General features: G+C 37.6%; 1 long non-coding RNA gene across 3 annotated transcripts; it reads left to right on the top strand.

The window, feature by feature from the left end:
- The first annotated feature begins 34,878 nt into the window (after positions 1-34,878).
- On the top strand, positions 34,879-56,848 carry LOC311606891. Of its 3 annotated transcripts, none has more exons than XR_014782450.1 (4): positions 34,879-35,014; positions 36,643-36,884; positions 37,141-37,211; positions 56,634-56,848. It is a non-coding gene; the product is annotated as an uncharacterized lncRNA (long non-coding RNA). The 3 variants fall into 3 exon arrangements; XR_014782451.1 differs by having other exon boundaries at positions 34,889-34,944; XR_014782452.1 differs by having other exon boundaries at positions 34,905-35,004.
- Positions 56,849-72,089: the final 15,241 nt, after the last annotated feature.

The raw sequence follows: 72,089 nt of genomic DNA, 5'->3' as shown, positions 1-72,089 counted from the left end.
ACTCCCGCGCCCTGTTCCAAAGTGGGCAGGGTATGGGGCCTCTGGCTGGGCACCGCTCTCTCTGATCTAGGCGGATCCCACCAGCTCTGTTTCCCACACACTGATCCAAAGAGTGCCTGCTTTGGCACCACGGGTTGTGGTCCGAGCTGCTCAGACTCCCGCGCCCTGTTCCAAAGTGGGCAGGGTATGGCGCCTCTGGATGGGCGCCTCTCTCTCTGAGTAAAATGGGCTCAAGCAGCTCCGTATCTCGCGCTCTGTTCCAACGCGGGCAGTTTTGCGCTGCCGGCCGGGCGCTGCTCTCTCCAAACTAGGTGTACCCCGTTGCCTGTGTTTCCCCGCGGCGTGGGGTCCTCGGCAGATTTGCGTGTGGCGGATGTATGGGACCAAGGGGACCTTCCCCTGATTCCCTGTAACTTCCCCCGGCCAGGGGCTCCTGTACCAATCCGACCCGCACTCTGAATTCCGGCTTTATCTACCAGCTGCAGCCCGCAGGTGGGTTCCGTCTGATCGACCGGAGAGTGGATTCAGGGCCTCCGTGGACTGGTACTTGACTCGGGGCCAGGCCCGCCGGTGGTCTGCACTGTGCAGGACCCAACTCACCTGAAGCTCTCTGGATTTAACAGTCTGTGGCTTCATTCAAGTCCCTGGTCTCCGTGCAGTTGATTAGATACAGTGCTTGCTGGGCGCCGCCATCTTGAGCTCTCGGTGAGGGCATATTTATACTCCAGGGAGAATGGCTGTTTGGATCCATGAGGTAGTACATTATTATTTGGGTTAAGTCCATGTTGGGTGCGTCATTTGCATACTTGGTAGCAGCCAGGGTCAGCGGAAAAGACTTTGTAAGGTCATAGGGGAATAAAAAAGAAGTCCAGCCCTGGGCAGATGTTTCAGAGGGCAGATAAAGAGCAACCCGCCCACTTTGCCTTGGAGACAGCTGAGCTAATCATGTCCACACCCCCAAGGAGCCTATCTGCTGGGGTCTGATGACAGCGGGAAAAGGTAGAGGAGCAGTCAGACTCCTGCAACTCTCAGGACAGGAACATCCAGAGCAGGCTTCGATCCCTTCTAGTTCAGGCCAGCCCCACATGAGTGGAAAGAAAATTCAGGATCATTGGTTAGAATTCTGTCCAGTGAAAGAGTAATTCAGTTCTAACAAGTGCTTTGATTTCTCTAAGGCTAAACTCAGCTATGCCCAAGGCAACCTGGGAGTGAGAAGATGAGAAGCAACATACAGCACAGGTCTTGTCTTTCCTTGGAGTCTAAAAATATACAAGATCAAAACTCCTTTCCTCTTCAGAGACACTCATACTTGTCTCTACAATAAGTGTCCGCTGGTCTACATGATATGAGGAGGACTGAAGAAATAAAATACGGGGTCTGAAAAGATGGTTCATGGAGGAAGAGCACTTGCTGTTCTTGCAGACAACATGAATTTGGTCCACAGCTCCCACATTAGGTGGCTCATCATTAACTGTAATTCTTGTTCCAGTGGTTGCATGGAATAACCTCTTCTGGGCTCTGTGAGCATCTTTAAGCACATGATTCACACACATTCATTCACGGAGTACACATGCCCATAAAATATAATGAATTCCTAAATGTCTTTTTTGAAATTAAAAGGAAGGTAACTGTGAGACTCTAAAACGGGCCACCACTTCACTCTAACCATGCCTGGCTTCAGTGGGGAATGGAGGAGTTAAGCCAATGGATTGAAGCTTAACTGATAACACCGCCTTGTATCCAGATCTTTTATGTAAAATCATGAAAAAGTGCTCTAATTGGCCTTATGGACATGTCTTTGTGGCTCTTTACCAAGAGAAAAGGTTATGTAAAGTGAACAAAGGGACAGAAAGGGGTTAGGGAGGGGAGAAAGGAAATAGAGAAGAGTAAATGCAGCTGTATGTGGCAGACTAAGAGTAAGTTCTTGCTGTCCCTTTAGATGGTATGTGCAACCATCTTAAAGAAGCTACCTGTACTCTGGAAGATCATCAATCAGCATCGTGTAGCTGAGTTTGTTTTTTTGCTCTGTGTGTGTGTGTGTGTGTGTGTGTGTGTGTGTTTCTTATTTTCAGTCATGAACCCTCAAGGCAAAGAAAATTAGGAAATTTCCCCGAAGAATTCCTGAACATCACAGAACAAGTAGGACACACTAATGAGAAGACGGAGAAGAAGGAGAAATTTTTTCCTATGTGGCTTTTCTGTTACCACATGTTAACACTCAAGAAATCTAAAATCTGTGTCCCATATTTTGCCACAGGCCTTGCCTTTTTGCTACTTTCTCAGACACATAAAATTTCTGTTCATATGAGGCAACAGAGTATGTGTGAAAGTCAGACCCCATTCTCCATTCAACTGTGGAGAATGTCCTTTCCATTGGCTAGATCTGGGTAGGGGTTTGAAGTTTATGGCCTGTATTGCCCTTGGCTGGTGCCATAGTTTGAGCAGGAGTTGAGTGGAGAGTGGGGTCTGACTTTCACACATACAATGGTGCCTCATATTTGACCATGTCCCCTGAATGGGGAGGCCTGGTGGCACTCAGAGGAAGGATAGCAGGTTACCAAGAAGAGACTTGATACCCTATGAGCATATACAGGGGGAGGAAGTCCCCCTCGGTCACAGACATAGGGGAGGGGAGTAAGAGGAAAATGGGAGAGAGGGAGGAATGGGCGGATACAAGGGAGGGGATAACAATTGAGATGTAATATGAATAAATTAATAAAATAAAATTTAAAAAAATACTGTTCATGTGAGCTCTACAGTTTAAATATTTTCTCCTAGAAAATACAAAATAAGCCTTTATAAACATAAATAATCCTCAAACATTAAAATTAACAGAATTAGTCTAGTCATCCTAAGTGGATTGTCTAAGACCAGAACTCGTTTTGCTTTTTTTTTCTCCTTTATTAATTTATTCTTGTTACATCTCAATGGTTATTCCATCCCTTGTATCCTCCTATTCTTCCCTCCCTCCCATTTTCCCCTTATTCCCCTCCCCTATGACTGTTCCTGAAGGGGATTACCTCCCCCTGTATATGTTCATAGGGTATCAAGTCTCTTCTTGGTAACCTGCTGTCCTTCTGTAAGACCCCCAGCACGGTGGTCTTAACGTGGAGACCCCCACCAAGAACCAGCGAGACCAAGGTTTCGGTTGCAACACGCAAGAGGCTTTATTGCAGGGGGACGGGTACCCGGGCGTCTCAGTCTCTGGAGAGGCTGGCGCACCGAGCGAGTTTTTTGGGGGCCTTTTATAGGGATTTTAGCGGGAAGCGCGGGTACAGAAGCGAGAAGCATAGTTACAGGGCTCTGATTGGTAAATTTAAATGAGGTGAGGTTATGGCCTGGTCATCAGATGGGCTCTAGGAACAGGGGAGTTTACCCGTTCTCTGGGCCAGGTGGCCGACCATAAATATCTTGTTTGACAAGGACAAACTGTTTCTGTTATCTCGGCATGCTTTTATCTTTCTCCTCTGGGCCCCAGGCCTCATCTTATCCCGGGAACCTATTATTCTAGTCTTGCCTTGCAAGATAGCGTTACTGCTGCTATGCTCGCTATGGCGGGTGCACAGGGGAGGGGGTCTTACACTTCCTCTGAGTGCCACCAGGTCTCCCCATCCAGGGGGCATGGTCAAAGGTGAGGCACCAGAGTATGTGAGAAAGTAATATCCCACTCTCCACTCTACTGTGGAGAGTGTTCTGTCCATTGTCTAGATCTGGGTAGGGGTTTAAGGTTTACCGCCTGTATTGTCCTTGGCTGGTGCCTTAGTTTGAACGGGACCCCTGGGCCCAAATCTGCCTATCATAATGTTCTACTTGTAGGCTTCTAGGACCCTCTGGATCCTTCTACTTTGCCATTCTCCCATGCTTCTCTCATCTAGAGTCCCACTAGAATGTCCTCCCCTCTGTCTCAGTTTCCTAGTAAGTGAAGGCTTTCGTGGGACATGCCCGTTGGGCTAATATGCATATATAAGTGAGTATATACCATTTGAGTCTTTCTGCTTCTGGGTTAACTCACTCATTATGATCATTTCTAACTCAATCCATTTATCCACAAATTTCGGGAATTCCTTGTTTTTAATAGCTGAATAGTGTTCCATAGTGTATATGTACCACAGTTTCTTTATCCATTCTTCTATTGAGGGACACTTAGGCTGTTTCTCGTTTTGCTTTTAAGGTCAATGTTCAGAGTGGTGTGGGTATAGACCTATGTGGAATTTTTCAGGTGAACTTTGTAGGTTATATATGCAGCACAGTGTTTTTGTTTCATGTTGTTATATCTTTTTCTTTGAATGTATATAAAGCATTCTTTTTAACCATTGGCCACCAGCAGATTCTATGAAAGCAGGAGTTATCTTTAATTATGTTCTCATGGGCAAAGCACAGAATCCAATGGAGAGCTTCATGGTGTGGTGGTTTAAATTAGAGCAGCCACCATAGACTCATAGATTTGGATGCTTAGATATTTACAAACACATGCATAATTGCTATATTGCTTTTATCAACTTCAATCTGTAAAGTTCACATTCGGTTCTATCGAGGTGACAATGTGTGTTTTATTCCACACAAGTCCTTTCCCATAGCAAATTTCATACTGCAAACTTATCTTTTCTGTAGATTTCATTATTGTATTATGTTCATGGCATTGTGTTGGCTTTACATATCAATTTCTCCCATTTGCTCAAAGCATGTCATAGTTTTGATCTAGGGCTGGAATTTACCATTAAATGTCATTAAATGAGCCAATTCTAAAATTCCCATGGTGTATGAGAAAATTAAACATTCCTACTTCTAATTGGAGACTGTGTTTATTGTGCTTAGTTTGTAGCCAAGCTTGAGCTGGCATTGAACCTTCTGTTTACTTGGTACCAATTGAGATTGTTAGGTGTTGTGGCAGTACTGTGGGAAGTAAGTTAGTTGGGGGGAGGAGGTGGGGGCACAATTAGGCCCTAGGGGCTCTCTCTCTTCCAGTAGCCTTTAGATTTGGATCTAGAACTCTCAGCTACCATGTCTGCCTCTATGCTGCTATGCTTCCCCCATAAAGATAATGGACTAACTCTTTGAAACAGGGTCTCGTTGTATAGTCCAGGATGACCTCAAGATCACTGTACTTCTGCCTTAGATTCCTGAATGATAGTTCATAGGCAAGCCTCCCTCATATCCACAACTTGTTTTGGTATACTTTCATAGAGATTCCAAGACACTGAATTGCATGGAGAAAGGAGTGTCAGAGAATTCAGTAAGGTAGAAGATAAGCTGACAGGTAAATTGTCCATCTGTTCCTTGGTGTGTCCTTGGATGAGGTAATCCATATTTACAGTTTAGTTCTCATCTGAACAAGGGAACATGTGCATAGTGTTATGCATCATAATTATGCTTTATGACAAGCAAAAAAATGTATAAGCCTTGGTTGAGAGATTGTTAATGATGAGAACTGTTTTCATGTTAATTGTCTCCTGATTGTATCCGGAACAGTTGTCTGTTGAAGATCATCTTGGGATGATAATGGTCCACCTGGTCCTTTTGGCTATGTCAGTGTGAGATGGGATAGGTGTGAGCATCCTAACCAAAAATAGCACTGCAGTTAGTAGATAAGAAATTAATGGGATTTAAATGCTAATTGCCTCAGAGTAATTATTCTGACAACTATATACTTAAAATCAGTGTATCAGCATAAGTAGACGTAATATGATCAATAAGAAGTTGTTTTCTGTAACAGAGTTTCAAAGTACAAGTAGAAATTAATTATTCACTATTTGCTTTCATCCTGAAAAACTCATGTAAACAGACAATGATGTGGAAACCACGGTATTTAATCATAAGTGACCCAACAAATTACTCATTTGTTTTCATGATTTTCTAGTTTGCCTTTCTATTGCTATGATAAATACCATAACAAAAAATAGCTTAGGAATGAATGGATTTATTTCATCTTACACCACCAGTGCATACTCCATCACTGACAGCTATTAGGTAAGGAACATGAAGCAGACAACCATCAAAAGGACAGTGCCCACTGGCTTTCTTAACTCGAATATGCAGTCCAGATCCACTTACCTTAAAATAGTCCGGAGTGGACACAGCTTTCCTACATCAATGAACCATTAGAAAATCCCTCAGAGACAAAGAAAGAAGTAAATTTGTCAACAGAACAAAACAGCAGCCTACAGAGTGGGAAAAGATCTTCACCAACCATACATCAGATAAAGGTCTTATATACAAAATATATGAAGAACTCAAGAAATTAAACACTACCAAAACAAAGAATCCAATTAAGAAATGGGGTATAGAACTAAACAGAGGATTCTTAACAGAGGAACATCGAATGGCCGAGAAACACCTAAAGAAATGCCATAATCCTTAGTTATCAGGGAAAAGCAAGTCACAATGACACTGAGGTTCCATCTTTCATATACCACAATGCTAAGATAAAAATTTCAAGAGACAGCACATGCTGGCAAGGATATGGAGGAAAGGGAAAACTCCTTCCTCCATTGCTGGTGGGAGTGCAAATTTCTACAACCACTTTGGAAATCAATCTGTCACTTTCTCAAAAATTTGAGAATAGTGCTATGGCAAGACCCAGCGATAAAATTTCTGGGCATATGCCCTAAAGTTGCTCTACCGTACAACAAAGATATTTGCTCAACTGTGTTCATAGCAGCCTTATTCATAAAAGCCAGAATCTGGAAACAACCTAGATGAAGAATAGATGAAGAAACTGTGGTTCATTTACACAATGAAATAGTATTCAGCTATTAAAAACAGGGAAATCTTGAAGTTTTCAAGCAAATGGAAAGGGACTAGAAAAGATCATCCTGACTGAGGTAACCCAGACCCAGAAAGACATGCATGGTACATACTCAGTGATAAGTGGATATTAGCCCTATATAGATGTCCTCTGAGAGACTCCACCTAGCAGGGGCATCGGGACGGATGCTGGGATCCTCTGCTGGATTCTTGGTGGGGTGTTGAGTGTTGTATGGAAGAATGTGGGGATGGAAGGACCCAGAGGTTCATGAGCCCCATAAGGAGACTATGAAGGCCAGTGGATCTGGACAAAGGGGGACCTACACAAACCATTGCACCAATCAAGGACAGTGTGTGCAGTGAACTAGACCTCCTGTTCAGATATAGCCAATGGACAACTTGATCTCCAAGGTTGTTGGGGAAGCAGGGACTGCCTCTGACATTAACTCTGATGCCTCTGATTTGATCACTTCCCCTTGGTGGGAAGGTCTGGAGAAAACATAGAGGAAGGGGATGCAAGCAATCTGGATGAGACCAGATAGACTGTGATCATATGGTCAGGAGAAAGTCCCTTTTGTCAGAGATTTAGAGGAGGGGAATAGGGCAGAAGTGGGAGGCAGGGAGGGTGTGAGAAGGAAGATACAAGTGGGAGATACTAATAGGGATAGAATGTGAATAAAAGAAAAGAAAAAGAAAGACACCAAACATATGTTACACAGCAGATGCTGTGTATTAAGTGTATTAAGATGAGATACAAAGACTAAACCAAAATTCACTTGAAATAATCTGAATCTTATGAGAAGTGTGTGTGTGTGTGTGTGTGTGTGTGTGTGTGTGTTTGTGTGTGTGTGTGTGTGTGTGTGTGTGTGTGTGTGTGTGTGTGTGTGTGTGTGTAAAGCAGAGGGGAAGCATGAATAAGAAGTTGATGACAATTATCATTAATATTACCCATGATTACACACAAACACACATATACAACTATGCAAATTTCTAAATACATATCACAATTGGCTCAGTGTTTTGAATGTTACCTGTAAATAGGATTCCGGCACACTATAAAAGATATGGCATGATGCAGAATTCAGTTGCTTCAGATGGACCACTGAAAGACTCATCACTATTAAAGTGAATTTATACCTCGTAGGTATAATTACAAGCACATGCATAATCACTATATTGCTTTCATCAACTTCAATCTGTAAAGTTCACATTTGCTTCTATCCAGGTGAAAATGTATGTTTTATTCCATGCAAGTCCTTTTCCCATAGCAAATTTAATACTGCAAACTTTTCTTTTCTGTAGATTTCATTATTGTATTATGTTCATGGCATTGTGTTGGCTTTACATATCAATTTCTCCCATTTGCTCAAACCATTTCATAGTTTTGATCTAGGGCTGGAATTTACCATTAAATGTCATTAAATGAGCCAATTCTAAAATTCCCATGGTGTTTGAGGAAATTAAACATTCCTACTTTTTAATTTGAGATTGTGTTTATTGTGCTTAGTTTGTAGCCAAGCTTGAGTTGGCATTGAGCCTTCTGTTTAGTTTGTATATTTTTGCATCATGGGGTTTCTGCTAATCTGGCTCCCTAGTCAGATGGAGTTCTTTCTCCTTCCAGGATTTTGGCGGCTCCTGAGGATTATTATTATCTGACCTTTGCACAAGTCTCCAGCCATTCTCTCTTGCAATTTTCTTCCACAGGCCAGGCCTTCTCTGGACCTTTGTCACTGTTCCAAAAGTTCTAGTATTTCATTCGTGTGTACAGTTTTATATAGAGGTCAATGTCATGGAAAATCTCATATTTTCACATCTCCTGATTAATATATCAGTTCACTTGAATTTCATTCACTTCTCTGAGGATGATTGCTTTTTTTATTTTTGTGTTATTATTTTTAATTTTAAAATTAAAAGATATTTTGTCTTCTTTTAAATTCATGGCAAATTTTTTATTAACTGTTTTACAAAAAAGACACACATATATGTATATACATTCACACACAGGCTCCTAATACATAAATACAACAGCTCAATCTGTTTAATGTTATTTGTAGGTTTGTTTTCAGGCCTAACCATTTGGTATTAGATAACTAGTTGGTGTCTTCTTTCCTGGAGAAGATTATTTCTACCATTCTCATTAACTTTTAGTTGTCTGCCCTTCTCTGTGTTGGGCTGAATCTTCCCATTCCTCATGGCAGTCCCTTATCCACATTAGCACCTCTGTTGTTATTGTCCTTTCTTACAGACCATGCTTACTCACTTATGTTTGTGAAACATCATAGGTGTAGCTTTTGACATTTCTAGGTAATAATCTCACAGATAATTCATGTTATCTTGTGTCTTCCAATCTTCCTGTCCTTTTCCCCACAATGGCCCCTGAATCTCAGGTACAAGAGTGATGTTACAGATATATCTGTTGAGGCTGAGCTCTACAATTATGCCTTTTTCTTAGTTGTTGTTTTCTAGAATGGTCTCTATCAGTTGCAAAGAGAACTTTCCTTGCTTAGGTGTGAGGAATAGCCTTATCTGTGGGTATAAAAACAAATACTTAGAATGTTGTTAGGGATATTCAGCTTCTTTGTGTATAGTTAACCATGTTTTCTGTGTAGGCATAATTGACTACCTTAAATTCAGAATTATGGAAATATATTAAACGTGTACCATATTCTATGGAAGGAATATTGTGCTCCAGTCAAGGATAATAGAGATATGTTGTATAGTCCTATGTTCCTTAAACTGAAAAATGAGAACAGCTATTTTCAAAATCATATATATGCTATAGTCAATGGTGTAAACCTCCTGTCTATCATGATTTCCTGTGTGCATTTAATTAAGTTTTTCTTTAGTTTTTCTTCACTTTACAACTGATGAAAACAGTATTGTAAAAACACTGTTGAAAGTGTTATGAATATATTTATATTTACATCTCTTTATTTGTCTCAATATGTGTCTTATTTAAAATTTCATCTGTGATAGAAAAAAAAACTGTGACCAAAACACCTTAGGATGAAAGCTTTTATTTCAACTAACAGTTTTCAGATCATATTTTATCAGGGCAGGAGTTCAAGGTAGGTACTTGAATGAAGGAACTGAAACAGAGGCAAGGGAAGAAGCATCTCACTGGCTTTGTCCCCCTGGTTTGCTCAGTTTGCTTTCTTATACAATCTAGGGTCTTTCCTCATGTGACACAGCTCAACAATGGGCATAGCACTTCCATATCTATCATAAATAAAGAAAATTCCCTACTGAATTATCTACAGGTTATCTGATAAAGGTATTTTCTCAACTGAAGTTCCCCTTCTAAGATAACACTAACTTGTGTCAAAATTAAATTACAATAAAATAAAGGGAATAACAAAAAATAACTAAGACAATTGACCTTTGTTAATTTGAAACAAAAATGTATTACTATGACATCATAACTTTCCATTTTATGTTTGTTCCTCTTTTGTTAGATATATCACAGTAGCAAACAAAAATAATTTTAAAAGTCCTACAGTCTTTAAAAAATTAAATCATTGGAAGGAGGGAAAATATGATCAAAATATATTGTATGAAAAAAATTTAATAAAATTTCCATCACTTAAAATCCAAATTCCCATCTTAGAAATTGTGCCATTTTAAGGCTTCTCAACCATATATTTCAAAAAGCTAAAAATAAATAAAAAAATGTTCCATACTTTCTTACTATAATAGAAAAAATAAAGACACCAGTCACAATTAATTGAAACCAAAACCAACTTTCAGCAATATAAAAAGTTCACTACAGCTGGACTTCTGTGGCTCCCCCCTCCACAGGGCATGTAGATAAACTCTAACTCTCATGCTGGCTCCACTCCAGGGCTGATTCAAATCCTGCTGTTTATTCCATGGGTATTCAATCTAGAATTTCTGAAATATTGGGGTCACCACTGCAAGAGGGCATCGCCTTCACTAGTATCCTCCTTTGGGCTCTTTTCAGGAACTCTGATCCTGCCACTTGTTGATAGGACTCAACTTTGTTCCATGACCCCTTCATAAACGTTGAAACCAATATCACTTAAGAAAATCTTACACACTATTAAGTTCAGTAGAAAACATGAGGCACAGACTTGGCAGCCTCTGGAAGACAGGTTCTCTGTCCTAACCCTGAGGGAACACATCCAAGCAGACTGTGCTTCAGTGATGTTGCCGTTTTGAAAATCACAGACTACTCCTCAAGCTCAGCTGTCATATACATGGCCCCCATTGTCTTTACTTCCTCCTGAACCTTCACAAACCATGTACCCATCATTTGTATTGCTCTCATCACCCTTATCTTCTAAGATCTCACAAACTAGCCCACTAACCTCTGAATACTCAGTGGCTTTTCCATCCCAAAGTTCTTCTCAACTTCTCTGCAATCTCCCTTAAAGAACATGTTCCTGAGTTTCTTCCATTGCCTCCTGAATATATCCAGAAGATGCTCCAGCACACAACAAGATCATTTGCTCAACCATGTTCATAGCAGCCTTATTCATAATAGCCAGATCATGGAAACAGCCTAAGTGTCCCTCAATAGAAGAATGGATAAAGAAACTGTGGTACATATACACTATGGAATACTACTCAGCTATTAAAAACAAGGAATTCCCAAAATTTGTGGACAAACGGATTGAGCTAGAAATGATCATAATGAGTGAGTTAAGCTAGAAACAGAAAGACTCAAATGGTACATACTCACTTATATCTGCATACTAGCCTAAGGGGCATGTCCCACAAAAGCCTTCACTTACCAGGAAACTGGGACAGAGGGGAGGACATCCCATTGAGACTCTGGATGAGAGAAGCATGGGAGAATAACAAAGTAGAAGGATACAGAGGGTCCTAGAAATCTACAAGTAGAACATTACGGTAGGCAGATTTGGGCCCAGGGGTCCTGCTCAAACTAAGGCACCAGACAAGGACAATACAGGTGGTAAACTTTAAACCCCTACCCAGATCTAGCCAATGGTCAGAATAGTCTCCACAATTGAGTGGAGAGTGGGATATGACTTTCTCACGTACTCTGGTGCCTCACTTTTGACCATGTCCCCTGGAGGGGGAGACCTGGTGGCACTCAGAGGAAGGACAGCAGGTTACCAAGAAGAGACTTGATACCCTATGAGCATATACAGGGGGAGGTAATCCCCCTCAGGAACTGTCATAGGGGAGGGGAATAAGGGGAAAATGGGAGGGAGGGAAGAATGGGAGGATACAAAAGCCATTGGGATGGGATAACCATTGAGATGTAACAAGAATAAATTAATAAAATAAAATAAAAAAGGAATTACAGTGTTACACATGCCAAAAAAAATAAAATAAAATAAAATATGCCTTTTGCAAAATCCAAAAAAAGAAAACAACAAACAAACAAACAAACAAAACATGTTCAGGTGTGTCACAGTTACACCCTACTCATGGTACTGATTTCTGTTGTGGGGTTTGAAAGCGCTGATAATGATGACTGAAATGCAGCTTGCCGTTATCAACTTAAAACATCTACCTAGACCTAAAAAATCTTAACTCTTAAACAGCTGTGTTTTTAGGTCTAGGTAGATGATTTAAGTTGATAATGACAATACATGATGGAGATTGATTTACATTCAGAGTTTTTGATGAACCAAGATAGGAAAGATGTTTTCCTCAGGGCTGTCAAACACGAATAGCCAAAACACTAAGAATGTAACATTTATATAATTCCTGATTGTGTCATGGTTCTTCTTGCTATATGTATTCTGTTGTATACATGTGTAATAATATAAATATACATGTAAAAAATTTAAAAAGTTTAATTAATGAAAAAAAAAAGAAAGAAATGGCGCCTGCAGAGAAAAAGATTGTGTTTTTAGTTTACAAGTCCAGATAACAGTATACTCTTCAATTAATTCAGGGCATGGACTCAAGGCAGGAATCTGGAGGTAGGAACTGAAGCAAAAATCAAGAAGGGATGCTTCTTATTCGCTTGCTCCTCATGTTGCTTAATTTGCTTTCTTATACAAAACAGGGCCAACTGCCTAGGGGTGGCACTGCTCTCAGGGAGAAGATGGGCCCTCTCACATCAATCAGTAACCAAAAAGAACCCAAAACCAAAACAAACAAAAGCCAACCAAAACATTCTACATGCTTACTTACACAATCTGTTGGGGGTATTCTCTTCTTGAGATTTCCTCTTCACAGATAACCATTATTGACAAAGCTCATGCTGACAAAACAAAACAAAACAAAACAAAACAAAACAAACAAAAAAAAACCCTAAAAATGTATTATGTATATAGCATGCAGAATTTTCATATGATGGTATTTGTTTATTGTCTGGATCAATTTAAGAAACAGTATTTTGTGAAAATGCTTGTGGGAATTAAAAGGATTCTGTTATCACCTATTCATGTGGAAAATAACTTTAATGTTTGCCAACTTTAATAAGTTTTTGCATCTTCCAATTTACATAAAACCATCTTATAGAAATTTGTTTCTTGGTGCAGTTATTTCATTTTTATGCCTTACAGAGATAGGCAAGATGATGGAATCCCTGCCAACTGATTATACCAATGGAAAAAAATAGCTAATTATCTAGTATTTTCAAAAGTACTAGACTTTTTTCTATTTCAGATCCAATAGTTATATTACTGCCAATAATTTGTGCTGGAGGCATGAATAATTGTTATTAATTTTAATTTTCCCAAGGGACATAATAGATACCTATCTCTCTTTGCTGTACCTAAAGAGTTCTTGGGAGCCTCAGAATGGTGTTGAGATTACCATAGAATTATCCTTTTACCAAAAAAAATCACCAAATGCCAAAGTATAGTACCATAAAGTTCTCTGGAACTTTAACTGAATATCTTAGTTAATTTAAATAATTATCAGTAACAAATATTAACAGAACAGGAATGAAGAAAAATGATCAAATTTAAATAGTTTTATGATACCTTAGAATCTTTGAATTTTCGTCATTCCTTTTCAAGTAAACTGTTACTATAGTGAAATATCTATGGAAACCTAAAGAAGATTCTTTAAAGGTTTATATAAAAATTCTTTAGAAGATAAAGCACAAAAGAACATTAACAACAATTGTAATTTTTAATAATTGAATGTTCTACTTCATTTATATTTCCATGCCATTCAATCATTATACTTCACCCTTATATACCTAAGAAGCCCATCATGAAGATTTGGGGCAGTGAAAAAGGAGGAATAAGGAGGCAGAGAAGGAAGAGATGGAGGAAAAAGCAAAGGGGCTGGGGGAGAGGAGGAGGAGGGGAAAAAAATGAGGAGGAAAGGAGAAGAGGAGAAGAAAAATTCATGTGCTGCCCTGTATTTCTGAACTACAAGAACATTGGCCAAGCCCTTTAACAGTATTTTGGCTTCTGTCAATATTTTTAACAATTTTTAAACAAGAGTAGTCATTGCATTTTTCTTTTGGTCCCTAGGTTTGGGGACCTTGAGGTTTGGAAAGGTTTGGAAAATAAGTGACACAGGGAGGGTAGTTTTGGAAAGAGAAAGAGCCCCGGGCCTTCTCTACCTTTGCTTCTAAGAAAAGAGAAGAAACTATAAGACACCTCTGGTAAAATTATTCCTCTGATTGTGCCAACAAGTCTTGGAGATAGTTTATATTCATATCTCTAACATACAAAGATGAAAGCTTGGGTGTGTCATCAAAATTTTGCAATGCTGGTTTCTGAAGTACAAACAGCAGGAAAGGCTGAGTAAAACATATTTAATTGTTGATTTCTTGGAATCCTATTGCTTTACTGAATTCTTTTCTTTGCCAAGAATATGTGTCTGACAGCCTGTGGCCAAAGAAACTGTTGCCTCCACGTTTCTCCATCCTGGGAAATGTGTAAATACAGTTCCAGAGAGGGAGGAGTTTGAGCTCCTGAGGGAACTTTCTGAATGTCATTGGACAAAAAGGATAATATGTGAGCCCATTTATTGATTGAGCATCCTGTGTGGTTGTTGAATAAATTAGGTAATTTCTTCAGGGTTATCCCTCTCCATGAAGTCGGATGGAAGAAAATGAAAATGACTAGATAGACTAGATTTTTAGCTTCTATTGTTTTTGCTTTCTCATCATTCATAACTTTCCTAAAAGTATATTTTGTTTGTCCTGTTGTTTATACAGATTGGAAGATTAAATTTCTTATTGTAAAATAAATGCAGACTTTTTGAATTACGAGTTGTTTGATTATGAGCCGTGTATAACCTCACAAAGCTTTCTGAATTGTGGCAGTTCCGGCATTGTCCCGGCTTCTCACAGGTTGCAACAGGACAATTCCTCCAGATCTGGAGTTCAAGGCTGCTGTGAGGTCCTTTGTTCTCTGGGCTTATTGTCACAGTGGTATTTCCCCAGGAAAATACCAAGTGTTTACACATATGCCTGTGTTCTGCATTACAACCTGGGCAGTGGAGAAAGATTGTCTTTCACTGAATACATAAACTGAGTATAAATTTAGCTTAATGTGCTATGTAATTAACATCTTTTATCCAATCATATCCACAGTTCAATATGGTGTGCATGAGCTCCAAAGAGCTACATTTAAGTAACAAAATAAACACCATAAAACCAGCAGATGATAATCAGAAAATAGCTTAGCTGTCCTTGTTAAAAAAAAAAAAGTAATGCTTGGTATTGACTCAACTTCCAAATCAACAGGCAAAACCCACCATTGATAGGTTTGACGTTCCAGCCCACTGACTGGGCATCTATATAAAAGAGTGGAACTCTGCCTCCTAAAAGCAGCATGGCTGACCTAGAAAATGACCTGCGACTCTCTCAACCGAGGAAACACTACAAAAGCATGCAAATCAGGAGGTTTCAATCTGCATCTTCACCTCAAGAGCATTCCTGAAACTATCCAGACAAGTATCTGTGTCCAAAAAGCCACCAAGTATCTTAAAGATACCACTTTACATACACATACACACACTAATGATATTCCTGCTGATCAGTCATGACCACAATGTAGCTAGAGATCAGGCACTCCCTTTGCAAAAAAAATTTCTTCTGCTTGGCATAAGTTTGCATGCATGTTATTTTTAACTTCTCTAGAGTGTGCCACAATTTGAAGTATACAGAGTATGTCACTGGAATTTCATCTACAAAAAAGGGCAGCAGCATCTAATATTCACAGAGTTTCTGTTTCTCTTTCTTGCGAAGGTAAAGTCCTCGGTTTCAAGGAAAGCACTGACAGTTACTCACACCTTTGGTACGTTAATTCTGACATGAAAATCAGATCACTGAGAATTAGATCACTAAACCCAAAGCTCACTACTGGGTTTCAGCATATGACTTTTATCTGTTCAGTGACATTTCCTTTTTTTTTTTTTTTTTTTTTTTTTTTTTACAGTTTCAAGAGTTTTGTTTTGTTTTTAAATCTTGATAAGTTTTATCAAGTTTTAAATCAGCACTCAGGAGGTGGGAATTCCTAGATCTGGGTGTTGCTGGCTAGCCAACTGAGCTTACCTGTTAAGCTCTGGGTCACTGACAAATGTGTGAAAAACTGAACACACTTGTGCATCGGTGTACACACACACATACACACAAACATACATAGTACATGTATGTGCAAGCACTCAAAAACTCAAAGGTAAATGGCATTTTAAAACATATTTTTACACTTGTGAAAAATAATTTGTATATATGTAAAATGAACTAAAATATCAGAATAACTGAAATAATGCATAAAATGGGAATTAGACATTAAAAGAAAAAATTATTAGATCTTACCAAGACCCATATAACAGAGACCAACTTTTTTCATTGTGAATGAAACAAATAACTTTTGCAAACAGGTACAACTTTTCATTCTTTATATGAATAACTTTTTATATTATTTAGTCAATTTTATTTTAAAGGTTAAAAGAGCCAGGTGTAGCTTGTACTCTATTGTTCGTTCTTATTGAAGGTGTCATTTGTAATAACAGCTTTGGAGTACTGAAATTTAAAGAGCTCTTCTGGAAAGGATGCTTGCTCTGCAGAAGAGTGATGGGAAAGACACTCTACGCTTTCAGCTATGGAATATTACCATATAGGTAACGGAGTGAAGGCATTCAATTATGTTTTATTTTGAATAGTTTAAAAATAAAAATTTATGTCTAGAAGTTGCATTTAAATTTTTTTTCACAATATAAAGATGTTTATACACATATCTAAAAGTCAGGCATTTCTAGAAAACTTGCACTACATTTCCAGTTCTGAAATGTAGTCCTGAGAATGCAGAAGGTACTTTTGTACTACTTGATATTTTATACTTTTTTCCATGTGTCCATGCTGTGATTAAATATTCACTTTTGGGGCTGGAGAGATGTTTCAAAATTTAAAACACTGGCTTCTCTTCCACAGTATCTGAGTCTGATTTACAGCACACATATGGTAGCTCACAGTCATCTTTACCTCCCAGATATACTCCAGGAACTTCGGATGCACTCTTTAGATCTCTACATGTCTCTTCAGGTGTCATACATAGAAATGGTGCATAGACATACATATGGACATAAACCACGTACACATGAGATAAAAATCAAACCTAAAATAATTTTTTAAAGTTCTTCATTGTCAACATGAACTAATTAGAAATTACTCAAGAAACACACTTCTGGGCAAAGCTGTGTGGGTGTTTCCAGAGAGGCTAATTGGGAAGATGAACATATCCTGTTCTCCACTGTCTGGTTTCCTAGATGTGAAGACCTGTGTGCTCTTGATGCCAAGAGCTCCTGATTGGTCCTCCTCTGCGCTGGACTGTGCCTTCCTAAAGTGTGACTCAAAATATAATCTTGCCCCAAGTCTCTTTCTGTCCACAAGAAAAGAATGTAATGTAGCTTGCGTTGGTTTTATAACGAAGAAATAACTTTTGATATTAAATAATATAAACTCAAGCCAAGCAGTGGTGGAACACAACTTTACTCCTAGCACTTGGAAAGCAGAGGCCAGCAAATTTCTAAGTTGAAAGCCAGCCTGCTCTATAGAGTGACTTCCATAAAAAGGTTGGGAGGAAAACGTAACTGGAAAGCACATGTGATAATGGTTCAATTCTAGTTAAAATCAGGTGTCAGCACCCAGGGGTGCCCTCCCATTGGAGCTGTGCAGGAGCTACTTATTTGTCTCCAGCCAGGTGTGGCCAAATGTAGTGTTTCCAGCTCAGGGGGCTAGCATGAGCCTTGGTGTCTCTGGATTTTGTTGAAGTCAGCTATATAGGCATATAGCCCCTGTGTGGTTGATTTGCTCCAAACTCCTAGACAGTAGATCATACACTCCTCCCCCCGCCCCCCACCGAATGCCAACTGGGTAAATAAACCAGCAGTCTCTGTAAGTCGACTCAAAGTTTCAGTCTTGGGAAAACACTTTTAGCAGACATAATGTTGCAATGGCTTGGTTGTCAAAAGATAGCCATGATGCAGTAAAAAACTTTTTTTTTTTATTCCAGGATTCAGGAAACCAGGCCCCCTACATTAACCTTGCTACACTTCCCCAAACCGCAACTCCCATATCACATGTTAAATCTTCTGACTTTAGAAAAAGGTTTTTCTCCAAGTGCTGGCATGTAGTTTGTGTAGCCATTAGCACACCAGACAGCATATACGCCCAAAATCCATAAATAAAAATTTCAAGCCTTTCCCTACTTCTGCGTTGCTATTTAGCATTTCACTTGAGCTGTCTTCTGTGAATTATTGAAGGCATATCAGATGAATGCATGGTAAAATGCATTACAAAGGCTTTGACTTGATCAGGATTGACAAAGGCTTGCCCCAGCAGAGCACACAGCAGAAAGCACAAGTAAAAAAATAAAAGCAATTTGTATACAATATTTCACCTCAGGATGCCTCTCTTCTAGGAAATTTGAATCTCTTTATAAATGCTTTTGTGTGTGACTGGCATAAAACTATTATGCTGGTGGTAACTTTTAAATATTTAACTTAGACTTAGAATCTTACATTCTTAGATTTAAATTTCTTACTGGAACATTAGTCTTCAGTCTTTTACAGATATTTAATTTTTTCTTAACATTCACTGTGACTAATTATTGGCATTTTTGATACTTTAAGATATTTTAAAGGATTTCTGAAATGATTGTCATGATGTTCAGCATCCAAGTAGAAATCAGACAACAAAGAAATACCAATATTTCTAACTTTAAATTACTGATAACATTTTCTGTAGAAAAAAATGTTATTTTGCTCAGATAAAATCTCTTGTAAACTTGGATCAACTAATACGCAAAATGCTTAACTTCATATGAAAATGAACAGTAGCCTTTAAAAAGTAACTAGAATTCCCATACAAAATCTACAATAAGGCAGAGGCTTTAATAATTCAGCAGTACAAAAATCTTTACTGTCCCACTGAAGTAGTGGTTCTACAAGAAAGACTCACCTATCCATGCATATAAACATGTACACACATAAGTGTATATTTTGGAATCTATGTATTGAAGCATAATTAAAGGCTGGAATGATGGCTCAGCAATTAGGAGCAGTGAGTTAGTGCTCTTAAAAAGGACTACAGTATTGATTCCTTTGCACCCACATGATAGCTCACAACCACCTACAATTCCAGTTCCAGAGGATGAGATAACCTCTTCTGGTCACTTCAGGCATTCAGACAATAAATGCAAATGATGCAGACATACTTCCAAGCAAAACACTCACATTAATGTATATACATACATACACACATACATATATGTGCATATATATATATACATACACACACACACACACACACACATATGTGAGAAAATAATGCTCAGACAGTTGAAAAACATGTTTATTCTGGATTGCTTTCAATATTATCCAAAATTATTTTTTTCAAAATTATCTAATTAGCATATGAAATTTACTACATCAGTCTTTCTATTTATCTACCTCTGATGAATTGTCAAACTATTAAGGAGAATAAATGAAAAGTCAATGTTTCAGTAACTATCAGGGGTCAATATTTCATAGGTAGAAACTGAAATCTAGAAACATTTGCTTTCCTTAAAGAACCATTCACAATTTTGAGTCAAACAACGGGAAATTCAGTAAGCTTGGGATAATTCACACACAATGTTCTCTATAACAAGGGATAAGATGATCAATTCACTAAAGACTTAAAAACAAACAGTCCTGGTCAATTAGCTACATTAAATTTTCTTCAGTGACAGCTTTTGATCAAACTGTGGAGGAGTTTCTGGCAATGACTAGGTAGAAATAATGCTTAGCTACAAAGCATGAGCAGCTAGTAAACTAATTTTCTGCATGGCATTCTTCTGTTTACCTCAGGTAGAAACTGAAGAATGACCTACTCTCACCTTGGATACAAGAGCAGTGACAAGTCAGATAGTTTCAAAAGTAAACAGGCCGGTCAAATATGGTTATAGTCACCACTGCTCATGAAGCTGAAACAGGAAAAAACACAAACAGAAAGTCAGCCTGGGCTATGAGTAGGTTCAAGGGCAGCTTGAGTATCATAGTGAAATCAATTTCAATATATGATAAATAAAAAGGAATTTGAAATGTAGCACAGTGGTAAAGATTTTTCTGGCTTGAGTGAATGGTTCAGTTTCCAGAACGAGGGAAAAAAAAACAGAAAAGAAAAAATGGAGATATGAGGCTTTGAACCTTTTCAAACCTACTTTATTTGGGGTTCTTTCATGGTTATACCGCCTTTTCCACCCATATAACCTAGGTAGTAGAGAAAAAAGGTTAAGGAGAACAGGAGATATAGACGTGTTTTAGACTCAGTTCCTTGGACCCATTCCACTCTTCCTGGTCAGGATTTCAGCAGAGTCATTAATCAGCGAACCAGCAATTCAACAAAGGTGACTGCAACCACAGTTTCAGGAATCCGGAGCAGCCAGATTCCTGAAACCGCAAAGTATTTTCTGGAGCTGTTCTCTCTAAGAACAACTCAAAATGGAGCCATGAACATCCAAACAAAATTAAACAATAAGAAAACCAAAAGGCTAAAAAAACTAGGCATCTTGTTTTGGCATATATGTATATTCTTAGAGTCTGTACTAGGATGCTTTATCAGTTGGCAAAGACCACGCCCTCGCAAGAGGCAGCTCCTCTTCTAGTGACAAGCATCACCTATTCTCTCTCTAGTCAGTTTCTAGTGGAAAAACACCACACATCCTCCTCACAAAAGTCTGTTTCACATCCCACACCTTTGATCAAAAGAAAAACATGTTTACAACCACTACAAAGAAGTATCAGAAAAAAAAAGTGACCCTGTCTTAAAAATCAACAATAACCGTAAAAAACAAACAAATAAAAGAAAAAAACAAAAGAAACATTTGTCAGTGAAAATTTTAGGTGTAAGCATGTAATATTTTTAGATTATATATTATGTCTTCTGTTTGAAACATTCAAAAATTATTTAAATATGGCCTCAAGGTTAAAAAAATTAGGACTTTCAAGTAGTGAGAGTTAACATGAAAAAGAAAAGAAGAATATGTAGCATATTTATGTAATATTTCACTTCTAATTATAAAATTAAATCTTTCCTTTTCCAACATATTTGTTTATTTATTTAATCACCTTACATACTGATCCCATCCCCCTCCCACCTCTCCTCCCAGCCCACACTCATGACCCACACATCCCCCCCTTTCCTTCTTCTCAGAGCAGGGGAGCCCCTAAGGGGTACCAGCCCTCCCTGGCACTATGTTGCAGCAGGACTAAGTGTATCCCCTCCCACTGAGGATACATAAGGCAGTCCAGCCAAGGGAATACTGTTATACTTAGAGGACCCACATGATGACCAAGCTGCACATCTGCTACATATGTTTGGGGAGTCTAATTCCAGCCTGTGAATGCTCTTTGGTGGTTGAGTCTCTGTGAGCCCCCGTGGCCCAGGTTAGTTGACTCAGTAGGTCTTATTCTATGTCCTTGACCACTCTTGCTCCCTTAGTCAATCCCCTATGCTCTGAGATCAGCCTATTGTTTGGCTGTGGGTCTCTGCATCTGTTTTCATCAGCTGCTGGCTGAAGCCTCTCAGAAGACCGTTATGCTAGGCTCCTGTCTGTAAGCATAGTATAGTATCATGAATAATATCAGGGCTAGGATGTCTCCCAGAGGGTGAGTCCTAAGTTAGGTCCGTCATTGGCTTGTCATTCCTTCAGTCTTCCCCATCTTTACCTCTATGCATTTATCTCTGTACACACACACACACACACACACACACACACACACACACACACACACACACCTTTTTTCAACAGTGATAGAATATATAGCATTTTATTTACATTAGGGAACATTGTTTAAATTTAACATATTGTAGGTATTATAAATAAAATTAATACACTTAAAACAATTGAATTAATTCATTGTATATTTTAATATAAATTTCTAAAAACAATGTTTAAAAGATATAAAAACTTAAAAATTTAAAGCATCTCAATGCTAATCAGCATGGTTTTAAGTAATTTAGTATAGTTGTTTATTAAGTGGTGGTTTTTGTTCTCAAGCTCAAGTGTTTTTTTCTCAAACTTCAGAATGAATAATTTTCTTCACAATCAAAGACACTATGAAACCTCGCAATTTATTTTTACCTTTTTTTTTTTTTTGGTTTTTCGAGACAGGGTTTCTCTGTGTAGCCTTGGCCATCCTGGACTCACTTTGTAGACCAGGCTGGCCTCGAACTCACAGCGATCCGCCTGCCTCTGCCTCCCGAGTGCTGGGATTAAAGGCGTGCGCCACCACGCCCGGCAATTTATTTTTAAATGAACAAAATAAAAACAAAATCCTAAATTAAGACTGCATATTGACATTTCAGAACTTCATCTAAATCCTAGAGAAAAATTAAAATATTACTCTTTCATCGAATGTACATTCACACATATGCTCAAACAGATACATACATATGTTTGTGTGGGGGAGTGATTGTATAGGTAATGAATGGATATTTCTTTTATTAACACCAAAATATTATAGAATACAGCTGGAAGAGCAAAAACAAATAGTAAATTAATGTTTACGTATGCATGTATTTACCTTGAAGAAATAACTGCATGCTTCAGGACACTACCAGCATTTTATCTTTACATTCACGTTAACGCCTTACTAATCAGTTAACTATAATATATATAGCACATGTAATACAATAATGATGCAATATAATGTTCACAATTGACTCATCTTTATATACTGCATCCATTCAGCCGAACAATCACAAAGTTTAAACAAACAAACATTATTTGGATCGCTTGTTTAAGCTGGGAAATTGATTCACATGATAAACCTTTTGCCAATGTTTTAACTTTATAGACTTCTTAAGAGTCCCCCACTTAAATGTGAATTGTCATCTTCTGCTGATAGCTGGGTAAGGTCCATTTTGAAGGTGATGTGATAGTTGGTCCTCATTTATAGTCAGCATGCACAAGGCCATTGGTGTCATAACAGAGACATGTCAGGTTTCAACTTTTTTTAAAGGGGCTACAGTAATTCACTTGTCAGTCATATAATAAATTGGCCCACCAATTAAATTCAAAACAGTTTTAGGTCTATTTAATAGACCCAGTATAAATGAATTAAGAGCAAAGTCTTGGAATGTTATATATACCTTAAGTGGGCACTGCTAACCATGCCAAGGCAAAATTAATTCTTCTGTAATTGAAGCCAACAAGAATAAAACACCAGCTAAAAGACACTTCGTGTGATTAAGGGAAAACTAGTGGATCCCTAGCTGCTTTTGGTGAATACCTTTTCACTTCCCCCACACCAATAAGACCTTTTTAAGAGTAAGAGAGTACAAGACAAAAGTCAAGAAAATACAAACTGTGCTTCCCCACAAGATTCCTTTCTGAAACTATTAAATTGGACTAATGTTATATTTGATTTCTGTTGCTGTGATAAAATGATTTGACCAACAGAAACTCAGGAAGAAAGGGATTTACTTGGCTTATGCTTCCAGGTCACTGTGTCGTTGAAAGAAGTCAAGAAACAAAGTCAAGGAAGGAAGCTAAATTAGAAACCACTTATTGCTTGTTGGCTCATCTAAAGGCTCATGTTCAGCTAGCGTTCTATAACAGCCCATGGTCATGTACTCAGGGGAATGGTGCTGCCTGCCATGTACTTGGTCCTCCTTTCATCAGGGAACAGTCAAGACAGCATGACCACAGACCAATCAGATCCAAGGCAACTCCCATCAGACCTGTCCACAGACCAACCAGATTTGGAGACTCTGCAGTCTATATTCCTTTCTCAGATGACTCTAGGCTATGATAAGTTGTTAATAAAGGTTAATGGGGGCAGCCATGAAAAGTTTGTCTGAAATTCTATTTTACTCTTAAGACTGAATTAAATAAAAAGATAGGAAAGGCTTTTAGTCAGGCAACTTGACAACAAAGAAGTGTTTTCTTGAGCCAATAATTGCAACTCTGTTCGTACTGACTATATTTAACAATACATTGTTTTTTTGAAACAGGGTTTGTCTGGGTAGCCTTGTCTGTCCTGGACTCACTTTGTAGACCAGGCTGGCCTCAAACTCATAGAGATCTGCCTGCCTCTGCCTCCCCAACTGCTGGTATTACAGGTTTATGCCACCATGCCTGGTTTATTTAAACACATGTCTCTGTGACCCAGGTTACAGACACAAGGTACCTGTCCTGTTTCTACTGTGTACCTGAGTTTCCCTGTGGTTGGGCATTGACAGGTGCATTATGGATGTCCAGTAACATCCATACCTCCATTCATAGAAATATAGCAATGTTTTCATTCACTAACTGTGGTAAATAAATTGTCTTTGGACATTGACAAATATCATTAGAGAAGATCATAAAGTTTTTCCAGTGGGTGGACTGATTGCTTTAAATATAAGTACTGGCTGCAGAAATACCAGCCTAGATTAGTACACATTAAAACTGTAACTATCATTTACCAGGAAACTGGGAGAGAGGGGAGGACATCCTATTGGGACTCTAGATGAGAGAAGCATGGGAGAATAGCAAAGTAGAAGGATCCAGAGGGTCCTAGAAGCCTACAAGTAGAACATTATGATAGGCTGAGTTGGGCCCAGGGGTCCCGCTCAAACTAAGGCACCAGCCAAGGACAATACAGGCGGTAAACTTTAAACCCCTACCCAGATCTAGCCAATGGTCAGAACATTCTCCACAGTAGAGTGGAGAGTGGGATATGAATTTCTCACGTACTCTGGTGTCTCTCCTTTGACCATATCCCCTGGAGGGGGAGACCTGGTGGCACTCAGAGGAAGGACAGCAGGTTACCAAGAAGAGACTTGATACCCTATGAGCATATACAGGGGGAGGTAATCCCCCTCAGGAACAGTCATAGGGGAGGGGAATAAGGGGAAAATGGGAGGGAGGGAAGAATGGGAGGATACAAGGGATGGGATAACCATTGAGATGTAACAAGAATAAATTAATAAAAAAGGAAAAATAAAAATAAAATAAAAAATAAAAATTGGGAAAAAAAGCAGTAACTAACTCCTGTGTTTTTCAAAATATTGTATTATTCTTCTTAGCTATAACCAAGCTTAGTGCTTTCTCATTTGAAGGTATATGTCACAATTTAACTCATATGATTGTTTCCTAGACTCCATGCTTTCCTCAGAGTCGCATATGGGAGAGGAGGTTTCTTTTGATTCCGGCATTAGAATTCTTTTTTTTATTATTTAAATAATTTATTCAGAAAAATTTATTCAGATTACATCCCGATCATTATCTCCTCACTTTTATCTTCCAGCTTCCCCCTCCCTCCCTCTTTTACCATATTCCCCTCCCTAGGCCTGTGACAGAAGAGAACCTCCTCCCCCACACATATGATCACAGCCTATCAGGTTTCATCCTGATAGCCTGCTTCCCCTTCCTTTGAGTGCCACCAGGCCTCCCCACTGTAGGGAAGGGGTCAAATAGGAGGCACCAGCTTTCCTGCCAGAATCAGTCCCCACTGCTCTCCACACAACTGTGAAGAATGTGCTGTCCATTGGCTAGATCTGAATAGGGGGTCTAGGTTTACTGCATTCATTGTCCTAGATTGGGCACAGTAGTTTGTGCAGGCCCCCCTGTGTCCAGATCCGCAAGCCTTGGTGGTCTTCTTGTAGGCTTCCAGGACCCCCTGGGTCCTTCTCTCTTCCCATTCCCCTATACCTCTCTAACCTGAAGTCCCAATAGTAAGTCCCAGCATCTGTTCGAATCCCCCACTGAGTCAAGACTCTCAGAGGACATCCATGTTGGCCTAGTATCCAATTATAAGTGACTATATTCCATGTGTATCTTTCTTGGTCTGGGTTAACTCACTCAGGATGATCATTTCTACTAACATCTATTTGCCTGCAAATTTCAAGATTTCCTTGTTTTTAGTAGCTAAGCAGTAAGTTCTACAGAGTCCCCAAATCATTTGGAGTCATAATAATAGCTTTTAGCAACTTGAACACAGGTATGAGGCCATCATATGGTATCTGATATATATATATCAGATTTATATATATAATATTTAATTGTAGGTATTAACATATTTTCAAAGAAAAATCCATAAAATCCTAGGAATATAAAGAGTACACTTTCAACAATTCGTAAAAATATTTGTGTGAAGTAAAACATATCTATTGATCTTTGAACCATACTGAGACTTAGAATGAGGAAGCTTGTTAAAATGTGTTTGAGCAGCACACAACCCAGCGCTGCATGAGTGAGGAATGTAGAAAGCATGCTCTGATATTCCAGCCTCAGGAATTTGATTGCAACGGGCCTGGAAGAATCAATGGCTTATGTGCTGAGCTCTGCTCATTCGGTGGCCGTGTGTGTGTGTGTGTGTGTGTGTGTGTGTGTGTGTGTGTGTGTGTGTGTTACAAGGCATTAGAAGTGCAGTGTCTTCCCAGAGCACTTCTTGTTTTATTTGCTATTTCTGGGACAGAGGCCACTGTTGCAAAGGTCCCGCTTCTACCACACACCATTATCATGCACAGTATAAATGCATCATATTTATATACTTGCTTTACTAAAAATAGGTATCAAAAATCAAATTTGTTTTGAATTTGTATTAGCATCATCCATATATATTCTCTGCCATGCAGCCACATGTTGGCAGCTGGCCACAAGTGGGACATGCTCCCAAGAAAAAAGAAATCAAGAAATTAGTTCCCTTAGCTCTGAACACTAAGATACACAGCAATCCAGATAGACTGCGTACAGAAAGTCTGAGAGTCCTTGCAATCCGATGCATGTTGAAATGGGGAAAAACAAAAGTAGATGGAAGAAATGTCATGTGAGGGGTCCTCCCAACACATCCCACCAAGAATGGGTCACACTTCAATCTCTGTCCTCAGCTTCTTTCTTCTTTCTCTACAAAGTATTTTCAGAGATATCACAGAATGTGGCAGGACTGAAGGTGCATTGCCATCAGCAGAGGATGCACACATTTGGCTAGCTTCATAAGGTCCCTGAGGCATCGTTTCTCAGTGTGTCTGAGGCATGTTTGTGTTTTCAGGAACCTTTCAGGAAGTCATCTATGGAGGAGCTGTTTTCTTCATCCTTTTCTTATCTCCTCACAGGTAGCCAGTAGCAAGAGCACTGCAAGAACTCACCTGCACTGTTCAAGTGTCAATGGAGCCATCTTCCCGAAGTCACACTTTCTAAGTTCATAGTGGTATAACACATTTAAATATATTTTTTTGGAAAACACTCTTATGGTCGCTTTAGACTTCAATTCGTTTTATTACTTTAAACAAATTATTGAATGCATACAACAAAATATCTGATTCTAATTCTAATAATAGTGAACAATGATGGATGTAATTTTGACTTTTTTGCAGTTTTTTATATTTATTTTTTACATATGCATTTATTGTATTATACATAAATAAAATAAACTACATAGAGCAAGAAGAACCATGAAACAAAAAGGAATTATGTAAATGTTACATACTCTGTGTTTTGGCTATTTTTATTTGGCTACCTCAAAGAAAACATCTTTCTACGTTTCTATGTTAGGGAGTATAAAATTCTGAATGTAAATCAATATCTATCATATCTCATCTCTAACAATTTGAAACATCTATCTAGACTTATCTGTATAAGTATTTACCTGCACATATGTAAATATAACACAGGAGTTCATTGTCTGGGGAACACAGAAGAGCGTCTGATCCCTGGAACTGACATTACAAGAGTTTTGAGCCTCAATGTTGGTATGGATGACGTTCAAGCCCAAACCCTCTATGAATTCAGACAGTGCTCTTAACTTCTGAACCATATCTCCAGACCCAGTTATCTCTATTTTAAGAAAACAGTATTTTGACACCAAAGTACTAAAGAAAAGCAGAGCCATCTTTTGTGAGCACTTGTGGTTTTGTTTCTGTTTTACAATGTGTAGAGCATTTTTCTACTTCTAAAATAAATGTATTTGCCCAACTCTGACAACTAACAGCTTTTCCAAGCACAAATCACAAGTACTTATTGCATTCTAAACTGAATAATGAGAGCTGGTTCTCACCTGAAACTTCCAGAATTGCTTTTCAGGAAAGGTCTCTGATTGCTGTTTTGTATAAACAAATTGCCTATTGAATTCCTGCCTCCTTTCCTCAATTTACAGCCCATCATTTTAAGGAACTTTCTGTTTTTTTTTTTTTCTTGGTAGCCAACTTTCTCCCAATTTTCTTACTACCAATTTAGTAGAGAGCAGCTACTGTCATGATGAAAACATCTGTGTATAATCCTTCACTCCAGACCAGCTGAATACAGAGCTCCTGCAGATTTGAAGACATTTTTTAGACATGGAAAATGAGTATGCGGAAAGCAATTTTATGTGTCGCCAGCCAATTGATAAGTTACACTGTCTCACTGGGGATTTAAATCAATCTTATTCTATCAGTTACTAAAACAAAATGTGACAGGATGAACTCAAAGAAGGGTTTATTTAGGATCATAGTTTGAGGGCCTGCAGTTCACCCTGATGCAGCAAAGCCAGCCAGCAGGATTCCTATCTGGTTACACAGTGAGTTCACTCAGGAATCATTTCTTTGAGATGATGCCAACTTCAGGGTGAGTTTTCTCTCAATTATCTCTTTGGAAATGCTTTTATAGACAAACTCATGGTTGCGTCTTAATGAAATAAGTGATTTTTCAAATATATTCATATTACCAATAAATCCGGCCTCTTATCTGTATAAAGAATAAATTAGAATCCCTTGATGTTGAAATGACAGGATTTACTTTTGAGTCCTTACAGTAACAATATGTGTCAAGCTAGTTCACTGTAGGTAGGGCTTGTTTTTCCTATGTGCGCTTCAATTACATTCAATGATGAAATTGTCTAAGTGATGGGAAACTGTTACCCAGTAGCAAAGGAAATGCTGTCACATGGGAACCAAGACTAGACAAATGTCTTTAATTTGCATATTTAATGTGTGTGCATGAGTGGGTGCACTTCATACAGTATTCACTTGGCAATCAAAGGATAAACTTCAGGAGGTGATTCCTTCCTTCCAGAGGATTCTTGGCGTCAAATTTAGTTTTTTGATCCACTTCCATGTGCCAAGCCATCTCCTCAGTCCTCAATATTTTGCTAACTCACTGTAAAGTGCTTATACATATAAGAAATACATCCAAACCCAGAGTACAGATACTGTTTGACATGCAAGAGAGTCCTCTTTGATAAATCTTCCAACCACTAAAACTATCATGAGTCAAAGACATTTAATACAACTAATATTCTGAACATGATGTTTAGTTGACTTTGACTGTGTAATTGTAAGTTACCGTTGTTTATTTCCACCATGCAGAGTTTGATTGGCAGTGGTAGCTCTCTGCCTCTACCCGGCATTGAGAAGTGGGATGGGACCCTGCATCATCTTCTTCTCAAGGCTCACAACTTGGCTTGCCACTTGTTCTGAGGATATACGTTCACACCATCATAACTTTTAAAAAGTCCCAAACGCAACCCTCATGATTGGGAAGCTGACTGCTTATATATTTAGTAGTCAGAGGCTTTGCCCAATCCTGGAATGTTCCCTCACTGGAAAATAATGGCATTACTTTTTCTTCTTTAGGATTATTCTATTACTCACTTTTATGAATCCAACATCTACTAGGCATTTTTTTCCTCATTTTTCTCTAAACAGGCAGTCTTTAAAGTTGTCCTTGTTTTGTAATGCTCTACCCAGTCAATACATGAGACTTTATTCCATACCAGCTCTGAGATTTAAGAAAGTCTATAATTTGTTTATAATACAATGGTTTTTTTCTTTTTTTTTTATTAATTTAGTCTTGTTACATCTCAATGGTATCCTTTGTATCCTCCTCAATCCCATCCCTTGTATCCTCCCATTCTTCCCTCCCTCCCATTTTCCCCTTACTCCACTCCCCTATGACTGTTCCTGAGGGGGATTACCTCCCCCTGTATATGCTCATAGGGTATCAAGTCTCTTCTTGGTAACCTGCTGTCCTTCCTCTGCATACCACTAGGTCTCCCCCTCCAGGGGACATGGTCAAATGTGAGGCACCAGAGTACGTGTGAAAGTCATATCCCACTCTCCACTCAACTGTGGAGAATGTTCTGTCCATTGGCTAGATCTGGGTAAGGGTTTAAAGTTTACCACCTGTATTGTCCTTGTCTGGTGCCTTAGTTTTTTGAGCGGGACCCCTGGGCCCAATTCTGCCTATCATAATGTTCTACTTGTAGGTTTCTAGGACCCTCTGGATCCTTCTACTTTGCTATTCTCCCATGCTTCTCTCATCTATAATCCCAGTAGGATGTTCTACCCTCTCTCCCAGTTTCCTGGTAAGTGAGGGCTTTCGTGGGATGTCCCACAAAATATAATGTTTTTAATCTGCCACTTATATTATGGTTTCTTAATTTTGTAATTAATTTTAAGTATTTCTCTTAGATCACAATATAGAATATTTAAAGGATAGGCTTAGAAACATTCTGTTGCAGCACCTACATTTCACTTAATGTCTTTGTCCTTCAATTTTATCTTAATACAGGTGGCAAAAAAGGGGGGATTGCTATATAGGTGAACATGCCAGAATATGAGCTAGTGGCCCCACAATGTGTTATTGTCTCCTAGAATATAACATGAGTTCAGTGTCAGCCAGTTCTGAAAGCAGCCTTCTCTTCTTGGTGAAGATAGATATTTTGAAACTGAGAAGCCTTCCATCTTTTCAATGCTGCAGTGAGGTCTCCCTTTAACCTCCTCTCTGTGAGTGGTGCAGAAAAATATATTGCAAATCGCATGAATTACATTAACATTTGAAATTCTGACATCCTATTGTATTGTTCTGTCTTGGTTTTATATGATCTGGCTACTTCTTTTTAATGAGAACTTAGTCTCTAACAACACTAATATATTCATTTAAGACTATTCCTCTCCTGTGTGTTTAATTTGCACTCAAACTTTTCTCTTAATAAACTCTCTTGGATGAGTTTAAAATATATTTGAGCTGTGTTTTTTTTTCTTGAAATGTATCTGATGAGAATGTATATTGCATATGTTTGGCTTCCTTAAAATAAATAACAGAAACATTGCTGAATTCATAGACTCACAGGTGCCTATATTTCTTCTTCACTTAGGTATTTGTAGTTTTGTGGTTTTTGAAAATGAAGTCCCCCTCAGGAATAGTCACAGGGAAAGGGAATAAGGGAAAAATGGGAGGGAGGGAAGAATAGGAGGATACAAGGGATGGGATAACCATTGAGATGTAGCAAGAATAAATTAATAAAAAAATGTAAACAACAAAAAAAGAAAAAGTGAAAAAAATAAATAAAAGAAATAGTATTAAAGCAAAAAAAAAAAATGTAACCTAATGCACACAGATCAAATGGCAATATCTTCTATGTTGTGTTCTGGGGGATGTCTGACTTTTGTGCCTTATCTTTATTTCACCCCTTCATGAGGAGTAATCATAAGTGCTATTTTCATAAATCATTTGTTGATTTCAATAAAAATAAAATATTAGAGAATTTCTATTTTTCATCAATTAAGTAAAGATGCTACCTATCCATACCCAGCCTTGTTTGGTTTTTGTTTTGTTTTCTTTCCTTTTCTTTTTTGGTTTGGTTTGGTTTGGGTTTTTTGTTGTTGTTGTTGTTGTTGCTTTGTTTTGTTTTGTTTTGTTCTGAGTCAGTGCCACACAAACTACCCTCACATTTCTAGATGTGTACGTGTCTATTCCTAGAGTCTTCATGAAAGGCTTCTTAACTTGCTTCCAGAGAAAGCACCACACATGTTGAAAAGGATTACTTCCTCTAGCTTGTGTTCCGCATGTGAAAGATCATACAATCACCCAGATGTTTGTATGTCCCTATGAAGCCCCAGTGGTAGCTTTCTGTGCTGTGCACCTCCTTGATACACAAATCTTTATCTTTCATAACAAAACCACTTACCCTATGTTGAACAATTAGATTATTTAAATCCTTTTTATCTTATTGGGATGGCTTATTCAATAGATTTTTTGAAGCAAATATAGACATATCTATTGCTATATATTCTTAATTCTTACATGAAAAGTCCATACAAGATCACTCGAGTTAAGCCCATTTTTATATTCCAAATTTGCACTTTTTTAAAATTAACAATTGCTTTATCTTGTTCTTAGAAAATATTTTCACTGACCATTGCATTTACACCTGTATACTAGGCATCACTACAACTTCCCTAGGAAGCTTGTGCACACACATCATTTTATAACTCTTTAGATCTTATTTTTATCTTTAATAAATGTGGATAAATGTTGACTTATGACATGTAGATTGGCATACCCAATCATAGCCATGAGGCTGTCAATATCTTCCTGATTTAAAAAAGTTTATTCTATTTACTTAACATTTAGGATCACAAATATTACTAGTACATGTCTGTAAGACATGACACATATTGATTTAATTTGGTATCATTTACCATATTTTCAAATGTTACAGTTTATTTGAGGAGTACACAAGTAGATTGTGGTACCTAGCTTGAAAAGAAAACTTTATATTTTTGTTGCCTTTTGTTTACTTATTTGTTTGTAAATTAATAATTATATATGTTAAAAGAAAAACATACTCTCTATTTTTCTAAAACCAGAAATTTTTAATTAATTTTTAATTAACAAATAATTGTGACAAACACATTTTTACAAATATCCTCAGCAGATATTATTTATTAATTAAGGAGATATAACATAGCTATTCTTCTGGGACATAGTTATCCAATCCTAAAATAAGTGTCCTTAAAATTTCCTTAAAATAATTTATGATGCTGTTGTTCAGTATTATTATTTCCTGCTAGATAAACTCTAATAAATGCAGCAATAATTGCTTATATTGAACTTATAAAATGATTCTTTTAAAAATGAAAACAGAATATTGTTGAATGCACAGTTATATAGATTGTTGACTTGAAATACTGTATTTATTATTGACAATGCTAGGGATTTCAAAAGTCAACAAAAGAATAAAAATCATGTGCAAATCCTCACTCCAAAGAGCTCATCATGCCTTATATTTCTTTCTTTTTATATTTTCTTTATCTGAAAACACATATTTTTCATGTCAGTCTGACATTTCCTGCAAAGGCTAATAATGAAAGCAATAAAAGGACTGAGGATGAGCTCAGTGGTAGGAGAGTCTCCCAGCAATTTGTGAGGCACTGATGTAGTTTCCAGCACCTGAAAATGAAGTTACAGTAATAATAATAATAAGCATAAAATTAGGAAGTGGAAAAACTCCAAATATTTGACCTTCAAACATTAAAAACTCAAATTGTTAGCCTGAATTTTAATTAACACAGTGTTTATAACTTGTATTTGAACATGAAAAAGGAAATTTGTTTTTATACACGATATATCTCAGAGGCCATCTTTTTTTGGCTGACCATGAGGAAGAGTTGCTCTATGATTGGGACACTGCTTTCAAGGGCAGAATGCATTACTTCTTGCCACTGTACAACCAAATATAGGCTAAGAATTGAAAGGCTTCTCTTTTGAGTCTTATAAAATCAGTTCCTTCTACAGAATTGCAACAGAAAGTGTTGTGCCCCTTACACAACTCATCAAAACTATGAAAGGGTGAGATAGCCTATTTTGAGAGTTATGAATATCACATCAGGAAAAAAATCAGTCTATTGGAGAATCATTTCTTTCTTTCTGCATGAAAAAAGTGAGTTTTTAAAAGAAAATTTCAAATTTAAATATTTATTTATGTATTTATGAATATATATGTACATGCCATATATGCAATAATAATTAATGAAAGTGCAGGCCATGAATTTGAAAGAGAGCAAGAAGGAATATACAGGAGAACTTGGAGGGGTGGAGGGAATAGGAGAAATAATATAATACCCTCCAATAATTTATAATTTGAAACTTGTAGATTTTAGTATTTACTGTCAAATTCCATTATGACTCAACCTTATGAATTGTTTGGAAATGAAAGAACACCAAAGTACAGAAATAAAATAAATAAGACTGCAATGGCTGGAGAGGTGAGGCAGTAGCTAAGCACACTTACTGCTTTTGCAGAGGAATGGACCTGGATTTTTTTTTTTTGAAAATAGATTTTTTTTCCCTCTAAACTATGTCCTAAATAGGTTTTCTCCTCCCTTTATTCCTCCCACTTTCTCTGCACCTCCCTTTCTATTTGAATCCACTCCTTTTCTCTCTCTCTCTCTCTCTCTCTCTCTCTCTCTCTCTCTCTCTCTCTGTCTCTCATCAGAAAACAAACAGGCTTCTTAAGATTAAAAATAGCAAGCTGGGCGTGGTGGCGCATGCCTTTAATCCCAGCACTCGGGAGGCAGAGGCAGGTGGATCGCTGTGAGTTCGAGGCCAGCCTGGACTACAAAGTGAGTCCAGGACAGTCAAGGCTACACAGAGAAACCCTGTCTCGAAAAACCAAAAAATAAATAAATAAATAAAAAATAAAAAAAAATAAAAATAGCATAGATATAATAAAATACAATAAACGTAATAAAAAAAAACCAGCAATTCACCAAAACGTGACAAAACAAACAAAAAGAAAGAAAAAAGCTCAGGAGATGGCACAGGAATCAGAGACCCACCTGTTCACACACTCAAGATCCTGTAAGAACCACTACACTGGACGTCGTAACACACATGCAGAGGACCTGGTGCAGGCTCTGAGTATGCTGCCTCAGTCTCTGTGAGGTAACACACATGCAGAGGACCTGGTGCAGGCTCTGAGTATGCTGCCTCAGTCTCTGTGAGGTAACACACATGCAGAGGACCTGGTGCAGGCTCTGAGTATGCTGCCTCAGTCTCTGTGAGGTAACACACATGCAGAAGACCTGGTGCAGGCTCTGAGTATGCTGCCTCAGTCTCTGTGAGTTTCTGTGAGTTCATGTTGTTTTAAAGGGATGTTCTTGCTGTCCTCCACCCGCTCTGGCTCTCACACTCTTTCTGCTTCCTTGTCTGAAGGGTTCCCTGGTCACTGAGGGGAGGGATTTGCTATAGATATCCTATTAGATCTTTTGAATCCAAGGTCTCTCAGTCTCTGCATCATGGCTGTGGGTCTCTATATTTGTTCCCATCTGCTACATGAGGAAGCTTCTCTGAAGATGGCTAAACAAGCCACTGATTTACGCTAATATAGAAGAATGTCACCAGGAGTCATTTTTTTCTTGCTATTTTCAAAATTATGTCTTTTAAAAAGAGCAGTATTTGTTTTTACCCTACATCTGGCCTATATAGTCTCAGGTATTTGGTCTGTTTTTATTTTATTTATTTATTTATTTATTTATTTATTTATTTATTTACTTTTTAACCTCACAGTTGCCTGTGGTGACTGTTTTAGGGAATCTGATGTCCTTCCTCTTCTTGCTTGACTGGCACCTTCACTCATTTGCACATACACCTTCTCTTCCTCACACTACCTATAAATAAATATATGCAACTAAAAATAAAATAAATATTTTTTGTAAAATAATGAAAGATTTATGAACTCAGTTATGAGTAAATACAGGATTTTTTCTTTATAAAGACTCTGATGATACCATAAGCCTAATTTTCTTTCTGAGTCTACAACTGATACTTAATCTTTCCTTGGTAAATGAAATCAAAGCTAGAGAGTTCCTGGTCTACTTAAATCACCTAAAGAAACCCACTGCAACTCGTATCCATCAGGTTCTTATTTGTTACCTCTAGACAAAGGATTTCCTCCACTCCTTTGCCACTCTTGGTATTCCATATAGCATGTGTTCTGTATAATCTTTTTTTTTTTAACCACCAGTATCTATTAGGAGGAACTGAGTCATTAGAACCATGCCAAGCAGCCCTCTCTATTCCATGTTCTCCTATCCAACCAAAGAAGCATGTACACACTCTTGACCATTTGAGCCCCCAGTTACAAACTAAGAAAGAAAATTTCCAATGTTCTGCCTTCCTCCAAGGTCCCCTAGTAGTGGTAGAAAATGCCTGAGGTCTCATTCTGTTTATCCATGTGTTCCCTGATCTTCTCCTGTTTTGCTTCTTCCTTGGGTTCTTTGCAATTCCACTCATTATGTAGCTATAAGGAAGAAGCAATACACGAGATGCTGGAGGAAGGCAGGATATTGGGGCTGTGTGGGTAGAAGACATTTTTGTTTATGTGGTAGTGCAGTCATGTGTTGAGAGGTGATGATGAGCCATAGGCCAAGTGGATTGGAAAAGTTCATCTGGGATAATCGATGCAGGAAGGAATTGGAAAGTTTCCTTCTTTAGATTGTAACAGGACTGTGTATTTGCTTCTTTGGTTGAAAGAGAGAACATATGGACTGGAAATTATGAATGTAAATCTTACCTAATAGTGTTATATATGTTCCATAATTATTACTGTATATTATTTTATTATTGAAAGGAAGGGAGCCTTTTATTGGACTTAAAGAGGGAAAGGTTAGCATACTGATTTTGTGGACTGTGTACAGTTTATCCTTGTTCATTCATATACTGATTTCTCTACCCCACTATCCTTTCTTCAATCCAGACTTTGCATTGTGATGTTTATTCAAAGTTTCTCCTCTCTCAAGTTTGGGTAAACATGTCATCACTTGTTTTCTGTATTGCCAATGAAAACCAACTAGGCGATGCTGAGCATTAACAGAAAATAGGATGGGACATCCTGGTCCAGTGAGAGGAGAAGAAAGAGCAGAAAGGACAGGACAGAGCCATGAGAGGAAGACCATGGGACACCAGGAGCAATAGCTGGACCTAGGATATAAGTAAAAAGCAAGTATAATGTGGAAAACCTGAATGAGAGATATACAAGGTTGAAGCTTTACAATAGCGTAATTATTGCTCAGTATTGTGGTCTAGATTAATTAAATATATCCTAGTCTCTGTGTGGTGTTTTGAGTATATACATGTTTAAAGAGTAACCACTTATTTTGCTAAAATAATAATTCAATATTAAATATTAATAATCATTCAGCAAAATACTTTAAATATATATATCAAGAATTATCAACATTATCCTCCATTTCAGGATTCTCACCAGAGCAGGCAAGAAATGAACCAAGGCAATAGGTAGGAAGATTATGAAAGTGTCACCAGAAGGTAAACATAACATGAGATATGAAAATCGAATGACAGCTCTTTCTGCATAAAAGCATGTTACCATATGTAATAGTATGTACTGGAATCATAGAAAGACTGGCCAAAAAAGCCCTTTGTATTTGGAAATAAGAAATCAGATGACTACAATATCTTTTTGAAGCAAGAAATAGGTCATTAAAAAAGACAAATCTAGCTTAATTTTGAAAGCTAAGGCTCCTTCAACCTAATGACATCCCCTTGTACCGCTATAGTTGCTTTGGGGACGTGATGCTCAGATAAAGCCAAATTATTGCACACAAATGACTGCATGGGCTTATTAGATCTTCACTGAAATGTAGTTCACTGCTACTGTTCACTGGGCAGCATATCAGATTGACGTACACTTCATAAAGAGCAAACTAAATTATATCCCAGTATAATTTATTAAGGAGTTTGATTTGTTCTTGATGCTTTCTGGTTTTTTCTTTTTGAAGTTCTTTTTATAATGTGATTTATAAGCATATGCATTATGCTAAAATCCTGTGCTCTTCCTTGTCAATAAATGTGCAATATGTGGCTATTTATATCTAGAAGGAATGCTGCTTTAAACGATCATAGATCATTTAGGTATATCTAGGTACATAAGATAGAGCCAGTAGAAGCCTCAATTTTCATCGAATTCACTCCCCGGAGAGCTATGATTTTATAATAATTTTAGAGTCTACTAATAGTAATGAAGGAAGCAACTCATTGTTTATATGTTTTCAATCCTTGGGTTTTATAGTTTGGATGTTAGTCTTTTTGTCAGATGGGTTTAGAATCCTCTGGTTATGTGTGTAAGAGCTTTCCAGTAAGGTTGAACTGAGGAGGGAAGTTCTGTTCTAAAAGTAGTTTGTAGTGCACCATGGGCTAGGATCCCAGACTGAATAGAAAAGTAAGCAGGATAGGTGAGCGCTGTTTCAGAGCTGATATAAAGTAGCTAGTCTCATGTCCAAGCCACCGCGCCTTTCCCCCCCATAATACACTATTTCCTCTAACTGAGCCCAATTCCCTTTGTCTGGTATTTTGTCACATCAGTGAGAAAGGAACTTATTGCAGATGCTTTATTAGAATACTATTTGTAATTATAAACATTTTTACCTAAAAATTTTATATCAGCCAGATAATAATAGATTTTTTTTATGAGTGCATATTCTCATGGTAAAGTGATAAGAGGAACTAGAACACAGAATAAATACATTCTTAGTGAAATTTCCTTTTATCTTATATTGTTACAATTTTTAAAATGAGCAAGTCATTTTTATTAACTTTGTTTATTTACCTTACATCCTATAACAGCCTACTCCTTCCTCTCCTTCTTATCCCACGCTCACAGTCTCTTTCCCTTCCCTTTCTTCTCAGAAAAGGGGAGCCCCCCATCCCCATATCAACACACCTTAGCACATCAAGTCTCATTAGGACTAAACCCACCCTCTTCCACTGAGGTTAGCCAAGGCAGGCCAGCTAAGAGGAAGTGACCCAATAGCAGACAACAGAGTCCATGTCAGAAAGAGCTCCCCTCTCTACTTGCTAGGGCGCTCCTACGAAGACCAAGCTGCTCATCAGCTGTATAAGGGGCCTAGGTCCAGACCATGCATGCGCTTTGGTTGGTGCTTCAGTCTCTATAATATCCTGTGGGCCTAGGTTACTTGATTCTGTCGGTCTTCTTGTAGAGTTCTTATCGCCTCAGATTTGGGTCCTCTTATCTTTCAACCTACTCTTCCATAAGGCTCCCTAAGATCTACCCCATGTTTTTCTGTGAGTCTCAGCATCTGTTTCTATTTGCTGCGGGGTGGAGCATCCCAGAGGATGGTTAGGCTAGGCTCCTGTGTGCGAGCATAGCAGAGTATCATTAATAGTGTCTGGGGTTGACTAAGCCATTTTTAATAAATTGAAGGGATGCATAATATAGAACTGCCTGCCTTTAGTAAATCAACTACCTTTACTTTTTAAATTTCTGAATTATATTGTGTACTTTTAGAAAACACGGAGATAAAAATTGCAGCATTTCATTGTGTTAGAAATACAGTCTGATGCATCAGATAATAAAGTATATACTGATTATAATACTGCAGTATAGACAAGATGGATTATTCCTGTAATCTCACCCCTTTGAAAACCAAGACAAGAGAATTACCAGCAATGTAAAGATAATTTTGGATATAAGCTTTTATTACAAGAATAAAAAATAATAATTAAAATAGGCTAAGTCAAAAACACTTTTGGTATAGTTCCACAAGGTTGTTTTACTTTTTATTAATATTGTGGTTATGAAAATGAAAGAAGTAAAACAATTGATAATTTGTGAATCAATCATATATGTAATTCTGCAGTCATAGGTATAGAGAGCTGAGGCTTCAATGCAAACATGAGTGTGAAGTAACATGAAGAGTGAACTAATCGCTCTCTGGAAAATTATCCACACCACTCTCAGAAAACTCAGACTTGTGGTTACTATTACCTTGAGATGTAAGCAGCCCAAGGAAGCAGAGAACAATGGTCCTGCCAAATTAACATTTGCTCCACTGTTTGTCCCATGGTATATTTGACTTTCTTCTGTTGCTGCTTCTTCTTTTGATATTTTTACCAAGCAGCCTAATCAAAGGTTGTTCTGAAATGAATGTCTTCCTCCAGAATTGAGACACACAAGTCTAGTGTGGTTGAAAAAGGTAGACAAGGTCACAAGTCATCCTTGTACAAAGGCCAGAGCAGCCTTTGTCTATCATTTCTGGGAGAAATATTTTGGCTTTGCACTCACAAAAGCTTTAGTAAGGTCAGAAAAGCTTATTTAACATTTATGAACACATTTTTACACTTCTAAGCTAATTTCCCTGTGTTTTCCTCTTATTAATTAAATGTTTTCATAAGGACTTTACTTTGAATATTATCAATTGTTCAACAAATGCAAAAATTAAAATTTTGTTTAGCAAGCTATAAAGGCACAGTTTCCAATTTGTGTAAACAGGAAACTATTACTACAATTGATATGGAAATAAAATATTATTTAATAATGATCAAGAAGGACAAGGAATATTGCCTAATTTTTTTATGAGGCCAGTTACCTTGATAGCAAAACAAAATATAGACCCAACAAAGAAAGGGAATTATATAGTAAATTTTTTTGTGAACATAGATACAAAATTCTCTATAAAACACTTAAAACAAACCCAAGAACATATCAAGGAGATAATCTAGCATATTGACACAGGGGTCCTTCTAAGAATGTAGCAATAGTTCAATATGAAGAAATTGATAAGTGTAATCCAGCAAATAACCAAATTGAAAGATAAAAAAAAATGGCACAATCATCTCATTAGATGAAGAAAAGCCCTTAGAAAAATTACAACACCCTTTGATGATAAAAGTCTTAAAAAGATCCTATGAGCATATACAGGGGGAGGTAATCCCCCTCAGGAACAGTCATAGGGGAGGGGAATAAGGGGAAAATGGGAGGGAGGGAAGAAGGGGAGGATACAAGGAATGGGATAACCATTGAGATGTAACAAGAATAAATTAATAAAGGAAAAAAAAGATTACAGATATAAAGGGCATTTCTTACTATAATAAAGGTAGTTTACAAAAATTCCATAACCAACATTAACTTAAATGAAGAGAAATTCATAGCAGTTCCATTAACATCAGGAGCAAAACACTACTGAAGAAACTCAGGGGGATACAAATTGGAAGGAAAGAAGTCAAGGTGTCTTTATGTCAGATGATATAACAGTATGACATGTGACATAAAGTTCCACTAGGAAACTTCCATGTGTGATAAACACTTTCAGCAAAGTAGAATAATACAAAACTACCTCATAAAAATCAATAGCCTTTATATATACATACATATATACACACACCTTATGGTTCTTTGCATATATACTGTATATTAATATTGATATATTAATGTATATTTATATATTAAATGTATATAATATAATAATATTAATATATATTAATGTTACCTATTGTGGTTTTATAGGGTTCTGGAGTGTGAAAACTAGGAGGATTCTGTGTCTATATTTGTTTCTTGTGCATTTTCTTAGCTACTTTTTTTCCACTTTGATGGTTTTATCCTATTTTCATTATTCTTATTTTATTTTATTATTATCCCTATGAAGCCTCTTTCTCTTCTAATGTGAGACAAAAAGGGGGTAGATCCAGTAAGAGAGGAGGTGGGAGGAATTGGCAGAAGTAGAGGAGGGGGAAAACCATTGTCAGAATATATTGTATGAAATAAAATCCTTAATGTCAATAAAAGTAAAAATGATGAAGAAACCCTTCATGAATAAATTAGGAAGAATATTAGCATTTCTAATTAGTACATCTTCAGGTCTAAGTAACTAACACACTGGAAAACTAATAATGTTTAAGATGTTTATGTTTAATAATAAACAGTAAAATGTTTAAGAAAAAAATAGAAAGATATTTACAAATGGGTTTAACAAACAAAGATTACAAAAACACGTCTGGGTTATTCCTGTACTTCAGTGAGGAAGAAGGATCTCTTAATAAAGATATCTATAAGAGAAGTAAAAGTAAATTGTAACCTCCTAACTCACACCATATGTAAACCAATGATGAAAAATTTAGGACAACAGGCTGTAAAAGACATGAAATATTTAGAAATGTCAAATAACTCACATTTCTGAAGAAGAATCACTTTATAAATATGTAAATGAACACAGACATACTCATGCAGGATTGAGAAAATGGAGGACAGGAGGAAAAGAGAGAGGAGAATGAGAGAGAGAAGGACAGGCACAGGAGGTAGATATTCACTCAGCTGTTAAGGAAAACACGCACAAAATCACAAGAAATGAAGGGATTACAAACCTAAGTTGGAGTTGGATACCATATGTATGCATCCAGAAGGCTAAAGATTTATGGTTGCATATCACCTATTAAAAGTAAACTGATCGAGGCTAGTGAGATGGCTGAGATTGCTCAGTCGTTAAAAGCAAATACTTATCGTTGTGTGAGATGTGTTTCTTGGATGCAGAAGAACGTTGGATCTTGTTTAGGCATCCATTCAGTTAGTCTGTGTCTTTTTATTGGAGAATTGAGACCATTGATGTTGAGAGATATTAACTGCTCAAACTATGGCACCAGCCAAGGACAACACAGGCTGTAAACTTCAAACCCCTACCCAAATTTAGCCAAAGGAAAGGACATTCTCCACAGTTGAGTGGAGCGTGGGGTCTGACTTTCATACGTACTCTGGTGCCTCATATTTGACCACATCCCCTAGATGGGGAGGCCTAGTGGCACTCAGAGGAAGGACAGCAGGTTACCAATAAGAGACTTGATACCCTATGAGCATATACAGGGGGAAGAGGTCTCCCTCAGACACAGTCATGGGGAAGGTAGTAAGGGGGAAATGGGAGGGAGGGAGGAATGGGAAGATACAAGGGAGGGGATAACCATTGAGATGTAATATGAATAAATTAATAAAATAAACTTTAAAAAAGCAAGTTCTTAATCACTGAATATTGTACTGTTTTAAAATACCTTACTTTCATTCACAAAACTCACATAGGTGGCTTGCAACTTCCTCTTACTCCTGGTTTTTCTAGCTTCCATGGGCTTATGTGCATACACCTGGATACAGGTACACAAAATTTATTTAAAATAATAGTAAAAATAATATTAAAATAGTAAAAAAAATTAGTGTATCACTGAGATGATTTATTAATTTACAATGAGCAACGAAACTGATGTGAGTACTACGTTAAACCATTTTATCATTTGTAGTAATGCTGAGTCTGTATACCTCTTCTAGAGCTTAATGATCTCACTACTGTACATGAATCTTTAAAACCAGGTAAATGAAATTAAATACCCCCTATAACATCCAAAATGATATGATGATACCAAAGCTTTGATTTTTAAACACTAAGGACCCTAAATCTTCTTATCTACAACAAAATCACAGCCCACACACAGTGCCAAGCTTAGCAGAGCTCAGCCTTGTAGAGGAAGCACCAATGAATGAACTGAAGACTGCATTGCTAAATTCAGCATGCTTTTGTAAAAAACAAAACAAAACAAAACAAACAACAACAGCAAAACTCCACTCCACACTAATACTCAACTCAGAATAATATAGACATTGATGCAGTGACTAGGAGCTCATAAACCCAGGACATAAACTCTGAACTACACATCAAACTGCATAACATAACACTACTGGTATGTTGCAAATAATTCAAGTTACATTCTACTACAAACAATAAAATTCACATAATGAAATAATCTCAGTTCGCTACACCTAAATCACTAATATGAGAAACCAATATAAAAGTGTAAGGAGAGAGTTCTCCTAAAAACATTTCCAGTTGCACAGTGATACTGTCCAACAAAATATAATTAGATGATATATCAAATAACTCAAAAGCATGATCTTCAGTATGTTCAAAGACACAAAATGTAAGCCCTTGTGTGACTCTTAAGGAAATAAAATCACATATACGAAATAAAAGTATTTGAAAGACTGTTGAACCTTACATAAACTGAAAGCAATGAGAGAGACTTGGAAAATTTTCACACAAATAATTCAGAAAAGTTATTATAATATGTTCAAGGAAGTCAACAAGAAAATGATATTATCAAGAGAACAAATCCAACAGCTATATAAAATAAGGAAATCAATTAAGGATAAGAAAATATAATTCAGTAGAAAGGGAGAATTACCAAAGAAAAATAAAAATGAAATGATTGGGAAAAATGAAAGTTTCAACAAATCAAATAAGGAACTCACTGAAAATAGGCTGCATAAACCAATAGAATAGACTGTTTAGATAATGGAACACAATAAGACACAAAGACAAATTTCTGTAAGTTGGTCATTTAGTCAAGATTAATGATATAATTTTTAATGAACAAATGGAACAAATCAGAACATTGGGAATCCGTAGGAATACCAAATCTACAAACTATGGATATATGAGAACAAATAGAATTCCATGTAAAAGGGATAAAATAATTCCAATAAAAATATGAGAATACTCCCATGCTTCTCTCATCTAGAGTCCCAATAGGATGTCCTCTGGTGCCTCATATTTGACCATGTCCCCTGGAGGGGAGGAGGAGACCTGGTGGCACTCAGAGGAAGGATAGCAAGCTACCAAGAAGAGACTTGATACCCTATGAGCATATACAAGGGGAGGTAATCCCCCTCAGGAACAGTCATAGGAGAGGGGAATAAGGGGAAAATGGGAGGGAGGGAAGAATGGGAGGATACAAGGGATGGGATAACCATTGAGATGTAACAAGAATAAATTAATAAAGAAATTTTTTTAAAATATGAAAATAAATGCATTAAATGTACAGGAAAACACACTTGTTTAGTAAAGGAGGCATAACACTAGGAAGACAGGGTCAAAAAAGTAATTTCTATCTCTTATTATAGTTAATATGTTAAGATGTGTAATGAATAAAATATATGGAAGCTCCAAGAAAGGCCAGGTCATATGTACACATATACATACACATACTTAGCAGCAGGTCAATGAGCAATAAAAACTTTTAAAAGAGAAGGACACATTTCAAGTTAAGTGAGATCAGAATGTCAAAGTTCCAGTGAACATGACAGTTTTTCTCTAAAACCTTTATCATTTGGGCATAGTATTTTTCAAAGAGCACCAACTTTTAAAAGAATCTGGAAGAATTTTCTAATACACATACTTCATGGAAAAAAATAAATGTGTTAATTTAGCACTGGTAACTTCTAAAAAGTGCCTTGCTTTTTTTCCCCACTATAGCATTCTACTACACTCTGTAATTCCACCTATAGCTTCCCTGGGTTTTAAGTATGCACAATGCACCAACTTAGAATCTTTTCTATGGCTTAATTGACAAAGAGAAAGTATAATACAGACAAATAAATGTGCAATTTTAAAGTTAAGATTGTATTTGGACATGATTGGATAGGATACTAATTGCTTATATTAATCTTCTACCTAATTATTGTTGTGTGCTCGAATCTTTTTACATAGGAAGGACAGAGAGCACACTAGTGCTAAATCTGTACTATCCTAGTCACTGCTCCCACTTCCTGCTCAGGAAGAGTTATTTCTTTGCACCCACTTTTCCTTTTGCATTATCTGCATCTTTTATTTATAAGAGCTGTATCAAGAGCTTATTCGTTCTCCTATATAGAGGAAGGTGTGGAAATTTTATGTGGCCTTGACTCAATCAGGAAATTACTCAGAAGAGACTTGCATAATCATTAACATTTAATATGTCACAAAAAAAAAAGAAAGAAAAAACAACAGGAAATTTTCAGGAAGAAAAACCATAAAGTCTTCTGTGTTGTGGGCCATGTTCAAATATAAAGAATGCCTCTACTCATTTCTTATTACCTAATTGTATTCCTAAGTGTCTGTAGATTTTCTATTACTTTATCCTGAGACAACTAAATCGAGTATTAACTGGAATATAGACTGAATATTTGGATTGTTTCTTTCACTGTACGGTTACAAAATAAAGTGAGTAGAACAACTAGAGTGGGTTTATTTATTTATTTATTATCCATTTACTCATGGCCAAAAGCTGAATCAGTCAGTCTCAGGAAGCCTGGGGTTCAGCTGCTATCAATACAGAGCTGAGATCCTCCCAATGGAGCATGGAGCTGAGGTGAATGATGAACTGCCTTTTCCAAGGTCGCTTGAGATTTTAGACCCATGTACAAGACACAGTACCTATCACCAAATCAATGAACTATTTATTCTTGTGTCTGTCTGTCTGTCCATCAATCTGTTTATTTTCATTGAGTATTTGTAATTTAAATATTGCCTACTCCTCCTTGACAAGGAACACAAACTTTTCACAGTTTTGGGGCTTCAACCCAGGGGACAAAACATTAGCTATGCTCCACCCCTGAGCTAAGCTTCAGCAATGGCTATCCAACTAGGAATAATCTAGTACAGCCTATATAGTTTGTTTAACATGAAGAGACTATGTTATCCAAAAACAAAAAACAAAAAAACAAAAAAAAAAACAAAACAAAAAAAAAAAACTCCACATAAACTTTAAAGGTTGAGTTTACCTGAACTGCCTTTAAAATATTAATGTAAATTTATTAAATACTATTTTGTTCCTTAACCACAATTTCTATTGCATTTTTAAGATAATTTTAGGTAATATTCAGGTTTCTCTTTTATTCTTTACTGTGCTGAAAATAAGAATCATAAATATCATATATGGAAGCTATTAGCTTTCATATTTTTATCAGTGTGTAAAGATAATGTGATAAACATAATTTTAATGTACTTTGGTCTTCCATCTGCCCTAATGAATTTAGAGACCATTGGCTTAAGAGTATGAGGTGTTAAACATAAAAATTATTCCCTGCATGAACCACTCACTTATCTGGATGAGGTTACAAAAAAACCAACAACAAACAAAACATAACCTAACTCTCCCAAGACACACTTGCTACTCTCCTCACTTTAATACCTACCAAGCTTCAAAAACTGGTCAAAATTCAAAGAACATCAGACGGTGTGGGGTCTATGCCTATATGATGTATCTACAACAAAACCCCTATGGTTAATGATTAGGTAACATTGCAATAGTGGGGGATGGGTAAACAAATTGAAAGTGATAGAGGACCAGGATTTCTGCTATGAGATAATGTCTTCTACATATTGTTGATGTTATTTGTATAAAACTGTGTTTGTATCTCTTGGCTTATGTAGAGAGCCACAGATAGCAGCACCCCCTGCTGCTTCCCCGGCACAATGCGCCCCTTTTTGCGCATGCGCAGTGCGCCCCCTTTTGCACACTCACAGTGAGCAAGCCCCTTATGCGCATGCCTGAAGGCATGGCGTGAGGTAGCATGATTCGAACAAGGCATAGTGTGAAGTAGCATGATCCAAATGCACCAACCAAGAGCGACAACGTGGCAGTCTCTGATAGGACCAGGCACACTATAAATGTTCTGTGGGAGCTTTTCCCGGGGTCACTTCGGTAGTCCAGGATCCTGAATAAACTGCAGCAAGAAGAGTTCCCGGTGTTGGAGTCTTTCCTGCTGGTCGGGGGCGGCATCGACAGGCTTATTTCTTTTTTATTCAGATAATTAATTTATTCAGATTACATCTCAATTGTTATGCCTGTACTTTTATCCTTATGTTCTTCCCCCCCTCCCTTGTTCACCCTATTCCCCTTCCCAAGGTCTGTGACAGAAGGGGACATCTTCCCCAACCATATGGTCACAGCCTTTCATGTCTCATCCTGTTAGTGTGCTTAGCCTTACTCTGAGTGCTACCAGGACTCTCATCAAAGGGGAAGTGGTCAAATATGGGGTACCAGAGTTCATGTCAGAGTCAGTCCCCACTCTCCACACAACTGTGGAGAATGACCACGCCATTGGCTATATCTGATTAGTGGTTCAATGTTTATTGCATGTGTTGTCCTTGTATGATAAAGTAGTTTGAACAGAGCCTCCAGTGTCCAGATCTGCACATCGTGATGCTCTTCTTGTAGGTTTCTAGGATCCTCTGGATCCTTCTATTTCCCCATTCTCCCATACTTCTTTCACCTAGAATCCCAATAGGAAGTCCTCACATCTATTCCAATCTCCTGGTAAGTGAAGAATTTTATGAGACATTCCTTTTGTTCTAGTGTCCAATTATAAGTGAGTATATACCATGGGAGTCTTTCTGGGTATGGGTTTACTCACTCAGGATGATCATTTCTAGGTCCATCCATTTGCCAGAAAATTTCAGATTTCCTTGTTTTTAATACCTGATTAATATTCCATAGTGTAAATGTACCACAGTTTCTTCATCCATTCTTCCACTGAGAGACATTTAAGTTCTGGCAGCTATGAATAAGGCTGCTATGAACATGGTTGAGCGTATGTCCTTGTTGTGTGGTGGAGCATCTTTTGGGTACATTCCAAGACATGGAATAGGTGGGTCATGAGGTAGCCCTATTCCCAGTTTTCTGAGAATGTGACAGATTGATATCCAAGGTGGTTGTACAATTTGCACTTCCACCAGCAGTAAAGGAGTGTTCCCTATTCTCCACATCCTTGCCAGCATATATTTTCACTTGAGTTTTGATATTAGCCATTCTGATAGGTGTGAGATGGAATCTCAGAGTCATTTTGATTTGCAATTTTTATGATGGCTAAAGATGCTGAGCATTTCTTTAAGTGTTTCTCAGCCATTCAATATTCCTCTATTAAGAATTCTGTTTAATTCTGAGCCCCATTTCTTATTTGTGGTATTTAGCTTGGTGGTATTTAATTTCTTGAATTCTTTATATATTTTGGATATTAGACCAAATAACCTCAGATATGGGGTTAGTGAAGATATTTTCCCAGTCTGCAGGCTGTTGCTCTGTTCTGTTGACAGTGTCTTCTGCCTTATAGAAGCTTCTCAGCCTCATGAGGTCCTATTTAATAATTGGTGACCTTAAGGCCTGGGCTGGTGGTATTCTGTTCAGGAAGTTATCTCCTGTGCCAATGAGTTCCAGGCTCTTCCCACTTTTCTTCTAACAGATATAGTATCTCTGGTTTTATGTTGAGGTCTTTAATCCACTTTGTGCATTGAGATAAATATGGATCTACTAGCATTTTTCTACATGTAGACATTCAGTTACACTGGCATCATTTGTTGAATATGCTAGCCTTTTTCCATTGAATAGACTTGGCTTCTTTGTAAAAAAATCAAGTGACCATGTGTGTGTGGATTCATTTCTGGGTCTTTGATTCCATTGATCAAGCAGCCTATTGCTATGACAATTCCATGTTGTTTCAATTGTGGTTGCTCTATAGTACAGCTTGAGATCAGGTATGAGGATTCCCTTGGAGGATCTTCTATTGCACAGGATTTTTTTTTTTAGCTATTCTGGGATTTTGTTTTTCCATGTGAAGTTGAGCATTGACCTTTCCATGTTGTAACTCGTACCTGTGGGATGAAGTTTTCCTTCTAGTAACTTCTATAAAGCTGGATTTGTGGATAGGTGCTATTTGAATTTGGTTTTGTCATGGAATATCTTGTTTTCACCATCAATAGTTATTGAACGTTTCACAGGGCAAGGTAGTCTGGACTGGCATCTGTGGTCTCTTAGGGTTTGCAGGACCTCTGTCCAGTCCCTTCTGGATTTTATAGTCTCAGCAGAGAAGTCGGGTGTAATTCTGGTAGATGGGCTATATGTTACTTGGCCTTTTTCCCTTGCTGCTTTTAATATTTTTCTTTGTTCCACGTATTTTGTGTTTCTATTATTATGAGGCCAGAAGATTTTCTTTTCCAGTCTATTCTATTTTGTGCTCTGTAGGACTCTTGTATGTTTATATGCATCTCCTTCTTTAAATTGTGGAAATTTTCTTCTATGATTTTGTTGAATGTATTTTCTGGGCCTGAAGTCAAGCGTCTTCTCTTTCCTCAATGCATATTATTCTCAGGTTTCATCTTTTCATGACGTCTTTTATTTCTTGGAAGTTTTGTGTCAGGAATTTTTCAAATTTTGCATTTTCTTTGAATTCTGTTACAGATGCTTACCTCTGTATTGTTTGCCTTTTTCTCTAGTTCTCTCATTTCTATCTTTCTTTGCTCTGTGCATTTATCATTGTTTCCATTTTCGCCTTCAGGCTTTGAATTGTTTTATTGATTTCCTTCAACTGATTGATTCTATTTTCCTGAAGTTCTTACAGTGCCTCCTTATAGGCTTCTTTAATGTCTCCAACCTGTTTGGCTGCATCTTCCTGCAATTTTTTATGGATTTTATTGGCTTCCTCCATTATCATCTTTATTACTAAGGATTTGAGGTCATTTTCTAGTGTTTCAACTGTGTTTTTTTCCCTCAGGTTTGGTTTCTTTAGGTAGCTGGGCTATGGAGAAGCCATGTTGTTTTGGTTTTTTTGTTGTTTATGTTTTTATTCTGGTGTTTAGTCATCTCGCTGTCTCTGATGGTGGGAGGTAGCTTCTGGTGTCCTTCTCTGGTCTTTGAGAGCAGTTTGTTGGTGAGTGTCTATAGATCGATGTCCCTTGACTGTGAACATCAGGGAATTCTTCCCTGGAAAGGGCAGGTGACCTGGTTTCAGCTCCAGGGGTCTTTGCTCCACACTCTGGGTACCCGACTGGGTCAGCAGAGATAGGTGCTGGGGCTCTGCAGCCCTAGGATCTGATGGGGTAGTGTAGGTAGAGCCAGTTATGGTTGTAGTGTCTTTGGCTGGGCTTTGAATACCCTGCCCTTGGGCCTCGGGGCTTTGGGTGCTAGGCTCAGATCACTCTAGAGTGCCTGAACCCCTGCTTGATTCTAGCATTTGTTTAGGTTTCTGCCTGACCCATACAGGCAGTGGGGCCTAGGTTCAGCCTGCCAGGGAGAGATCAAGTACTGCCTTCTAGTTGTATTTGATTAGCTAAATTTCTTCCCTATCCTCTCAGGCCAGTTCAGCCTCTCCTGAGAGTGTGGGAGGAGCTGCTGGGCTGTGGAGACTGGCTAGGTTGTGTTAGTTCTGCCCAATTGTGTATAACGAGTCTGCTGGAGCAGGTTGCTTCATTTCTGCCTGGTCCTGTTCAGACTGCCCAGCTGTGGTGGCTCTGTCTAGTCTGGTCGTGCACTGGAACTCATGCTGGGTTGGAGCAGCTGGTTAGTTTTCTGCTCTATCCCCTGAGAGTGTGGGAAGCCCTGCTCTAGAGACTGGCTAGGCTGGGTCCGTTCTGCTCAATTATGCAAGAATAGTCTGCTTGGGCAGGTCACTTGATTTCTGCCTGGTTTGTTCATACCCCATTCCCCACTCCCCGCCTCGCCACAGTTGTGGCTGGATAAAGTGTTCACAGCCCTGTGCCCCTGTGTGGCACCTGGGGCTTTCTGTAGACTGGCATTGGGGTGATGGGAGGATCTGAGGTAAGATCCACCCATTTTCTTGAGATTTCCCCAGGCCAGGAGCTCAAGTGCTTCACTGCCCAGAGTTCAGTCACATATGCTGAGTTCCTGCTATAGAGCATGGCTGCAGCTTGCAGGCAAGTTTGGGTCCAGACTCTGGGGACTGGGCTCCCATCCTCCATGGGGCAGGCCTTTGGATGACCCGAAGCCAGACCAGCCTGTGGTCTGCACTGTGCAGACCCCTCTCACCTAGGGTTCTCCAGGTATTGCGGTCTGTAGCTTTCAGTCAGGTTCCTAGTCTTAACCCTCTTAAGTTATATTTCATTGCCCCCAGCAAATGTGCTAAAGATACTTTCTTTTGTAACCTTTCAAGGCTCATTCCCCTTTCTCTTGATCTTCCTTGGGCCACTATCGATGGCTGAATTTCCTCCTTCTTCCTTCCTCCTTCTTCTCCTAACTCCTTCTCCCCTGTCTAACAGGAAGACCAACCCTATTCTCTCCTCTGCTCATCAATTGGCTGTAAGCTGCTTTATTGACATATCAGGAGGACAATTAAGGAGTAGAATTTACATACGAATGGGACAGAAATCAGTATTTAAACTATACAATAACTTTAGGCCTACAACATATGACCTATGAAATATCAATAATATGGTGACCTAAATAACACTTGCACAATAATTGTACTAGTTGACATGACAACACAGACAGATAGGTAAATCTCAGAAGCCTGGCGTCTAAATGAAACTTAGTCAGCAAGCAAGTCTGCTGAGAGAAAAATCATTATCCTCTAGCATATGAACAACACCAAACGCACTCATCAGAAATGTCTGTGTGTGTGTGTGTGTGTGTGTGTGTGTGTGTGTGTGTGTGTGTCCATGAAGTTGAAAAGGAGTGAGGCATGGGAGGAGTTAGAGAGGGAGAGGATGAGGTAGAAATTATGTACATTCAGTTACTTATGAATGTAATACTAGACAAAGGGTTTGAAATGTTCTACACAGTTTCTGTACCTTTTTTATGATTAAGAAGCCATAAGTTCTGTCTTTTACCTTATAGACTCCATGAGTTATTTGTCTATAAAGGATGTCTTCTCATATTACAAATCCACCATGGGCATGAAGGTGATTGGTAGGCTGTGGGTGGGACCAAGAAATTCCAACTACCTGGATTTCACTAAAACAAATACACTGAAATGAGAAGAATGTTTAGATAGGGGACATAATTTCCCATAGAAAATGAACACGTGCTGAATAAACTTAGTCTTTTTGTCATAAGCACCAGCTTGCATGTTGAGTAAAGTCAATGTATATGAAGAGATCTGGGCCTCAGTCTCTCTTGCAAAATGTCTCCTATCTTATCTAGAATGATCATCTGCCAACATAGGTATAAAACTAAGTCCTTATAAATTGGAACACCAACACAATCCTAGTAATTTGAAAAAACAATCCGTAGTTGCCATTTGAGAGTTATGATTCCTTTGTCTACATAGAGGTCCCAAGAGTCCAAGTTGTTTACATGTGTGGCCATGCATGTGAAAGTGGTGCCACATGCCAGAAAGGCCTTACACATGCTGCTTAGTACAAGCAAAACAAAGTAACACAAATTCATCATAACTAAATTTGTATCAATCATATCAACCCAGGAAGAGACAGATAAGTGGGTAAGTTATGGAATCCAGTTATCTCCAGAAACTGTAAAGTAAGTAAAGCAGAATTTTATGATTGACTTGCTCTTTCCCTCAAGGGACAGGGGACCCATAGACACAAGAGTACTGGTTGCTTCCTCATACCACATGCATCATAAATGATATGGTTTCCTGGAAGGGCAGTGTCTTTCACAGTAACTTATTATATTAAAAAATTTGGATAGGGAAAAATCAGCAGTAATCATTTTGAGATAAAAGTCCTGAAAGATATTCTGCGGTAGTAGAGAGAAGCCTATATTTAATTTTTTTTCTGCTTTATTAACTAAATGCTCAGGAAAGCAGTGATTCATTTTAACAACTGTTTTCTCTCTCTCTTTCTCTCACATGACCACACTTATTCACATGGTACTCACTCTACAGCAGCGACAGGCATCAAAAGTTCATACTGAACTTCTGAGCTGATACCCAGCCAGAAAACATTAGACTGCACAGTTTCTGAGATCCTCCACTTAATTACCTTATAAAGGAAAATAGAAGTATGCTTTCCCTTAGTAATATGCTACACTCCCTTTCTCCTTTGCAGGCAGGTAACCAAATCCTCTTCAGTCTCTGAATCAGTTTGACCTGCACTATTGCTGTGATTGTATGTTCCCGTCTTTTTCTCCTCAGTATAAATGGGTGGCCAAGTGCTGGTTTCTAGCACCATCAACCCCATACATGTTAACATTTTACACAAAACATTTGCCCTTATTGTCCTAAATTTTTTATTCTACTGATTTGATTATTTAACTCACCTCCATTCAATTAGCCATAAAATTAAATCCTCTTTTTTTCTTTCCTTTTCTCTCTTCCCTTCCCCTGCCCTAGTCAGTTGCATTTCTTATAACTTTCCCAGCTAGACCAACATGTCACACTCTATCTTGTCTTTTCCCAGAGGAAAAGTCAACACATTTACCAGGTGGAACTCTGATTCCTTGTTAAGACTTTGTTGTTTATGAGTTCCCAAAGTTTTAGTGAGTGGAGATTTGGGCTACAGCGCACCAAGATTAAAGGATTGCCATTAAACCATGCCAATCCCCCTTCTCAGGTATCAACAGAGAATCCTTCTCACTTTCCCTGCTTTGGCTCAGCTCCCACTGGCAGAACAGTTTATCTTTTGATTCCACTCGTGTTTCTGCATAAGATGTACCTTCCCACCTGAGGTGCTCCTAGAAACTACGAGGAAGGGCAACCCCAGTTTTATAAAAATTGTCTAGCTCATTCCTGTGCATGGCTACTTAGGAACTCATTAATTGTGATCCTAACATAGAAGTGGCAAAGGGATCCCTATGTTTGACAAATCCAATATGACGTCCTGCCATTTCATCTCTTTCAAAGAGAAGATGTAGAAACCGGTAGAAGATGAAGTAAAGTGAGGAATTGGGACCAAGATCAAGTAGGCAGTGTGCTCATCTAGAAGCTGATTTGCCCAGCACAAAGCAAAGTCATCTGGGTTACAACATAATTGCATTAGGATAGAAATGATTTATTGATGCCTCTTTTATATTTGGTGAGTATTTTCTTCATTTCAGTTATCACAACTCACAGACTGCTTAACAGATAGTACGGTGAGTCATACATTTATTACATTGTAACCCTGAAGACCCTTACTGGCTTTTAGGGGGAAAGAAGAGTATATATAATTCACTTAAATACTAGAAATAACATGGCATTTAGTTTTAAATACAGCTCATTTTTTTTGTACAAAAGTGAACACCATCAAAATGATACATTTTCTTAAAATATACCAGTTATAATATAAAAAGAAACATCCCATCTTCAAAGTCTTCAATTGTGCTTGTTACGCAGTTAACAACTCCCTAACTGTTAATTTGTCATAGTGGAAACCCTTAACATCACATAGCTCATGGAATTGTCCTTCTGCATCTGTAAAACCAAAGTAAATATTTTACTTAATATTCTCCTCATGTGAAAAAGTTACCAATTCTGGGTGTTCAAGTGTTTTATAATATGAAATTAAGTTTGATGTTTCTCATCTAAGATAGTGCTAGATAGACTTAACTTCGGATCCAGGTTCACAGAAATTAGACATAAGAATTGCTTCTCAGTTTCCTGCATCTGTCTAGAGGGTTTTCTGTCAGATTCTTGTAGAGACTGAGGGTGATTTTATCCTGAGTATGCACGCAATGGGTCCAGAAAATGGGTAATTCTGGAGAAACATTCTGACCCATTTGTCTGTCTGAGTTACACTAGGAAAATTTTAAAATGATTGATCCTATCAACATGAAAATCATATGTTGTCCTATCTCAGTGAATAAAAGCATGGATAATTATGTTTCTCTATTTTTCAAAGGGCTTTATTGCAATAATGAGCCTCATTAGTTCTAGAAAGTAGGATATGTGTCTCAGCCATAGGCGCCTAAGACCCATACCTGACACATAAGACCAAAAATAATATGCTACCTTTTAATCAGTTTTATGTTGTTTCTTTGTCATGTTTCTTTTATAAATTTGAGAAATGTTCCTTTACCCAGAGAGTGGAAAAAGTAATGAATTATATAAACACATATATGTTTGCAGTCATGCATGCATGCATATATATGTATGTGTACAATATGTACACACATATATAACCACACATACATATGTACATATATCAGCATTTTATTCCAGTTATTGTGCTATTGATTTACTTTGTCACCATGTATTTAAAAAATATGGATGAAACTCTCCAAAGAAACAAATGTTTCCAGAATGCACGCAATCAGTGGATTGAGCGCATTTATAGTCTCCTCCGTTTCTTATTAGAATGAACATGAGAGCCTATTTGAGGAAATGAAATGAAGTGGAAAAATATGGAAAAATTAGTGTGAAAATATGTCTTCAACCTTTCATTGTCTGCCTCATGGATAAAAAAAAATCGCTGTAGCTGATGAGTTGTATTGACTCTGCATTACACATTGATTTTATTATCCCTAGTACAAATTAGTCAAGTACCTATCATGTTGCAGAGAACACACATGCAAAGGGAAAACAGAGACAAAATATATGGTACCAGTCTCTGATTTGAAACAAAAATGGCTTTCTCTGTGAGACTATAGACAAACAACTTATTTTGCTGGAGGCCACAGTGGAAAAAAAGCAATGTATCTGTCCTTTAATTAGGCAATAGAAATCCATGAAAGTGCATTAACTCAGCTTTCAGCCGTTTATTTTGCATCAGTAAAATCCATGGACTCTGAAGGGGAACTCAACCATAATTAAAAGTGCTATTGAGCTAAACACAATTACCAGTGCTTACCTCATTATATAATGCTGTTGGCACAGGAAGCAGAGTGCAGACTACCTTTCTTTTCTGCATTCTTGTCAGACATAGTTACAAAAAGGTCTAATGTAATTTAGCAATGTCCTGTATCAAAATTAAACATAGAAAATTGATGACTTTTGAATCGTGACACTGAATTGCTAGGGAGCTTGATAGTGGTTACTAACCTTAGAGGCAATTGGAAATAACACTACTTCCTTATGGTCTACTTTGAATCCATCTCCTATTTCCTTTGTAACACTAAAAGGGAAAAAAAATCACAATTGCCTACCCCCTGCCAGTCCCAGGCTTCCTACTCAAAAGGATGTAATACTTTTGGTTCCAGAAGGAAACACAGTTCTGCTTTATTCCAAAAATTAGGACATTGTATAACAGTGTTTCTTCCCTTAAGGGTTAATCCAATTTGTCCAGTCAATAAAATGAGCAGGAATCTATCACCAGAAAAGTTGATTTCCCTGACGTCATGCTACAATAGGTGAGGACTCTATATTTTGCTCTCCAGGGCTCCTGCCTTGGTACAGCCATTTTATAGCTTCACACATGGAACACAGCTCTTTTCAGACAAGTATAATTCTTTTCTCTCTCTCTTTTCTTTCAGATGCTGGCCAAAAGACAAAGCTTACTTTTCCTGACATGCTGCCTCTTCTCACTTCCTCCCTGAAGCTGACGCACCCTGCTTTTCCACCATTCAACTGCTTGCCCACCTCCATCTGCTGTTGATGATGGCTTTCTGAATTCTTACACAAAAGGCATGGCTTTCTCTCTGCCCCTTTTCTGTTTTCTGCCTCCAGGCATCTTCTGAGGTTTAGAGCTTCCCTGCCTTATGATTTTTTTTTCTCAAACTCTAACAAAATTGTCATTGAGCTTTCTTTCAGTCTTTTAAAAAATATTTTTATTAATAATACTAAAGAACCTAATCTCTATTATAAGAAGTTGTATACATGTTATTTTATCAATGACATTTCTTGAGATCAAGAAAACTTTTTAACACTGAACTCTTCATGCTTTATGATGATAAAGGTGTTTAGGAAGTCAGTCTATATGCATGGAAACTATGGCACTGCAAATAAGGAGGGTTGGTAGTTAGGATGTGTAGCATTTAATTTATTAATACAATTATAAGACTAAAAATTTTTATAAAACCAGTTCTATGGCAAAATATGTGTAATATAACAAAAGGCAGACACTTTATCTTTTATAAATTAAATAAAAAATAAAAATGTACTTATTATGGTAGTTTTCACTTATTTTACTTTAGAGTAGAAATAAGTTAGTAAAAATAAAATAATGGTGATTTGACATAAATTTTGTAGTCCTTGGAATATTAGAAGAACTCACATTTGAACATACAGCAATTAAACTTGTGACTTATGCTCATTATCAACTTGACTGGGTTAATAATCATTTACAAGATATGTCCCTGAGCTCACCTGTAAAGACACTTGCAAGAAAGGTAAAACTAAGAAACATTGAGGCCTGAATGTGGGTAGCATCAACACAAGAGCTACTGTGTCATACTGAATAAAAATTGGAAAAAAAGGGAGAAAGCTTGGGTACCGCCATTCATCTTCTGCTTGCTGGCTGAAGTTGCAGTGTGCCTTGTCACACCATGCTCTTCCTGGCATGCCTGCCTACCAAGATCTCCCATAGTCTGTCTAACCATGAACCTAAACAAAACTTTATGTTGCTTTTCTCACGCATGTTGTCCCAACCAACAAATGAGAAGAGTAGTTAATGCATTCACTTTGTGGTATTTTATGTTTATCTAAAGCAAAGGATGAAATACCAAACCACACAGGATTATCTTTTATGCATCTAGATTAGAAATACAAAAAAGTAACTGGGAAGTTACTACCACTGTCTTTATGAACACACATAAAAGGGAAGAGATGATTCTTTCTTTCTTCTGTCTGCTTCCTTTGATGGATCTCAGATGATATGCATGAAGCTCGCACTAACTGGCCAGGGTTAGGAACCCATGACCTCTTGTTGGCTGGCTCTTTGTCTACATTAATATGTAAGTAAACAATCAACCAGAAGTCAGAACTATGTGCCTGCTGACCTTGGCTGATATTAGATCCTGAGATGCAAACTTGAACACGTTCCCCATGAAGCAACTGCATTTTAATAATGGTTATCTTAAATAGTTTTCTTTATGCAATTTTTTTTATGTTGCTGCTGCTGCTGGTGGTTTTTAAACTTGTTTTTGTATTTTGTTTATAATTTTTTCTTTCAGTTTTTTTTTTTACTAATTTATTCATATTACATCTCAATTGTTATCCCATCCCTTGTATCCTCCCATTCCTCCCTCCCTCCCATTTTCCCCTTACTCCCTTCTCCTATGACTGTGACTGAGGCGAACCTCCTCCCCCTGTATATGCTCATAGGGTATCAAGTAACTTCTTGGTAGCCTGCTATCCTTCTTCTGAGTGCCACCAGCTTCCCCATCCAGTAAAGATGCTCAAGCACACAACAAGAACATTTTCTCAACCATGTTCATAGCAGCTTTATTCATAATAGCTAGAATCTGGAAACAGCCTAAGAGTCTCTCAGTAGAAGAATGGATAAAGAAACTGTGGTACATTTACACTATAGAATACTACTCAATTATTAAAAACAAGGAATTTCCAAAATTTGTGGACAAATGGATTGAACTAGAAATGGTCATAGTGAGTGAGTTCACCCAGAAGCAAAAAGAGTCAAATGGCATATTCTTTCAGTTTTTTATTCTGTCTTATTTATAGTACATTTTTGTTTTCAGTACACCAAGAAAGCATTCAGTTTGTGTTAACTTTTTTAATAGCTTAACATCAAGTACTATCTGCCATATGGTATCCATTTATGTATTTAGTATGTAAATGAATGGTGCTGCAGAATAATGTGAAGGTTCATAAGATACAATTCACTTATTAAAATTTATTAAAAGGTAGCAAACAACCTGGTTGAGGCATTGAAGTATCTGTATTTGAAATAGTGTATCACCAAATAAACTGAAGAAAAACTAAATACTCTGGTCTAGGATCACTAACGTAATTCTGGAAATAGCAAATTATTGTTGAAATAATTCTTTAGAATTAGTGCAGTTTTCATCAAAATTCCAATGGAAAATTTCATAGGTCTAAAAAGGAAAATACTCAAATTCATATGAAGATATAAAAATAAAGCAACAAGATCATGTTTAGTAAAGCGAGTGCTGTTGGAGACATTATGATGCTTGACTTTAAACTATAATATAAAGTAGAGTAACAAAATATGGCCACAAAAATACAGAGAGGCATGTGGACTAAAATAGGGGTCCCACAACACAGTCCTGGCTCTGTAACTTTCTGATTTATGACAAATATGGCAAAAGCATGCAACTGAGGAAATATAGTCTATTCCATAACTGGTGTTATGATACTGGACATCCATGTGAAGAAACATGAGGTTAGATTATTCCTATACAGAAGTAAAATCGAAGTGTATTAAAGACATGCTTGTTAAAGTTGATAATATGAAACTGGTAGTTGAAAACACCCCAGGACTTAACCACAAACCACAACTTCATGCGTAGGATGTCAATTACCTCAATAAATGATCTTGAAAATTTTACAAATAGGAATGAATGAAATCACAGTCTCTTCTTAACAAAGGACAGATTAATGTAATAAAGAGATAGACTAAAGAATGAGAGAAAAACTTTTGTCATTTAATCATCTAGGATTAGAAATTTAGAAAATTCCAAAAGGAGATAATGCCAGGCACGGCAGTAAGTGCCTGTAATACCATCACAGGACCTGGTAGGGGTTGAGATAGAAGGATGGAAGAGGTGGCTGGACAGTTCACAGCTGAATATACTAGCCCCAGGTTTAATGAGAGACTGTTTTTCAAAATAAGTGATTAATTAAGACACAGGCCATAGACCTTTGACATCTACAAATAAATCTGTATGTACACACACAAACACACACACTTAAAAAATTAAGCATCCAGAAAATTAATGCAACCATTAAAATAGAAATATAAATTGAACAGACAGTTCTCCAAAGAAGTCCAAATGGTCAATAACTATGAAAAATATATATTTAACACTGCAATGATTATAAAGAACAATCCAAAACTACACTGATATATTGTCTCATCCCAGTCCCAATGTCTATCTTCATAAAAAAACCAAAACATAAAGCAACAAAATCTGGCAAAGGACATGAGAATAAGTGAGGACATACAATCTTGGTTAGGTTGTAAGTTAGTCCTGACACTATGAAGGCTTTTCAAAAACATCCCTAAAAATAAAACTACCATGGGATTCATTTACACATGCCTGTGTATATACCTGAAGGAATCAAAGGCAGTATCCAAAAAGAGATTTACAAATCCATATTTTTTGTATTTCTACTCATAAAAGCCAAGTCAATGGAACTGACTTCCCTGCAAATAACAATTAGGTATATATAATGTTGATTACATAAAATTGATAGAATTGGAACTTATCATTCTAAATAAAATAATGCAAACTTTAAAATATGTGTGGTAATTCATGACTATATTCCCAATAATTTGGGAGTAGAGGTAGAAAGGCAGGTGTTCAATGCAAACTTCAACGATATAACCAACTTATTGCCAAGTTGAGGTACAAAATATCTTTCGCCAATGTCACACACACACACACACACACACACACACACACACACACACACACACACACACCCCACAAAGAGACAAGTATCTTTCTTATATGCAGATCATTTTAAAAGTTGTGAGATTAGAAGAGAGTCAGTTAAGGGTGAAACGGGTATTCATGTGGCTGATTAAGGAGAATATTATCAAAATACTTCATATATGTGTATGAAAGTATCTTAAAGACACTTGTAAGTGTTTTGATTTTTTGAGACAGTGTTTCTCTGTGTACCCTTGGCTGTCCTGGACTCACTTTGTAGACCAGGCTGTCCTTAAATTCCCAGTGATCTGCCTGCTGCTGTCTCCTGAGTGCTGGGGTAGGTTGTAAAGTTTCATAAATAACATGTACTAATAAAATTGATAATGACAACGACTTTCCTCTAGTGTTGCTCAGTTTTCATTTGCTCAAATTTAAAAAGAAACACTGCATATAATTTTCACTCTGGAGAACTGGAAATTAGAGAAGATCAAAGCTTTAAGTTTAAACTAGTTCAGGTGAAATAAAAAACATTGTGCTCTTCCATGTGAAGAACACACCATCAGATGTGCGGAAAGCAGGGGACAGTAGAGAGTGGGAAGACTGGGAGAAATAATGGAAATTGGTAGGTGGTAGACATCTCTGGGAGAGGGGAGGTTCCAGGGAGTCTGTAGGGGTGACCCAAGCTGAGACTCAAAGAAGCAGGGATTAAGGAACATAAAGTCAACACCTCCTGTAGCCAGGTGGGACTCCCAGTAGAGGGAAGGAGAAACAAGCCCACCAAATGTGTCTCCTCTACAAGAAGTGTAAGGGAAAAGATGAAACAGAGATTGAGGGAATGGCAAACCAATGACTGGCCCAATTTGAGACCCACCCCATAGGAGAGAGCCAACTCCTGACACGATTGATAATCTGCTATACCTGCAGATAGAAGCCTGGCATGTCTTCTGAGGGACTTCTTTCAGGAGCTGACGGAAACAGATGCAGAGACCCATGGCCAAAGAATAGGCCCAGCTCTGGCAGTTTAGTGGAAGAGTGAGAGGAAGGATAGAGGGTGCTAGACAGGTCAAGGACACCAAAGAAGACCTACAGAGTCAACTAACCTGAGCTCATGGGGGCTCACAGAGACCGAACCATCAACCAAGAGCATGCTTGGACTGAGTTAAGTCCTGCTGTGACTTGAGGTGTCAGGGTGAGTTGATACCTCTTGAGGAACCCCTCTATTCAGAGAAGGAGAGAGGAAATGGGATGAAATATGTGAGGGTGGGACATGGAGGAAGGAGAGGTCTAGAATCAGGCTGAAAAGTAATTAAATGAATGAATATATAAGTAAACAATAAAAAAAAAAACCATACACACATCAGTGGCTGTCCAGTGCTAAGCTGTCATCTCTGAAAACATACACACAAGTAACATTACATGGACTCACCACTTATTACAAATATACAAAAATAATTAATGAAAGAAGAGGTTTTGAATTTGTAGAAAGGTGGTTAGCAAATGGAGAAAATGTGTAATTAAATTACAATTTAAAAAGTAAACAAGAGAAAAGCCTTGTTATATATAAGAATTTTGCTTCATTACAAAACATAACTTTTTCCTGTTTTTCTTTTATCTTTGAGAATACATGATTTCATTATTTATCCTTCTGTTTTCCTCCCTCTAAAGTGTTTAGTATATCCTTTCTTCCTCTCCTTCAAATCATGACATTTTTGCATTACTAGTTATCACATGCATATATATATACATATATGTTTCTATATATAACCTATTTATTCCATATAGTGTCACTTTAGGATTTGAGGAATGATGATCTGCTACCAAGCAATTGCTGTATGCACATCTGAGGAAGCCTATTATTACCACTTTCTGAATCCTTATTCCCTTTTATTTCTTTGTGTATGGTTAAAGCCTTATGGGCTTTCCTCTATTTATTTTGGCATGTCTGCTTTAGACCATGACATTTTAATGTCTTTGATGTCCTTATCAAAAAGCTTATATGTCTTTCAATTGTCAAGGTTTACTCTAGTTACTTTTCCTCCCTCAGTGTATTTTTTTTCCTAGGGATATATTGTGTCCCTTCTTGACTTGTTTTCAGTTGTTTCCTATTCGATAAAGCTTCCACAGTGTGTCTCACAAAATAGCCTGTATATTTGATTGGTATGTATCCTGTTGAATCTAGGACTTGACTATGGAAGATTTGTGCTGATCACTTTCAGCATCAAAATCAGACACACTTATGTGCATATGGTAGGTATTCAGTATATACTTGTAATATAAATGACCACACATGCACACTCATTAACTTAAATATTTGTTCTCAACAAAGCGAAAGTATTATGTATCTGATACTCCAATAATAATCAGTTAAACAGAAATAATAGACAAGAAACTCAGCCCTTTTGGTATTAATATAAAATATATACTCAAAAGTAATAAGTGATTATGTGTATATGTGTGAATATATAATGTTATCTGTGAAATGACTAACATAACAAGAAGCTACAACACCTCCTGTGTCTTTTTAAAATGCCAAATGAATGTTGAGAATTCTATGAAGAATTAATAACAGGTTCTCTGTGTTTTATATGTAGAGAATGACAGTCTTGTTACTGACTCCAGGATCTAGAAGCTTTGTAAATCAAGCATCATTTATATTTTGAAGTATCTGATAATCTGATATGGATATTGCTATATTTTAAGAGTATAAAATGTAGTGTTTAGACACTCCAAATGTTTTTTTAATAAATTTTTGTAAGCTATTTTAATGTCAAGATATATTATTACTCATGGAATATACTCAGAAGTTTATATTAGCCATATAACCATATTACAGGATAACCATATTACAAACCACAGGCATAAAGAACCTAAGTAATTAGGATCACCTTAGGGAGGTTGCTTCATTCTCATTCAGAAGGGCAAATAGAATGCACACTGGAATGAATGAGAGGATAGAAGACCTGGAGGGGAAAGGAGCTTTACCATCAGACCAACAAAGACAACAAACCTGGACCCGAGGAGACTGGTGAAAACTAATGCACCAAAGAAGGATCATGCATGGAGAGACCCTAGGTCCCACACTCATATGTAGCCAATAGGCAACTCAATCTCCATATGGTTCTCCTACTAAGGGGAGCAGGGACTGTCCTTTCATGGACTCTGTTGACTACACTTTAATCATTTCCTCCTGGCAAGGTGCCTTACAAGGCACAGAGGAAAGAATACAGGCAGTCCTGATGACACTTGATAGACTGGCATCAGTTGGTACAGGAGAAGGGTCCCCTCTCTCTGAGGACTAGGGGAGTAGCATAGAGGGAGGAGGGACAGAGGTTGGGATCTGGAGGAATTGAAGGAGGGGGCTATGATTGGGATGTAAAGTTGATAATTAAAAAAATAAACTCAAATTTAGAAAAGAAATATTATCAACAAGGATGGATAAAGACTAAATTGATGGAGTAAATTAAATGACTTGAATTTACTCATTAACTCAATAGTGAGGAAATAAAGGTGACTAGAATAAATCTTGATAACTGAAAGACATTTAAGGCATTTGATGTCATGACTTATCTAAACATGCCAAAGTAATTTATTAATTCACAACCTTGAATATGTTTGACCAGTAATCAAAATGAGTTCTTCTTTAGTGAGTTGACAAAGTAACCAATAATTCTCCAAAAAAAATTAGCAGAAATATTTCTTCTTTTCCTTTGTTTGCATTGATTTTACAATGTGTTTATTACTCCACGGCTTTTGAGAAGCTAGTATATAACTGTTATTCTAATCTCTCCATCTGGAGAAGAAGATAAACAAGGTTGTAAATAAATTAAGAAATTCTAAGCAAAGAAAACAAACTTACAGATTTAAGTGCATGCCTATGCATGTGTATCTTGTGAAAGCACATTTTTATTGTCCTTATTTTCAAGCATAACAAAGACAATTTCTCAAAAAGAAAGTAACTAAGTAGAAGGAACTAACTTAGTGATAAAAACAGAGCATTAAAAATAGGAAGGACATGAACTATGGTGCCCCCTATTTGAGGACTTCCTTTTGGTGGGCATGCCTGGTGGCACTCAGAGGAAGAGGAAGCAGGCTACCAGGATGAGACCTGATAGGCTGTGATCCTATGGTAGGGGAGGAGTTCCTCTTCTGTCACAGGCCTAGTGGAGGGGGACAGGGTGAAAGAGGGAGGGAGGGGGAAATGGGAAGATTCAAGTGAGAGGATAACAATTTAGATATAATCTGAATAAATTATGTAAAAATAGGAAGGAAACACAACATTTATTCTGACAGAAAAGTAACTAAGGAAGAGCACACATGAAATCGAAGAAGAGACATCACATGAGGTTAGGATTCTATTAAGAGCTAGTAAGAAAAAGACCATGAAGTGTGATAGGATTTTTTTAGGTCTTTATATATAAGCAAAAACTGCTAAAAGTTTACAATGAAGTGTGATAGGTACGCTGTTTAAAGTTCACCTTTAAGTTGAGAAAGTAAATAGTGAATGTGGAGAAAACATTTGTTAAAGTACACAAACATCCAGGCTAAAAGATGGATGGGTTTAGTGGAAGATATTGAAAGAAGTTAATGGTGCTCTGCATGCATGTTACAGATGTTAGCTTGGTGTTTTTGTGGGATCCTAATAGAAGGAGCAGGTATATCTCTGACTCCTCTGCCTGCTCTTGAGATCCTTTTTCTACTGTTACATTGACTTCTCTAGCCTTAATATGAAGGCTGTTGCCTTGTCTTGTTGTACTCTGTATTGTCTTGTTGGGTGTAGTCTTTTGGAGGCCTGCTAATTTGTGAAAAGGAAATGGAGGGTGAACAGATGTGCGAGAGACCAAAGATTAGGAATGGGTTGAGCTAGGAGGAGCAGAGGGAGAGGAAATTATGGTTGGCATGTATTGTGTGGAAGAAATTTTTTTCAATAAAAAATTAAAAAGTAAAATGTAGAAAAAACACCTAAAGAATTTGTTTAAAAATAGGGAAGGCAGCATTTGCTAAACTAGATTTGTAATGATCTTCTCTTTCTTCTTAAACTTTAATGTTTTTTTTTCTTTTTAAAATATTACTTCCAAAATTTTGTTTATTTATTTAAATAATTGATTCAGATTACATTTTGATTGGTAGCTCCTCAACTTGTATCTTCCTTTTCCCCCCTCCCTCCCTCTTTCCCTCTATTCCCCTCCCATAGGCCTATGACAGCAGGGGACCTCCTCCCCCACCATATGATCACAGCCTATCAGTCTCATCCTGATAGCCTTCTTCCCCTTCCTCTGAGTGCCACCAGGCATGCCCACCAAGACAAAATGGTCGTCTAAAATTTTAAATGAACAAGTGACATCGGTTTGTAACACAGAAAAATATATAACGGTATAAAATATTTAATGTAATTGGTGCAAAATTAGAATATACGTACATATGCATACATAATAAATATATATATATACCATATCACATGGTTGCATATAATAAATTGTATGTCTTTGCTACAGATAAAGCTGCATAATTCTATCTTGCCAAAGATTACAGTTATGTGCAGGGATGCTGCCCCAGAATGCTGGCTAAACAGAAGTCAGGGTGGCCAAACTGTTACTTGAAGACATGGAACAAGAAATATTTGAGCCTTTGAAAGATTGAATATTGTTTCAGTTGTGTTTCAGCACTCAGAAATTCTTGTCCTTTAAAACTTAAATAGTCATGATTCCTTACTGCCCATGCAAGTAATGGAAGTGGAGGATGACTGACTTCAAACAGTGCAAATCACGGTTTGGTGTTTCTTTGTCTTCTGCTTCTTCCTGAATATTTTGCCTCATAAAATCTCTCATTTTCCTATTACTTTAAAGGCTGGACATATTTATTCTTGTTCTGGCATCAAAGACATAGTATCTGATTTTCCTGACAAATACACTTCCATGAAGCATCACCTTGAGCAATCAAGGCTGGGTTTTCAGAGCTGGCAGAGGCTGCATGTTTCTGAAGCTAGACAGAAAGCCCAGGAAACTGAGGGATGTGAGAAGCAAAGGTATCTCCTCACCCTGGGATCCAAATTAAGCCTCTGCCTGGCAGTAAAAACGGTTTCACTTCTTTACATTATAACTTTATCAGCAGCATCTCTGCAGGAACCTCACTTACCCTACTTATCAAAAGGAGAAATGCAAAAGTTTCTCAGAGCCATTTGATACATAGTTTGAGAGTGATCAAATGCTGTACATGGTTAATGTTATCACAATTAACCGTGAGTGTCATACTCTGGCTTTTCTTCATGTTGCGTAAATATTTCACCTTCCAGTTGTGGCTGTCCTTTCAGGAGTTAGTACTCACACCTGTTTGTGTCTTACTTTTACCTTTCCTCTTTGAGAGGCCTCCATCCAAGCTCTCGAGTTTTTTCCTTATTTTCTTCCTAATAACCCTGTGCTTAGGCCTATATTAATATATTTTAATAAATGCCCAATTATGCTTCATAAGCTGTACAAAACTCTTACATGAAAGACATTATTCTATGGGCTTAAACTGAGGTCTTTTTGGCTCTACAAGACCTCCTCAGCCTGACGGTGGTGGCAATGCAAAGTTGTCTCTATCCCTTTATAGCTGACAAATTCTTTACTTTTCACAAACATCCTCCATTTCTACTTTGTAGAAGTCATAAGGTAATAGTCACTCTTTTTCTTGTGATAAACCACCGTGAGCATAAATGACTAACATAATGAAGAATTTAGTTTGGTTATGGTTTCAGTGAGTCCCCTATGGCAAGGGAGGCTTGGCAGCAAGTGACGAGTGCATGAAGCTGTGTGATCATGTCTTCAATGAAAAATACAAAAACAAAGCAAAACAAAAACCAAGAACTAGAAGACAGTCGAGGCAATAAATTCTCAAAGCCCACTTCCCAATGTCATAGTTGTTCAGGATGTTCATTGTCACATCCTGAAAATGTCATTGCCTCTTAAACAGTGCCAACAATAGCAGACCAAACTTTCAAATACCTATGCCTGTGTAGTGACGTTTCCTGTTCGTACCACCACACCTGGTCATCTCAGATTCTAACAAACTTAGTGCAATAATTTTGTATTTAGCTTTTAGGTATATATTCAACATAACTTTTTCATTACCTAATTTTTACAAGTATTTAAAGTAGTAGGAATTTATAAACGCATATTCCTCGTAGGTTTTGGCCTTTTCCAAACTTACTTTATTTGAAGTTCTTTAATGCTTCCTTCCAACCCACCTACCCTAGATAGGAAAGAAAGGAGATTTACAGGAAATGGAGAAGTAGACCTTTTTGGACTCAGTTCCTGGGAGAAATTCCCCTGGCATAATCAGCAGGATCTTAGCAGACCAGCAATTACTGATGGAACCTGGAACAGAAGCCAGAACCCTGAGCTCCAAAGCGTTCTCTGCAGAAGTTCTCTGTAGGAGCATCTAGAAGTGGAGCGAAGAACAGCCAAACAATACCAAGACCCCAGAAGCCCCCGCCTCCCATTATGGACTCATACATATAAATCTCCTCTCAGAGTCTGTACTAGGAAGTTTCAGCTGGCAAAAGCCAAGCCCCTGCAAGAGGTGGTTCATCTTCTAGTGTATAAACAGCACTTGATCTCTCACAAGTCTGCTCCCGATGCCACACTTGGCAGCAAAACAAAAACATGTTTATATCCACTACAATTCCTAAACATTTATTTTTATTTCCTATGTACTTTACATTTTGTAATGAGGATTGTTACTCTGATGGGTATGTTTATGTCAAACTGACAGAGGCTGGAGTCATTTGAGAATAGAGACCACAGACTGAGAAAACTCCTCCTACCAGAGTGGCCTATGAATATGCCTATGGGGCATTTTCTGGATAGATATCAAACGGGACCCACTCACTGTGGTGGGTGCGAGATCCTGAGTTTTGTAAGGAAGCTGGCTGAGAAGGCCATGGAAAGCAGAGCAATAAGCGGCACTTCTCCACATACTCCATAATTTTAGTTCTTGCTTCCGGTTACAGCTAAGCTTGAACACCTGCCCTGATTACCTCAATTATAGATATTTAACTGGAAGTGTGAGACGAAATAAACCTTTTCTTTTCAAACTTGCTTTGGTGATAGTTTTTTTTTTTACATAAATAAATTTCTGGCTAAGTTAGTAGCACAATATTGTATGACTTTAAAATTAAGACTCAACTTGCAGCTTTATAGTAAGATGAAAACTATGTAAAACTAATATATACATCTTAGTATCTCCATATCAAACACAGCGTGTGAACATATTATGCTTCCCAGACAATTCAATATGAGAATAGGCAGTGATTTTGAGGTGTTTTAGCAAATCTGGTTATCTATAATTCAATGGCATTGGTGATCTTGGAAGAGCATGGACATATGGTCATCAAATAGTCCTGTTCAAGAAAGATCTTATGCTAATTTTGTTGCAGATTTACTCAGAGGTAAGATATTCAGAGATGAAAAAAATCTGGTTAATCTCTTGGCATATTACACAGAGGATGCATCTGGTACATTTTCTATAGCCCTGAATAGACTAATAGGATTTGATTTCTAGCAAAACTCCATGCATTTTGGCAATGAAAAAAATTCACAGGACACTGGGAGTTTCCCACATGGAATAAAAAATATTATGTCATTGAGTAGGGAGTTGTTCAGTCTCCAGGTATGTGTAGGCATCTGTTATGTCCCTTGTTGTTGAGTTCCAGCTGTAGTGCAAGGTTGTCTGATAAGATACAAAGTGTTATTTCAGTCATCTTGTATCTCTTCAAGCTTGCTTTGTGACTGACTATATGGTCAATTTTGAAGAAGGTTCTGTGAGGTGCTAAGAAGGGAGTATAATTTTGTCGTGGACTGGCTCAGTCGGGTCTAGGTCCTTGGGAATAGGAGTTCTCAAAGCGTTGGTGGACAAAGGTAAGGTAAAGTGACAGACAAACTCAGGGGAGTGTTTGCATCTGAGTGTATTTTGTAGAAAATAAGCTAGGTTTTTACACACAGTTTTGAAACGGAGAGTGTTTTTTTGTGGTTAAATTTTTTTCCGCACATTTTAAAATACAGGACATAGAGTAATAATGTTGTCATCAATCTTGAATTATCATTTTTAAGTCATTAGATAGGTGTCAGTGTATGTGCCTCTTTATTAAAAGTCAAATTTCTTTCATTATATCAAACATCTATGAGTCAAGACAGTTTTTTTTTAGCCCTTTCATCACTATCTGGAGCTTTCTTAGGCACTTTATTTGTAATTTATAATATAAACTATTAACTAGTGATTAATTTTTAGCTATGTTTGGTTTTTATAAGTGGAGCAGAACCTGGATGGCCCTTGGCTATAGTCCCAAGCTAGGGTGTCTCCTAGCAACACAGATGTATTTGAAAAGTTCTGATAAGAAAGTGAAAATAAAGGCAGAATGTTCCAACACAAATGAGTGAGAAGAAAAACTGCAACCAGTTACTCCTGGCAGGAACATCAGACCCATTCCAGGAGGCTCTCCCTTGAGTAGGGATTGTCGCCTTGGGTTGTGTAGTATTATTTGTCAAACAGACTCCACTGGAGGGGCCGTGACATAATTTGTTGTGCTTGAGTGTAAAGTTCTGTAGATATCTGTTAGGCCTGTTTGATTCTTGGAGTCTGTTAGTGTCATTCTCTGATCTCAGTTCACCAGACTAGACCATTGGTAGCTCCCAGGTCTGACCTCAGGTCACCTGCCGGATACACCAGAAGGTTACGAAGGTCCCTGTATTTGAGATCACTTATGAGAAGCTTTCAATGGCCAGTGAAGGACACCAGAAACTACCATCCAATTCAAGAGAGTCATGGCTAAAGGACAGTATAAAACATAAACAACAAAAGCCAAAATAATATGACACAGTTATCCCAATGCAATCAGGCCTGGACACTGTAACTCAACTGAAACACAAGAAATTGACCTCAAATCTTTCTTTATAAAGATGATAATAGAGGAAACAAATAAAATCCATAAATAAATAGAAGAAATACATTTTAAGGCCCTTAAAGGTCCATCCGTCTAAGAAGGTACAATCTCCCATTAGGCTCCCTGATCTCTGGGTCCTGCAATTATTTTACCCTCCCTTTTTTGTGCTTCTTAACATTAAGCTTGTTTTGCATAATTATCCACTCAGTCTGAGCACAGCAGGATCACATGTTCTCTGCATTTTCACAATCGGCAGTTATCGGCAGGTGCAGTTAGTACCTATGTTGCTCTCGCCTAGTGTTAGTAATAGGTTGTCCTCTGAGATCCATAACTTTTGCCAACTACTCAAACACTTTTAAAATTCTACATCTCTTACATGCATTATAGATTTTTGTTTATAGTTAGGTAAGAAAAGAACTAAAAACCTGACATACTTAGATATTTAATGCCAAGTTTAATGTTAATCTGACTAGGAGTTTTGGTGTTCTGGGCATTGAATATTTCCTTCTGTTCGGTAAATTTTAGCCGTAGGAGCTGTTAGGTTTCCTAGAAACCTCTTCTAATTAAGAAGCTATGTCTTCTAGTACTTGATTTCATTCATTCATGAAGCTACACTTGAACATTTCATGTGGTTAACTAGGACATGAAAGTGAAGTATTCGAACTAAGCCTCATTTTAAGGCTCAGTTGAGTTTTTGAATTGTGACTTTAAAATTTTTTTCCTATTTAAATTTATTTATTATTGTATTGTATTATATTGTATCCTGACCGCAGCTTTCCCTCCACCCACTCTTCCTAGTCCCTCCTTCTTACCTGCCTCCCTTGAGATTCACTCCTCTGATTCCCCTCAGAAAAGGGCAGGCCACGAAGAGATAGCATGTAAACACAGCATAACAAGTTACAATCTCTCTAGGCACATAAGTGCATATCAATTTAACCATATCATTATGTTTCCCATTTTGCTCTCTCTTTACATGATGCTGAAGGTTAGAAGGATAGAATTTTGGCATTACTTTTAATCTGTGTGAGATAAGGATTGAGGGAGAGTAGGTTTGCTTGGAGTGGAGTCCTCTTAGATGCAGAGACGTCTCTAGATACAACAATAGTTCCTTTTCCCTCTCTCTTGTTCTAGAGAATGTTTATTTTATCTTTATTTTTAATTAATTTCTTTCAGGCTGACAAATTTTATTGTAGTAAATCATTCTGATTCATGTGAAATATTTTCTTTATTTTTCCTCTAAGGGAATTACCTATTGATACTCCTTTTAATGCAATATTTTTATTGATTATTTTGGAATCTCACATCAAACACCCAGTCCTCCCATCTCTGCTCTATCCTCCCCCCATAACTCCTTCCCCATAAAAATAGATAAAAAAGAAACAAATCCATTTTTGTGTTGTCCAAATACTCATGAGAATAGGGTCAAACTCCCGGTGTCTAGTTTCCCAAGGGACAGTTTACCCTTCTCCATCTGCACACTTGCCCGAAACCGTAAACTG

Source organism: Acomys minous, assembly GCF_964271855.1.
Source record: "Acomys minous genome assembly, chromosome: 10".
NCBI lineage: Eukaryota > Metazoa > Chordata > Mammalia > Rodentia > Muridae > Acomys > Acomys minous.
The sequence above is the reverse complement of the archived record's forward strand: the minus strand, read 5'-3'. Positions and strand labels throughout refer to the sequence as shown.